General features: G+C 43.2%; 1 protein-coding gene across 4 annotated transcripts; it reads right to left on the bottom strand.

Moving 5' to 3' along the window:
• Nucleotides 1-35,207: 35,207 nt before the first annotated feature.
• Znf169 (zinc finger protein 169) lies at nucleotides 35,208-59,609 on the bottom strand. 4 transcript variants are annotated; one of them, XM_028867666.2, is made up of 5 exons: nucleotides 59,380-59,609; nucleotides 55,759-55,845; nucleotides 47,070-47,196; nucleotides 46,539-46,634; nucleotides 35,208-38,303 (listed from the first exon to the last, which is right to left on the bottom strand). In XM_028867666.2, exons 2-5 carry the CDS (start codon nucleotides 55,789-55,791, stop codon nucleotides 36,343-36,345), a joined length of 2,217 nt encoding a protein of 738 aa, XP_028723499.1. In that variant the 5' UTR covers nucleotides 55,792-55,845; nucleotides 59,380-59,609; the 3' UTR covers nucleotides 35,208-36,342. The 4 variants fall into 4 exon arrangements, with proteins under 4 accessions (XP_028723499.1, XP_028723503.1, XP_028723501.1 ...); XM_028867670.2 differs by having other exon boundaries at nucleotides 35,208-38,300; XM_028867668.2 differs by having other exon boundaries at nucleotides 59,469-59,609.
• Between the last annotated feature and the right edge of the window lie 12,480 nt (nucleotides 59,610-72,089).

Raw genomic sequence — 72,089 nt, 5'->3', positions numbered from 1 at the left:
CAGAACTGAGAGACAGTCGTGGGTGTTTCAGGGGTGTGCCTCCCCGCCCATCCCTTGAGTGATTCTGGGCAGAGCTTCATGGCTTCTCCAGAGTAGGAGTGAATGAAATGGAATTGGGAAGATGAGTCACAAACAAAACACTAGACTATCCTGATTTAAGCCTAAACTCTAACTGGTATTTAGAGGGAAATCATCCTCTTATTGGCCAAAAGCATAATCTAATCAGCATTAGCACAGGGCACTGAAGGAGAAGGGATGTCAAGGGACCATAGGATGCTCACCACCAGCTTGAAGGGGTCCTGTGACAAAAAAGGCAAGAGCCTCAGGAGGACAGCAGTCATTCCTTTCCGCTTCCTGACAACAGGTGGAATACCGCCAGTCACCTCAAGCTTCTGCCAGTGTGAATTCCCTACCATAACGGCTGCACCCTCAAACTGAGGGCCAAAATAAACACTTTTTCCTTCAGGTCACTTTGGGGGGCTATTTTATCACAGGAACAGGAAAGGTAATTAATATAGTCTCGGACAACCCAGCAGGAAAGAATAGCTCGGGTTTACTAGGCACACCGCAGACAAATGACAGAGGAAGATCTCGGGGTACTGCACTGAGACTCTGCCAGGAACTTTGAATCTCCACATACAAGGACCCCACTACTAGTGGTTCTAGAACATTCCATTGGGAATAGATTTCTTTTAAGCTGGTGTTGGGGAGGAAATTTTAGTTACACATGTAAACAGGAATAAAACTCTCTGCATATTCAAGAGCGCCCACTTGATCGTCTAAATGGCAAGGTATCTTAGCCTGGTGCCTCTGTGATTCAACTGATATTAGACTTCAGAAAATATTTATGGGAAGAGGAAGCAACAATTAACAATTTCATTAATTCAATTACAACACACAGTAGCTCCTCCATAAATGTTTGTTGTTGCTGATGATGATAATTAAAATCTCTTTTATAGATGGGCTATGATAGATAACCAGGTCATATAACTAAGTCCTTGTGGCTTGGTGAGAACTCCCATTATGTATAAATATTGACTAAGGCTGAGCCTCACACATACCTATGAAATTCAAGTTTATAATCTCCAACTCATCAACAGTAAATGAGTTAAACTGGGACCTCTGTTTCAACAAACTACTGTATTGAAGGAGGAAGTACAGACGTTATCCAAAATCTATACATACTACCGTCATTTTCCCATGTTTTACAGGCAAATTTTGCATAAAATGTCTGATATTTCTTCATCATTTAGGGACTCTTAGGACTTTTGGTGGTGAAGGTCTTTTTGTGGCTACAGTCCCCCACAGAGTACCAAGAGGAAGTATGAAAGACAAGATCACACGATGAAAAAGAACATAAAGACTCACTCCGTCCCAACCTGTGCATGGTGACAACATCCCAGTACTCCTCAGGCTGAGGGAAACTCGCTTGTCTGAAACCATTCTAGGTTACATATGAAGACCCAGTCTAAAAATAAAGATCAACCTTACTCTTTAGTTATGCCTTGGAGCAATTACCTAGCTACAGCTACGTAATATTTGTCTCAAACTTTTTCTTTTTAATATTTTTATTTTTCATTGATACATAGCAGCTGTTCATGTTTTTTGCATAAGATGTGACGTTCTAACCCATGTCTTCAATGTATGGTGGTCAGATTGGGGTGAGGGGCATGTCTCTCAACTCAGACATTATTTATTTTCAAACTTTGTTTTCAAACTTTTTTGCTAAAACCAGAATATAAGTAATTTAGACAGATATACTGGTCAGAAGTCAGCCACGGATAAAGTAATTGCAATTTTCTTTTTTTAATATTGCATATATATGAATGCTTTACCTACGTGTATGTATGGGCAGCACCTGTGTGCCTGATGCCCACAAAGGTCAGTAGAGGGTGTCGGGCTCCTGGAACTGGAGTTATACACCGTTGTGAGCCACCCTGTAGGTGCTGAGAACTGACCTGAGGCCCTCTACAAGAGCAACAAGTGTTCTTCCCCACTGAGCATCTCTCCAGCCTCATAATAGCTTCTTTAGCTCTTATTCATCAGTGTGTGTGTGTGTGTGTGTGTGTGTGTGTGTGTGTGTGTGTTTGTGTGTGTGTGTATGTGTATGTATATGTGTTTTCAACTACACAGACTAAATGGTGGAAAATGGGATGAAGATAAGGTGGGCCAGAAGTAAACATGCCAACGTTCTGGGCTCCTGGATCTGTCTTCCCCAAACTTACTGCTAAGACACTAGATCACATGTAGGATTCTAAATATTCATAACTGGATCCACCGTTTCATTTTCATTACCTCAGTCCAAACAAGGCTCTTCACTCGCTGGCCCCTTTTTCTGAATCTCCACAGCATGAGCAGATACTAAGAAACAAGAAAGCTGGGGCTGGGGAGATGGTACCGTCAACAAGCACTTGCTGCCCAAGCCTGAGGACCTGAGTTCAGGCCTCTAGCACCTCGGTGAAAAGCCAGCCTGGGAGGGTCTGCAGGCTTGCTGGCCAGCTAGTGTGGCTGAACTGACAAGCTCCAGGTTCAAAGTGAGACTCTGTCTCACAAACTAAGGTGTGGCTGGTTGTAGTGATGTACCCCAGTAAGGGTTTGCTGAAGGAGGCAGGATGATCAGCCTGGACTACACATTTAAGGCCAGTATGGTGGTGCATGCCTTTTATCCCAGCACTTGGGAGGCAGAGGGAGGTGGATCTCTTTGAGGCCAGTCAGAGTGAATTCTAGGACAGCCAGGGCTACATAGAGAAACACTATCTCAACAAATAAACAAATAAGGTGGAAAGTGATGGAATACACCAAATGTCGAACCTCTGGCCTCTACACACACATACACTAGAAAGCATACACAGTGTCTTAGAGCTACTACTTCTGTGATGAAACACCATGACCAAAACAACATGGAGAGGAGACAGATGGCTTTTTTTCACTCACAGGTCCATATCACCAAAAGCAGGAACTCAAGCAGGGCAGGAACCTGGAGGCAGGAGCTGATGGAGAGGCCATGGAGGGTGCTGCTTACTGACTTGCTTCACATAAAAGCCTGCTTCCTTATACAACCCAGGACCACCAGCCCAGGGATGGCACACCCACCATGGGCTGGGTGGTTCCCCCATTGACCAATCATTAAGAAAATGCCTTACAGCTGGATTTTATGGAGGCATTTCCTCAGCTGAGGCTCCTTCCTCTCTGATGACTCCGGCTTATGTCAAGTTGACATAAAACTAGCTAGTGTACACAGCATACCAGCACACAAAAAACCAGCATTCACTAGGTACACACACAAAGGTATGTAGAAACACACACACACACACACACACACACACACACACACACACACACACATACACGAAGCAAGAAAGCCATCAAACACAGAAAAAAGAAGGTCAATCAAAGCATCATTTTAAGGGATTTTCACAAAGTCAAAACATGGTCATGGTTGTGAGTGGGTACCACATTTAACTGCTAAGGATACAACAACTTCACCCAAACCTCTTTCCCTGGGGAGTAGAGTGATTTAGGGATATGGACAGATTAAAATTTTGTCTTTATAATAAATTTGTGCATTTCTTTGTTCACTCTCATTTCAGACTGAAAATCTTCAACAATTTCAATTTTCTCTCATAAGGAAAAAACAGTAATGTGCATTAACTGGTTGAAAACTGAGAGAGAACATGGCTGTGGGGGGCCAAGCTTTCTTGTGCTGAGCCTTTGAAAGAAGAACAAAACACAACAATGTCCACAGATAAATTGTGGTTTTTCTCAAGCAAGGCTTCTCTGGAAAATTCTTAAGGAAATATTGCCACCTCCTGGACAGGAGCACGATGAACAACCACCAGGCTCTTGCTTCACGGTGTCTTTGTAGCCTCCTCGTTTACAAGGGCAATAAAAAGAACGCTGCTTTGGTCTCTTCTCTTTACTATTGCCACGTGATATTGATACACTAAAAATAATAATAGTAATAGTAATAATAATAATAATAATAATAATAAAGAATAATAAATCAAGTCATTATAAAAAAATCACAAAACTTATGCAAATTGAACTGAAAGCCCATTTCAACACTAAATAAATTCTTCAGGGGGGAAATAGGTCACACTTAGCAGGTTTACCCACCTCTTTTAAAATCTCACACACTCTGTAACACTTACAGGACCTGATAAAAAAAATCTTGGCAGAATCCCAACTTGTTTCTGCCCCTTTATAATGTTGTTGCTGGGGCTGTTAATCTCACTTTATAAATAAGTTCAAGTGTGCCTAGACTGTCTTAAATGTCTCAATATATTTTAATATTATAAAAAGTTAGCAGCACTTACAACTTTTCCTTGTAGTGTTTTGAGAGAGTCTTGCTGTGGAGCCCAAGGTGGCCTCAAATTGGTGATTCTTCTGCCTCTGCTTCCTGAGTGTTGACATATCACCCCACCTGGTTTAAAACTTAAGACTTAAAAATGAGACACCTGAAGAGGTTGTGGATATATATAACTAGTGTGTGCAAAGCCCTGAGGGAAAAAAGAGATGTCTGTGTTCTTCCTGATCATTTGTAAAATACCAGTGTCCTGCGACCTTTGCAATGATTTCCTCTTCTGATTAGTCAGTTGTCCTTACCATTTATTTTATTTTATTATTTTTTAGTAAATCAGGTAAGTAAAACAGATATTAATAAAATTATAGCAAAGAGAGAGCCAAATACTCGGTCGGCTCCCACCATCACAACAAATATGTTTGTGAGTCCAGTGTGGAGAAGTCTGCAAGCCTGCAAAGCATATCACACCACTAGGTGAGAACAAGACAGAAAACCTGCATCACTTGCCTTCCTCAACATTGTTTCACTGTGTGAGTTTTTGCATGAAAACCTGGACTCCTCTTCCTGTGGGCTTCACAGGGTTTCGGGTACCATTTCTCCGAGAAACATTTTCACTATAAGGATGTGATTAACTGTGATTGACACACACACACCCCATGTCTACATTCACTCTGGGGAGAAACTTGGCAGAGAAGCCCCATCTTGCAACAAGTCCCCCCAAACTGTTGGCAGATCTATCTTCTGTTCCCCACTACTTGAGATGAGTGGTCCTGTCATCCAGTCAAAACCGGTCAACCACTGATGCCTATGCTAGAACACTGCCTCAGTTTCCTCCACAAGCATCCTCTGCTTAGGTGGCAGCAGGTCCTGATGTCTTCGCAAATGAGGTAAACACAGCGGGAGGAAGGGAGCTCGATTTCTTTAACCAACTGGCACATTCTTACTGTTCTCTCTCAGGCAGTAGCTGAGGTAACGGCAAGTACCTACTTCAAGGCCAGTGTGTCACGATGTGTGTCACCAGTGTCCCCAGAGAAGTGGGAGCATGACGGATGGGATGGAGGCAGATGAGGATGCAGAAGCTGCCTCCCACCCGCAAAGCTCTAAGCTAACTTTCCGGCCAGTTGCTAAAGCTGACATGGTAGCAGTTTCCAGTGGTCTTGGTGTTGTACCAAGGACTAGAGCGGCTTCAGAGAATACCAAGAAAATGAAAGGCGAGAAACAAGGAGACATTTCTTTTTTCTTAGAAATCTTGTTTTGAGCTAGGGAGTCCCTCATGCAAAAACATCTTTGGTGCCAGTGATTATCTGGATCTGCAAATGCTAAACTGATTCACTGTCCTGCAGACACCCAAGGGCTGAATATCAAGGAACAACTGCATTAATCATGGCAGTGCCTGGGTGCCAAGCACATAAAGGCCGCTGCTCCCAGCAGCAGTGATCACAGGAACCTTTCCCAAGACCACAGGCCCCCAAGTAGCTCTCTGAAGTGTCATTACTGACCATGTGTGGTGGGAGGGATGGGGCTAGCATCTGACATTCTCTGAAACATGCTCTGAGAAATAAACATATTTGCATTTAGACCTTGTATAAAAAGGGAAGTAGGGTGGACGGAGACTCTGGGCCAGAGTCATTGCACATGAAACAAACACGTGGACACTGAAACACACGTGTGTGAACGCACACACACACACACACACACACACACAAACATGCACGCACGCACAAAAGCTTTCAGGGAGAACCAGAAAATAATGTTTTGCAATTACAGTCCACAGCTGCTGCGGTTCTAATGTGCGCTTGCTACACAGGTGCGGCCATTATAACAATGAATAGCGCGCATTAAAGGTACCATCCATAGGGGTAATAATACTAGGGTTGAAAAGGTATTTTCATTTGCAGCCTGATGTTAGGCAGAAAATAAAATAAGGCGTTTCACAGCCAGCCTGATGGCTCAGCTGCCACATGGGAGGCCTAAGCCTGGGATGAATATAGGACCCTTCTGTGTGGATCTCTCAGTGGGAACCTGGCCGTGACTCCTGCTGCAGAGACTGTCAAATCTCTTCCTACTCTTTAAAACAGTAAATAAATAAAAAGCCTTCTGATCGTGAATTAGGGGAACTGAGGTTCTTAGTAATTCACAGAGTTAGTAGGATCAGTCAGCCCGGCACCTATGAGAATTATTATTTTTAAAAATGGAGGAGAAATCCAGGAGATGGGGAAATGAGATACAATGACTTCTGTGGGGAAGCAGCCTGGAGGGGGCACATGGCTTTGAAAACACTCCCCGAGGCCTGTCTGGGTCATACCATCACGGCTTTCCATGCCACACGGCCCAAAAATGTTCCTGCCACTGCGAGCTGTGAAACGTGAGGTTCCGGGTTCCACACACCCAGCCCAGCAGGAGGATGAGGACAGCACTTCATCTTACTATCACTCTGGCTGCTTCACTCTCAGTGGAAAAAACTCATCTTCAGGCGAGCAAGGTGTTCATGCTGAGTGAGGGCAGGAAGAGGCTGGGCAGGAGGCCTTGAACCAACTTCACAGAAGGCAAAGGAGCATGGTCGGTCCTGTGAACCTGAAACCCTCCGACACGCCGACCCTCTGCAGAGTGAGGTCTGTAACATTTGCTGCAGCGCTTGGGTGACGTTCAAGAGCACAGCGAACACTAATGCAGTGCTGGCACATGTTACTACAGGAGCATCCTTTTCTCCGTCATCACTTCTCCTGAGTGGGTTCCCGTGTGAAACAGAAATAGGGATCAGGAAAGAAGAACACGAAGTACATTTGGCCTTCTGTATGCATGGGTTCCACATCTGAGGATTCAACCAATCACAATGGAAAATTCCCTCGAAAAGTGTGCATGTGTGATGAACGTGCACAGATGTATTTTCCTGACATTAACGCCTAAACAATCCAGAGAAGCAACTGTTTTTATACAGCATTTGTGGTGTGCTAGATATTAGGAGTAATCTGTAGGTAACTTAAGGTATACAAGAAGATGTGCATGTTACATACAAGTACTGTGTCCTTTTACTTAAGGGACTCAAGCATCCCGTACCTGACCCGTACCAATAGGTCGTGCTATGCATATTTCTCAATGCCATAACCAGCCTTAGCTTAAGCGTCTCAGGAAGACAGTTAAATGTTTAGCGCTCTGCAGAAAAACTGTTTTCATGCTGTCTATCATTAGCAGAGATGCAAGCAAACAATAAAACAGATAATAATGCATGTTGTGGTGTGAATTTGAAAAGAGAGGGGTCCATGGGACACAGGTGGGTGCTGGCACAGTGCAGGTGGCCTGGGCGTGCTTCCCCAGAGCCCAGGTGGACAGCCACCCACAGCTTGGAAGTCTGGAAGCTCACTACCCTGTCAGTGAGATGAGGGCCATGCAGTCCTCGCCAGAATGAGAGCCATTCTAGGGAAGTGGGATATGCCCCCATTTACCAAGAAAGGCAGGAACATGGCCCTTTGTAGAGAGGCCTTAAAAGTGAGGAGAGGATTCAAATTAATTTGAAACTTCACAGGAAGCCTGTATAATGAAAACAAAACTCAATTGCCATGCCTGCTGGCACACTCTGGGTCTGGAAGAGCTCACACAGCAGAGCTCTGGATCGCTGCAGCCCACTGGGAAGACAAGGAAAACAGAGCCACAGAGACAGAGGCTGGGATGATGATGATGATGATGATGACGATGATGATGATGATGATGATGATGATGATGGAGATATGAGAAGGATGGGGAAACTGAGGTGAGAAAGGGTCTTACCTGTCTGTCACTCTCGGGGATCCAAGAGCTCTTAGCTACTTTCATGGTACATTCATTTTATTGAGTCATTCAACAAAAATTGTTGACCAGTATGGTAGTTTGAATGAAAATGGCCCCCCGTAGGTTCATAAGGAATGGTACTTATTAGGAGGTTTAGCCTTGTTGAAGTAGGCATGGCCTTGTTGGAGGAAGTGTGTCACTGGGGGGCTCCAAGGTTTTGGATAGTCAAGCCAGCCCCCCTCTCCCCCTCTGCCTACCGCCTGCTTATCTGGATGTAGAACTCTCAGCTCCCTCTCCAGGACCATGTCTGCATACATACAGCCTTATTGGTGAAACTATTAAGGCAACTCCATGTAGTTAAAAGGGAGGTTAATTTTGTGGAATAACTCACAAGTGAAGGGATAGTTTACAGGGTCTGGGGAAGGTATAGCGCAGTCCAGCAGTGTTCTCTAGAGAACTCTGCTCAGTCTAACTCCAGCGTCCAGGGTCTAGGAACCAAGAGAGCTGGCGCATCCGGATCTCGGATCTTCAGGGTCCTCTCTCAGGCCTGCCTTGTAGGCGTGACTGTTACCAAAGCCTCAATGGGGTTGGAACTTCCAGGTCACAGCTGGAATGGCTACCCACTACACAGCCTTGCTTCCTGCTATGACGATAATGGACTAAACCTCTGAACTGTAAGCCAGCCCCAGTTAAATGTTTTCCTTTATAAGAGTTGCCTTAGTCATGATGTCTCTTCACAGCAATAAAAACCCTAATTAAGACAGAATTTAGTACCAGGGACTGGGGTATTGCTGTAATAGGCCAGACCATGCTTTTGTTTGGAGAAATGTGGACTTTGGGACTCTGGATTAGAAAAGCAGCCGAATGCTTTAAGCGGGGCTTAATAGGCCATCCTAGTAGGAGCATGAAAGACGGTGGTGCTGAGGGTGATTTGAACTGTGGGGGCCTGGTGCAAGAGATTTCAGAGAAGAATATTAATATGTGGCCTAGAGATCATTCTTGGGATGTTTTGGTGAAGAATATGGCTGATTTCTGCCCTTGTTCAAAATATCTGCCTGAGGCTAAATTGAAGAGTTATGGATTAACAGCTTTGGCAGAGATTTCCAGACAGCTTAGTATTAACTGTATTGCTTGGTTATTATTAGTGGCCATACTTATGAGATCTATAATAAAAAGGAGCAAGCTGAGCAAGGAAAAATACAAAATGCACAGTTTGAGAAGAAAAGGGGCACCAGGAAGCATAAACAGATTAAAGGAAAGCCTGATGCTAAGTGGAATAAAGGGAGTGGTGACCTCAGAGCAAGACCCCACCTAGCTAAGCTTCCAATATGAGAAAAGGAACTAAAGAAAAGCTTAGAGCCAGGCATGGTGGTGCACACCTTTAATTCCCAACACTCAGAAGGCAGAAACTGATGAATCTCTGAGTTCAAGGCCAGCATGGTCTAGAAAGTCCCAGGACAGCCAAGCTTAGGCAGTGAAGGAAACTACTGAAAACAGAAAGCTGGTGAAGATGTAATTGAATGGGGGCCATGTTCCAGCCCCAGCAAGCAGCAGAACTTGGCAGCTTTGGCCACATGTCTCTGGCTTTAAAGTCAAGGATAGAAGAAAGGGATTATGAGAGCTCCCTCTATGGTTAAGGAAAGCTACTGAGGCCAGACATTCTGAGATGAAATTATAAGACATTGCCATTTTACTCCTAAGCTACTCAGGGGAGTCAGCTGCTGTGTCTGAAGACATCCATATGCCAACAGCTTGGACTCAAATCCTTCTAGTCTACAGTCAGTTCATTGTAGCCCTGGCTGAGAAACCCTGAACCAGAACCACCAAGCAGAGGTATACTGTTGTGGAATATTTGTTTAACTATGCAAAGATGTGATGCATATAACTATGTAAAGATGTGTTGTTTTTGTTTATGCTGTGGGATATTTGTTTAACTATGTAAAGATGTGTTGCATTTTGTTTGACTATGTAAAGATATGTTGCTGTTTTAACTTGCCTGCCTAAGGCACCTGATTGGTCTAATAGAGAGCTGAATGGCCAATAGCAAGGGAGGAGTTATAGGCAGGACTTCCAGGCAGGGATAGTAAGTAGTAGGAGGAATGTAGGCTTGGGGAAGAAAGAAAAAGAGATGTCAGGAAAATGCCAGGAGCCAGCCAGAGAGACATGGAGGAAGCAGGAAAGGAGGACATACAGAATGAAAGAAGGATAAAAAGCCCCAAGGCAAAACGTAGATGAATAGAAACAGGTTAAATTAAGTTATAAGAGCTAGTGGGACAAGACTAAGCTAAGACCAAGCATTCATAATTAATAAGTCTCTGTGTGTTTATTTGGGAGCTGGTTGGCAGCCCAAAGAAAATGCCAACTACAGTATATTTCTGTTGTTTGTTTTATTTTGTATTTTGAGGCAGAGTCTATTACGTAGCTCTAGCTGTCCTGAAATTCACTATGTAGACCAGGCTGGCCTTGAACTCACAGAGATCTGTCTGCCTCTGCCTCCCAAGTGCTGGGATTAAAGGTGTGCACCACCACCGCCCAGTAGAAGAATGTTTCTGACTGTTGGTAACTGCAGTAGACAAATGTTTGTTGTTTTAAGATGATTAGTACTAATTTATTAAAGATAATTAATATACCTGCTACCATGATAAGCCAAGTAACATAAAGTATGGTCATTCCCCAGCATCTATCTGCAGGACTCCTTAAAAGATCTCAAAGTCCACAGATTCTTCAGTATCCTTATAAAATAAATCCTTGCATATAACCTACCCATAGCCTGACTGCTTTAAATGTCTGCATATGGCTTGAAATAGCTAATACAATGTAAAACTTATGTAAATACATGTTACTTAGAGAATAATGGCAAGGAAAAAACTATGTAGTCATATTCAGATACAACCACTGTGGGTCTAACAGCAGCTTCAGTCTCTGATTGGCTGATGGTGTGGATGTGGAAGGTGAAGACAAGCAGAGCCAATTGAATGGACAATTGCACTTGAGATATGAAGTGCCCCCACAGGCTCCTGTGTTTGAACACTTGCTTGCCAGCTGGTGGTGCTGTCTGGGGAAGTGGTGGACCCTCTGGGAGATATGTCGTTGCTAGAAGCCAAGTCCTGAGCCTTATGACTCCACCCCTCTTCTGGTCCCATCTCTGCTCCCTTACCCTACCAGACATGAGTGAGCTGCCTCACACTGCTGCTGCCACAGCCCAGGGCTGCTTCTCCTGCCATTCCTTCCTCATTGTGACAAACTGTGCCCTCAAACCACAAACCAAAACAAATCTTTCCTTTCTTAAGTTGCTGAAGATCAAATGCGTGGTCCCAGGTATGAGAAAGGAAGCTACTACTTGTACAGACACACATACTACGTGGGAACGGTTATCAAGAAAAACATACTTGGGCCAGCAAGTGCTGAGATTACAGGCGTGCACCATCATGCCCAGATTCACCGGTTATTTTTTAAACAGCAATAATAAGTGTAAAAAAAAAAAAATTTCCTCACAACACAAACCCAGCTGATCTTTCTTAACCACTCCAGCTCATAAACTTACTTGACTCAAAATTAATGACAAATTTTACACCCCTCATCCTTCTTATTACTGTTTATGTTTTTGAGACAATAAATTTACATTGGCTATATTCTTCTGATCCTCCTCCACCTCCTGAGTACTGGGTGCTACCATGACCAGCTCCCTTTTTGTAAAAGTGTGAGTCGATTTCTGAATTTTTTATCATTTACAAATGTCTAAAATTGGTGCATTTTGACATGGGGGAGGGCAATCCTATCAGAGAATTTAAGGAAATATAATTTTGCCTCCTTCCACAAGCTGCCAGAGTGGGAATTGACACCTATCCATTTTCTCTGCAGGGACATTTGAGACATAGCACAGAACTGTGCTGACTCTGTCAACCTGGTGTGGCTGGAACCTGGACCTACTCAGTTCCTTTCAAAACCACCATTAGGGTCTGGGGAGGTAGTGCAACGGTTAAGTGCTTGCCACACAAGTGTGAGGCTAAAGTTCAGATCCTTGGGGCCCACATAAACTCTGGGCAGGTGTGGTGGCCTATGTGCAATTCTAGTTTGATGGAGAGGCCCTGCCTCGGTGAATAAGGTAACAGCAACATCAACCTGAAGCCTCCACATGCTCCTGTACACAGTTAATGAATACCCACATGTGCCCACACATGGAAACATGCATACACCACACTACATGCATACACACACACACACACACACACACACACACACACCATACCCAAATGGAAAAGAAGAAAAACACTATTAGTATGCTTTGAAGATAGTTAACTCAGGTCCCAGTTGGGCACGTCAGAGTCTGAGGGTGTGGTTAGAAGAAACAAATTCTTTGGTTCTTGAAATCTGCCTATTTCCAGGGGAACTCTGCAAAATGGCCTTGGATCTGTTGTTGTAAAAGGAAGAGCCTTGAAGCACGGGTCACTTTCAAATGCTTATTGTAACTTCTTAACTATAACTCATCCTAAGCCAGTGACATCAAACTCAGCTATTGGGCATCTAAGACCATGTTGTCTTCTTGTAATAAGGTCTGAGATAGGTTGTTAAATATATTGTTTTAACAGTTTGTTTTTTAATGATCCCTCCTACAAGGAATATTTAGCAATGAGCAGACCAGTCTCGAACCAGTAACCAGCAATATTAAAATAAAACACCCAAACAGATAAATAATAAACAACAACACTGAACTAGTAGGAAAAAAAATGTCTCCCAACAAAGAAGATCCCAGCACTAATGGATTTGGGGATGAATCTACCAGACCTTTAAAGAAGAATAAACATGAATGCTCTGAAAATATGTCATAAATAAGAAAGGAAAAGAATACATAATTCTACACAGCCAATACTTCCCCACTAGCAAAACCACAAAGGCACAGCAAAGAGGAAAATGGAAGCCAATTTCCTTGCTGAACAGAGATATGAAAATCCTTCACACCAAATTCAGCAACATATGAAAAAGACCTACTATGGGACTGGATTGATGGCTCAGCAGTTAAGAGCACTGGCTGCTCTTGCAGAAGACCTGAGTTCAATTCCCAGCACCTACATGGCAGCTCACAACTGTCTGTAACTCCAGGTCCAGAGGATCCAATGCCCTCTTCTGGCCTCTGTGGACACCAGGAACACATATGGTACATATGTGATATAAATACAGGCAAAACACCCATACACATAAAAAAAATACTACATAGGAAAGATGCGTTTACTCAGTAATACAAGGATGATTCCATATATAAATTGATACTAATATAGCATATAAGCAGAATCCTGGGAAGAGCCCCATACTCAGCCACAAAGAAAAATAAACTGTTGTCTCTTTTTTAAGGAAAATAGGTGGAACTGGAGATGATGTTACATGAAACAGGCCAGTTCCACAAACACAAATATCATGTTTGGTCTCCTAAGTGAATGGCAGTGAAGAGGCTCAATTTCTGTAAAAAGGGGAGTATCCTTCACATGGAAGGGACAGAGGAAGTGAAATTGAGCAGGTGAACACGATTAAAGTGCACTACAGGTGGGTATGGAGAAGTCATAATGAAGTTACTGTTCAGAGTCAATACACACCAACGAAAGCTTTAAAATAAGAGAAACCAAGGCTGAAATTGTAAAGAGCAACAATAATTTAAAAGGGAAATGGGTGTTGAAAATATAGTTACAAACCAAAATCAAACCCAGAACCAATATTATAAATAAAAATAAAAGCCCAACACCAAAACCAACAAACTCTGTCAAGGGCCAGCAGTTTGGAGAAGTCCAAGTCCTGGCTGCCAGGTTCTCCCAGCATCCCTCAGCCCCTACCTGGTACAGGATCCTCCAGCCTTGCATACCCCACCCCCTACCCGAACTCTCCAGCCCAGGGGAACTGGGCTGCTCTTCCCTACACAATCCAACCATTTTGGTTACCCGCCCCTTTCCCCCTTTTGTACCTTTGGGCCTACTGGCTGCTGCACCTGGCTCCCCTCTCTACCCTCTCCTTCCCCTCTGCCTCTCCTCACATGGCTCAGGGTCACGAGCACTCTGAACCCTCCCAGATGTGTCTGCCTCTATCTACAGTAAATATCCCCTTTATCTACGATAAAGCTTCTCCTCCACCACACCTAGGAGCATTCATGTCCTTTTTTCATTTCTTTTTTTTTTCATTCTGTTTTCCTCACGTTCTGTCCCCGAAGGACTGTGTGCTGTGACCCAAGGAGGAACAATTTAAGGGAAGGGTTTCTTTTGGCCCAGGCCTTCAGGAGACACAGAGATATCACAGTGAGAGCGGTTGGTTGCTTGGGCTTCAGGGGAGTTGGGCAGCATTACCAGTCTCTCACGCTTCCATAGACCCAGTATCACCAGCCAGACCTCACCTCCGAGGGTTCATCAACTCCCGAAGACAGCATGCCTGCTGGGATCCGAGCCAGGGCTGGTGATACACAGATGTCTCAAAAAGAAAAGGAAAGGAAGGGAGGGAGGGAGGGAGGGAGGGAGGGAAGTGTTCTGCCCAGTTTAGGACCCCCAAAGAGACCACTAGAGACCGAGGATGTCCAGAATGCAACAGCAAGGTTTACTTTTCAGCGCAGTACAAGCTAGCAGGGAACTCTCATCCGCAGCACCCGGCACAGCAAGGCAGGAAGGAGAATTGCCCTTTCTTGAGGAGGTTAGCTTTTGAAGGCAAAAACCTTTCAGAGTTCCAAGTCAGAGTCTGTTCTTCTGCGACCTCATAGAGTGGGCGAGCAATTTCAGTATATCCTGGGATTCACAGTCTGCAAAACCCCATAGAGCCCAGAAACTCTCTGACTTGCCTTACTGTCCTCGGTATTGGTATTTTTAACACCGTTTCTTTCCTGGCCTCGGACAGCCATCTCTTCCCCTCTTTCAGCACATACCCTAGGTAAGTTACCTGTTTCTTGCAGATCTGGGCCTTTTTAGCTGAGGCCTGATAGTCCAATGTCCGCAGTGTCCTCAGGAGATCTTCGGTTCCACTAAGGCACTCCTCCTCTGACCTGGTGGCTATTAGTATATCATCTACGTATTGTAGAAGAGAGACACGAGGGTGCTGGGAGCGGTACTCACCCAGATCTTCATGGAGAGCCTCATCAAATATGGTGGGCAAATTCTTGAATCCTTGTGGCAGTCTCATCCAAGTCAGTTGCCCACTTATTCCAATGTCTGGGTCATGTCACTCAAAGGCGAAATAACCTTGGCTGCTCAATGCGAATGGGAGACTAAAGAAAGCATCTTTTAAATCTAGGATAGTATACCATTCTTTATCTGGAGGAAGCATGCTTAGCAGAGTATAAGGGTTGGGCACAGTGGGGTGAATGCCCATTACCCTTTTGTTGACTTCTCAAAGGTCTTGGGCAGGGCGGTAGTCATTCGTCTGTGGCTTTTTAACAGGTAGGAGAGGTGTGTTCCATGCAGACTGAATGAACCATAAGACTCCCTCTTGTAGGAGTCATCTCACATGGGGGGTGATTCCCTTTATGGTTTCCAGGGTCATGGGATACTGGTGGACCTTCACTGAGTCCATGTTGGTCTTAAGTTCCACATAAACTAGGGGGCTATGTTTGGCCAACCCCTTCCCCCTGTCTCAGCCCATGTGGTGGGGAATTGTTGAAGCCAGATCTGCGTGTCAGCACATTTGATGGGGGACCACCCTTGTTCAAGGAGGTGGTATTCTTCCTCCAAAGGCATTGTCAAAAACACTCCAAAAGCCTTCCCATCAGGGTGTTTGACTTGAACACCCTTATCAGTGAAGTGGATCTGTGCCTTCATTTTAGCCAGCAGACCGCGCCCCAACAGTGGGTATGGGCACTTGGGAATGACTAGGAATGAGTGGGTTGCCCGTCCCACTCCCAAGTCCACTGTTCTTCGGGTAGTCCATTGGTAAGGTTTAGTACCTGTTGCTCCCTGTACCCAGGTTTGTTTTCTTGACAGGGATCCCCCAGGTGTCAAGAGGACTGAACTTTCTGCTCCAGTATCACCATGAAGTGAACAGGTTTCCCCTCCACTCTTAGAGTTACCCTAGGCTCGGGGAGGGGGGCCGAGCCCCGTCCTCCCTAGTCACTGTCTTCATCCAGGGCGGCAAGGATGGAAGTTGGCTTCCTTCCTAGTCCCACTGACGTTTCTCTCTTGCTCCTATTTTTAGGGCATTCTCTAGCCCAGTGTCCTTCTTCCTTGCAGTATGCACACTAGTTCTTTTCTAGCTTAGGCCAGGACCTTCTTCCCTTCTCATAGCTTCCTGCTTCTGCAGCCAGGAGCACTCTCTCCATCTGTGTCTGTTGCCGTTCCAATATCTTGGTCAGGCTCTTCTCTTGCCTCCCATCTCTCTTGTCCTCTCTCTCTCTCTCTCTCTCTCTCTCTCTCTCTCTCTCTCTCTCTCTCTCTCTCTCTCTCTCTCGATGTTCTCTTTCCCTTCTCTCTTCCTTTTGTTCCTCTGTCTCTCTTTTGTTATAAACCTTTTCCGCCACTGCCACTAAGTCCCTCAGACTCCTCTCCCCTAGTCTTTCTAGCGACTGTAGCTTTTTTCTAATATCTGGTGCTGCCTGATTCACATAAGCTAGAATAACTGCTTGTTGGGCTTCCTCAGACTCTGGGTTGTATGGGGAGTATTGTTTGAAGGCCCCCATCAACCTCTCTAGGTATGCAGCTGGACTTTTTTCACTTCCCTGCCTTACATCGTAAATTTTTGCCATATTAGTAGGCTTGTGCGCAGCAGCCTTGAGACCTGCCAACAGAGCTTGGCGGTATACACAGAGACTCTCCTTACCTTCTGCTGTATTATAGTCCCAGTTAGGGCGAGTGGATGGAAAAGCAGCTGCTGCCAAGGCAGGATCCACTAAGTGGGTGCCTGTGGGTCCTGGAACTAGTTTCCGAACGTTCTCCAGAATCCGGTTTCTCTCCTCCGTGGTGAAGAGGACCCCCAATAGCTGATTTACATCATCTCATGTGGGCTGGTAAGTGAATAAAACTGTCTCCAAAAGGTTAGTTAAGTCTTGGGGGTCCCTAGAGAATGGTGTATTTTGGGCCTTCCAGTTATATAGGTCACTTGGGGTGAAGGGCCAATAGTTAAAGGGCTGGTTCCCTGCCTCGTCCGGGGGCCCAGCAAGCCTAAGGGGAAGGGCTACTGTGGTGTCTGGCTGGGAGGTTCCCCCTCTCCTGCTGCAAGTGGACTGTGCTGGCCCTCCCCCCTCGGCTCCAAATGGTTGAGGCTCCTGAACTTCCTCCATAGGTGTGGTAGGATGGACCTGAGTAGGGGGAGAATAGGGAAGTGGAAAAAGTTCTGCTTCAGGGGTCCCCTCTGGAACACAGCAGTGGGTTTCTTTTCCATTTCTTGGCTTGCTTGGGAGCTCTTGGGCTTGGTGGCCAGGACCTGAGTGCCTGGAACCTGTTGTGGGGGTAAGAATGGCTTAACCCAGGGAAGGGGTCCCGCCTCCCTGTCTATTAGGCCCCTCAAGGTAACAATATAGGGGACTTGGTCAGGGTGGCCAGAGCGAGGACGGAACACAATCTCTTCTACTCAGTGGGTGGTCGCTTCATTGAAGGTTCCACCTGCCAGCCACCCGACGTTAAAAGTGGGCCATTCAGATGAGCAAAAAGTGACCCACTTTCTCTTCTTGACAATCACACTGCTGTTGCTGGGAGTCTCTCGAACATCCTGCCAGTGAGCAAGAGTTAAGTCTAGGGGTGAAGACGGGGTGTTCCCCATAGTAGAGTGAGAAAGTCAGAGATGAAAACCAAAGAAGAGAGAGAACAGAAAATCCACAACCACAATAAGACACAAAAAGACTTTAACAATTTCCTGGGACAAAGTACAAGTTGGCACTTCCTCCTGTGGTGGGGGCAGATATCCAAAAACACTTCTAACGGGTCATTTAATGCTCAGGAGAGGCTCCTGATCACTTCCCAGAGGAGGCTGCTGAAACCAAACAGTCACCTATGATGTGGCCTCAGGACCAGGGGGTTCCTTGCCCGGATCGGGGAAGGAGACATCTCTCTTTCCCTCCAGAGTCACTGTCTGGACACGGCTGTCCCAGTGAGAGCCTGCAAAAGTACAAATCGGTCAACTGTATAAAACAAAAGTAACAAGATGGAGACACAAACAAGACAGAGAGCACTCTTGCCAGTAGAAGTCGAGGAACCTCTGGACTCTCGGGGAGGTCCTGGTGGGGTCTCCTGGGATCCCGGACGAGCCCCCAAGATGTTCTACCAGATTACCCAGGACCACCAAAGAGACCACTAGAGACCGAGGATGTCCAGAATGCAACAGCAAGGTTTACTTTTCGGTGCAGTACAAGCTAGCAGGGAGCTCTCATCTGCAGCACCCGGAGCAGCGAGGCAGGGATGAGAGTTCCTCTTTCTTGGGGAGATTAACTTCTGAAGGCGAAAACCACAAAATTCCTCAGAGAGGAGGGGGTTAGTACGGGTCCATCCTTGATTGGTCCAGTTTTCCTGAGCCTGGACTTTATCTTATTTTAGTTTTCCTGCTTGCTCTATCAGGAGTTTTATAGCCCATCTCTGAAGTCTGGTCATGTTATCTCGGGGGAGGGGGAGTCTCGTGGTTAGTCACCACCAGACATCCTGACTTTGTACTTTTAAAACTTCTGACTTCACCCTGTCTGGGAATGGGGAACTGACTCAGTTCTGGTTATTTTAAGATATCCCTTCCCTCAACTCTCCAGACCTTAGGGGGAACTGGGGTTGGGGGGGTCTCTCAGGAAGGAGAAAATGAATAATGATATGGTAGATGATGGATTTATGAGATGAAGATTTAAATTTAGTTAGGCTAGCGAGATGGCTCAGTGGGTAAAGGTGCTCACTACCAAGGCTGATGATCTGAGTTCAATCCCCAAGACCCACATGGTGGGAGGGAACTGACTCCTGCAAGTTGTCCTCTGACCTATATACACACATAGACACACATGCACACACAAAATAAATAAATGTAGTTTTAAAATAATTGAATGTATGTTAATTTAAATTTGTTGTTAGCAATTTAAGGCCAACAGGAGACAGAGCCATTCATGCTCCTCCCCTCCACACATGGTTTCCCATCACTTAACACTGGCAGTGTGGGCACTTATTGGAACGGAGGAGCCAGTGTTTCCACTTTGCTGTTAACTAAGGTTCACAGTCTACATGAGGGTTTGCTCATTATTTTATACACTTCTTAATGTATAGAGACACATATTGACCGCTAGGCACGGTCTGTCCTTGTCTGGTTCTATACTGACAAAATGCCCTGACTAAAGAGCAATTTAGGGAATATCTTGTTTAGTTAGCTTACTAGGATACAGTCCTTCATTGCAGGGGAGATCAAGGAAGGAATTCAGGCAGCTCATCGTATCACATCTACAATCAAGAACAACTAGAGAATAAAGCGCATGCTTGCTTGCTCTCAACTGACTTTCTCCTCTCTTATATTGCTCAGGACCCCTTGCCTAGGGAATGGTGAGGCCCACAGTGAGCTGCATCTGTGAATGGAAGTTACTCTCCAGCCAGAAACTCCCAAATACCCAGCAGCTGCTTCCCAGATAACTGACTCGGCTTAATATTACTTATAAATGCTCAGCCAGTAGCTCAGGCTTATTACCAACTAGCTCTTACACTTATATTAACCCATAATTCTTACCTGTGTTTAGCCATGTTGGCTTGGTACCTTTTCTCAGTACAGCATTCTTATCTTGTTTCCTCTGTGTCTGGCTGGTGACTCCTGACTCCACCATTCCTCTTCCCAGCATTCTTAGTTTGGTCACCTAGCCTATACTTCCTGCCTAGCTACTGGCCAATTAGCATTTTTTAGACCAATTAGAATGACAAATCTTTACAGTGTGCAAAAGGATTATTCCACAGCATGAGTCTTTCCAAATCAATAAGATAATCCTCCACAGACATGCCCACGGGCCAAACCACTCTAGACAATTCCTCATTAAAACTTTCTTCCCAGGTTAGTCTAGGCTTTATCAAGGTGACAGGTAAAACCAGCACAGAAATTATCCAGGACAGTCTTGCTGCCCCAAACCCTATTCCAGAGTTCTTGGCAACCACCTACCTGCTATGGATGATTTACTGACAAATAAACGCTGATTGGCCAGTAGCCAGGCAGGAAGTATAGGCAGGACAAAGAGAGAGGAGAGGTCTGGGAAGTGAAGGCTAAGGCAGAGAGAAGCTGCCAGCTGTCACCATGAGAAGATGTTAAGATACCAGTAAGCCACGAGCTACGTGGCAACTTTTAGATTAATAGAAATGGGTTAATTTAAGATAGAAGAACTAGATAACAAGAAGCCTGCCACGGCCATACAGTTTGTAAGCAATATAAGTCTCTGTGTGTTTACTTGGTTGGGTCTGAACAGCTGCAGGACTGGCAGGTGAGAGATTTGTCCTGACTGTGAGCCAGGCAGGACTGGAGAAAACTCCAGCTACACCTACCTTTTCTATAATCTTCACAGAGTTGCCTTTTCTATAATTTAATACAGTTGGAAATCATCCAATATGTGGTCTTTTTAGATTTGCTTCTTTTACTTGGTAATATAAATATAGAGTTCCTCTGTCTTTTCCATGTAGATGTCATCATCTACTATCATTTTTCTACTAGAAAACACAATAAACAAGGGTCAAAATTAAGTTCTTTCTTTTCTAACAGATAAATATTTCCTTATTTTTATAAACCTCCTCACAACATAAGATAAATGCTGAAATCAGGGACCAAATATTGAAAAGACAAGCAATGAAAGACAGCAAGAGATTGGATAACAGATACTAAAATACATTTAAGATGGGAAAGAAAAGTTACATTATTCTACAACTGTAGTTCACAACAATTTATTACTTATTGCTTATTTTTGTGTGTGAGGTAAGGGATGTGTTCACCCATGCCTGGGCATGTAGAGGCCAGAGACTGACATCAGTCTTTCCTCCAGGACTTCTCCATCATAGTTTTGACATGGTCCTTTACAGAGCCTGAAGCTTACCATTTCAGCTAGACCAGTCAGCCTGTGAGCTCCTGGGAAATCTGTCTGTCTCTGCTACCACAGTGCTGGATTACAGACACAGATATGTGCTGCTGTATCCAGCTTTTATGTGGGCTCTGGGGAATCCAAACTCAGGTCTTCATACTTGTGGGGCAGGCATTTTACCCACTGAGACATCTTCCCCAGTCTTTTTTGTTTTTTGAAGACAAAGTCTCATGTAGCCCAACCTGGTCTTGAACTCATTTTGTTTTGGTTTTGGGTTTTTGTTTGTTGGTTGGTTCCATTAAACTATCACACTGACAGGCTTATCCAACCTGTGGTCCACAGGCCACACACAGCCCAACACATCTGTACACTATAAACTCATGTCACTGTGTTAAAAGACTGGACAACCCTATGTGTTAAATCATAAGTATGTGTACATTGTTAAGTGTCAGCATTGAGAAGAATGTTAAGGAAAAGAGATGTTATCCTCAAGCTATTGTCCCTCAAATATTTATTAATTATTTTGGGCTTACAGTGAAATCATTATATTAATCAAAATAGTTATGGCACAGAAAAACATTACCACACAATCTCACTCAAATAAAGAATATAAAGGATGGCCCCATACCCACCTGCAGAGGTGGAGAAAAACAGAGTGAGAGCATGAAGTTGAAAGGAAAATATAATGGTAGGAGTGTAGGCAGAGTTTTCCTGTCCCAACTGCCTGTTCCCAAATAACTGACACAGAGGCTTATATTAATTGTAAATGCTCGGCTGATAGCTCAGGCTTGTTACTAGCTAACTCTTACACTTAAATTAACCCATATTTCTAATCTATGCTTTGCCACGTGGTTTGTGGCTTGTTACCTCATTTTCTACACATCCTGCTTCCTCAGTGCCTAGCTGGCATCTCCCGACTCCACCCTTCTTGATCCTAGCATTCTCTCTGTCTCAGGCTGTCTCACCCAATCTCTTCCTGCCCAGCTATCAGCCAATCAGCTTTTTATTAATAATGAGAGCATTGGGAGTAAAATAATGATCATCAGAGGCTAGGGCCTGGTTAATAATTATCAGTAAGTCATGAATAGGTATTTCCTCACTATGCTCACTTTCCTCTATTTTGGAACAGTAATATATATTCTGTGCCATTATAGGTTGGAAGTATGTGATTTGATTTTTCATTTTGATTTTACAGGGGATTACAGTTAAGAGACTGCATGTGTCTCAGAAGAGACTTTGAACTTTGGACTTTTAAACAGTGCTGGTACTGTGATAGACTATGGGGACTTTTGAAGTTAGACTAAATGCATTTTGCATTATGATATGGTGAAAAGCCTTTGGGAACCAGGTAGTGGAATGTGTTGGTTTGAATGAAAATAGTCCCCCTAGGCACTATAGGAAGTGGCACTATTAGGAGGTGTGGCCTCACTGGAGGTTTGGCTTTACTGAAGGAAGTGTGTTGCTGGGGGTGGGCTTTGAGGTCTCAGATGCTCAAGCTAGGCCAGTGTGTCACAATCTCTTCCTGCTGCCTGCAGATCAAGATGCAGAAGTCTCAGCTCCTTCTCCAGCACTGTGTCAGCCTTTGTCCTACCATGCTTCCCACCATGACCATAATAGACTAAACCTCTGAACTGTAAGCCAGCCCCAATTAAATGTTTTCCTTTATAGGAGTTGCTGTGGTCATGGTGTCTCTTCACAGCAATAGAAACCCTAAGACACATACATACAGATATATAAATGTTAACTTATATGCTTATGACAACCATAGATGAACACACGTGTTTATCTAGACCATCCTTATTTACTCCACTTCACATTTGTAGCATTTTCTCTCCAAAGTGAGAGCCCCAACTTCCAACACAGACAGATGGACTTGTTTGCACAGTTCTATGATACATACAAAGCAGTTTTCAAATAGGATTTTTTTGTAACTCCAGTGCATACACACACACACACACACACACACACACACACACACACACACACACACAGCAGGACTGAGGGGATACAGTCACATGTGTTAATTATTTTCCCTTCTTTCTTCCACAAAAGGTAACAAACATGTTTTTTTTACACTTTGTCCTATCCCCCCCTAACATTTCCTAAACAGCTACCATGCCAGTCCATTGGTATCTTATCTTCTCATTCTTTTTCCTAACTGCCTTTTACTTCATTGTGTATGTATAGTTGTTCATTCCATGTCCCACCATTCAGTGTTTAAGCAGCTCATAATATTTGCACAGAAATAATACCATGATAAACCTGTGTGCATATGTGTATCCATGCATCTCAGATGACTCTAGATAAATGCTTGGAACCATGCTTGCTGTACCAACAGGTGTATGCATATGAAACCTTATCAAACAGTCCCACCTTCTCTCTTTTGGCTTATACCATTTTGCATCTCTACCAACAAGGTAGAAAAATGCCTGTTTCCCCATAGTCTACAAACAGAATATTGTGAAGTTTTTTATTTTAAATATTTTATAATGAAGATTAATCATTGATCAGCGAAATATTTTTATTTATATGCTCATATGCTTTTTGTAGTCATTTTTCTTTTAATAACATTGATGGTATTCTTTCATCATAAAAAAAGTTGTTTATATTTATACATAACATTTGTTAATTATTTATTAACTCTGAATTTTAAGTTATAACTAGCCTTTTGAATTACTAAGTTGAAAATTATTTAAAAATGCTTTCTTCCAGCACTTTTTATTTTATGCTTTTATTAATATTCATCAATTGTGCAGTACAATGGACTACAGTTTGACCTGTGTAAATAATCTACTTTGATCATATTCACTCCCTATATCACTTATCAAGCCAGGCTCCTTTTCTCTTTACATATGTCTACTTTTAATTTCCTTCCCCCGCCCCTCACCACCCAGCTTCCATGTATGAGAGAACACATGCAAAACCTTTTAGTGGAACTGGATTATTTCACTTAATATGATGATCCCCAACTCCATCAGTTTTCTTACAAACAACATTATTTTAATCTTCCTTATGACCAAGTAAAACTCCACTGGGTATTTAGTAATATATCACATTTTCTTAATCCATGCATTTGTTGATGAACACTTAGGCTGATTCCATAATTTAGCTATCATATATAGGACCACAATGAATATAACTATGCAGATATCTCCGTGATAGTGACGTTTTATTTTCTAAGGAACTTCCATAGTCCTTGGCACACCAGTCAGGCTAACTCGTATTCCCACCGTCAGTGACTCCAAAACCTTATCCTCCACCCTCACCACGTTTGCTGTTTCCTTGGTGACAGATGTTCTCACTAGGTGAAGTACAATGTGCCTCTAATTTGCATTTCCCTAATGACTAGACATGCTGGACATGTTTTCAGGTATTTAACCCCCCCCAACACAATTCATTCCTTCAAAAGAAAAAAAATGAAATATAAGGCTGTGAGATTTGTTCTTAAACTGTACAGTGTCTTTTTTTTTTTTTAATAGTAAGCACACCTAACCAAATGTTGTCTGTAGATAGGCCTGTCCTGGTGGTATTTTCAATAACCACTAACCTGCCTGAGAGAGTCTGGGGTTGGAAATTGGCATGGAAATTTAAAGCAGGTTCTTGTTGGTACACAGTACAAATAGTATATATGGGGTAGTAGTTGTCTTAGTCAGGGTTTCTATTGCTGTAAAGAGACACCATGACCACAGCAACTCTTTTAAAGGAAAACATTTAATGGGGTGGCTTACATTTTCAGAAGTTTAGTTCATTATCATCCTGGTGAGGCATGGTGGCATGCAGGCAGACATGGTGCTGGAGAAGGAGAAGGAGCTGAGAGTTCTACATCTTGATATGCAGGCAACAGGAAGTGGTCTGTCTCACTGGGTGTGACCTAAGCATATATGAGACCCCAAAGCCCACCCCCACAGTGACAGATGTCCTCCAACAAGACCACATCTACTCCAACAAGTCCACACATCCTAATAGTGCCAATCCCTATGGGGGCCATTTTCTTTTAAACCACCACAGTAGTATTTTTGTTTTTGGTTTTGGTTTTCATCTTGATTATTTTGATGTAGCTTATAGGAAAATAATTATTGTTCTGTTAACTGAATACCACTCTGTAATAATTTGAAAAAATATATATAGCTGTTTTGTTGACATTCTGAATGCTTCTAAGTAAATACATTTTTTTCTATAATGAGTACTGTTGTGCTTTTCACAAGTTTAAATTTTTTTTCTCAAGGGGGAGCTAGTTTTTGGTTTTGCCCATTTTGGGTTATATAAATTATTGCAGTATTTTTCTTTGCATAGTGTTATCTGGGGGAAAAAGCTTTTGTCTACACACCCTGCATATTATGAAGGAGGTAATAAAAATTAAAACATTTTCATCCACAGCTGAAATTCCAAAATCATGATCAATTGAATTAGAGATTTCACATAATCCACTTGCAAAGCTAAGAATAATCAATTGTATCACACCATGGAATTATTGGAATCAAATAACCTGAAAGTTTGTGTTATGGAGTTCACAACCCCCTGGGAAAAGACCATAGACTTAATCCAGATTATAATTAGTTAAATTTATGAGAGTTGCTGGTAGGACAACAATCTCTGAGCCAAATTAAAGATTTCCATGGAAAGTGGGGTGAGGGAAGGTTTTGAAAGGCAAAACCACAAAAAGACCTTGAGTATCAGCACAAGCAAGCCAAAGGTTCTGCTCTGCCAAGGTTAGGTAGTCAAGACAGCCTCAAAATAGTCACTGAATGTCTGCATAAGCTGATTACAGAAACCAAAAAGCAGTCATATCATAACAAGTGGACAGTCAGGGATGTACATTTGGGGGTCACTGAATCAGGATTACTGGGAACTTACCTTCCCGGGACTGGAGTCAGAGACAAACGCCCAGTGATCACCGAGATGGTTGTCTGGCAAAAAATGGAGTTTCTTTAGCCATTACACTGTTCCTAATAGAAAAGTGTGTTCTAATGATGACTCTGTATTCTTTAACTACCATTACTGCATAACAGCAGTTACATTCTACAGTTCCCCTATTAAAGACCTGAGACCGTACCCCCAAAAGCGTGAGCTTAAAGTTCAAGACGGCCATATGAAGCTTTTTGTTGACATTAGTCCCAGGAACAGCTTTAACAGCGCCGGCTATAATGTCTTTGCCCATTTATCCAAATATGGATTGCTCAGGAAACTTGACACTTAAAAGTATTTTTAATTAGTTGAGCCAGCTTTTATTAAATTATGCCACATTTAAAATTAAAATAAGGGTGTATTTTCCTATATTGTGATTTGTCCTTTATAAATCAGATGCAAGGAAAGAAAACCATTGCATCTTAGTACCCTTGTCCAATTCATTTGGGCTTTTCTTTATAAAACCTGAACTCATTCATTAGAGTCATGTTAATTGACTTAGCACCTTAGGAAACAATTTGAAATTTTGTAATTTTTTTGAGATTATCATTCTCTTAAAGTGCCAGTGTATTAAAATAGCACCCTTGCTATTTTACACACTTTTGTGATGGAGTAGTGTTGTTTATTATATAATTGTGACTTCAGTTCTTTCCATTTGTGTTTATGTTTGAGGAGGAATACTGAACATGAGTCTGGGATAATACTAATAAACTAATAGTTATAGATGGTTTTGCTTTTTAAGTGTTTTCTCTAGTAAATTTCCATTTCGAATCTTACATCAAAGTCTTTGATCACTCTGAGTTGACATTTCTACAGGATGAGAAACCTCTAGAGGTCTTCAGTTTTTCCAGCACCGCTTGTTGAAAAAGTTGTCACTGTTTCCCAGTGTATCCTTTTCCCTCTTGTCAATAATCAGTTGAAGATGCTAAAGCTTGTTCTCAATTTCCTAGTCTCCTCCTCTGGTCTTCATGCCTTTGGACCCAGTCTGTGCAATTTTTGTTCAGATGGCTCTGTAGTATAGTTCCAAGTTGGGTGTTATGATACTTATAGCATTCATCTTTGTGCTCAGTAATGCTTTGGATATTTAGTCTCTTGTGTTTCCATATGAATTTTAGGATTTTTCTATTTCTGTGAAGAACGTCATTTCAATTTTGGCAGGGACTGCTTTAAATCTGCTATCATTTTTTGCAATATGACCATTTTAACAATATTTTTCTGCCAAACTAAGACTATGGGAGGGTTTTCTTTTTTTGTTTGTTTGGTTTGGGTTTTGTTTTGTTTGCCATCTTCTAGTTTCTCAGTTTCTTTATTTGGTGGTTTATAGTTTTCATTGTAAAAGTCATTAGCATTTTGTTTTACTCCTTGGCGTTTCCTTTGGTGAAATTGTTGCAAACACAATTATTTTCCTGACTTCTTTTCCAGTGAGTTTGTTGTGTTTAGAGAAGCTACTGATTTCTTAAACATTGACTTTGTATCCTGCTATTTTGTTGAAAGTATGTACCAGATCTCAGACACTTCTGGTAGGATAGAATCGTAGCATCTGCAAACAGGGATAATTTGACTTTTCAGTTGCCTATGTGCGCCCATCATACTTCTCTCTTTTGCTCCAACTATAATTTCACACACTATATTAAACAAGAGTGATGTCAATAGATAAGCTTACCTCATCTCTGGTTTTAGGGGAAACACTTTCAGTCTTTTCTCAGTCAATATTAACATGGCTATTGGTCTACAGTCTCTAGTCCTAATTACCCTGAGGTCTGGTCCTTCTAGTCCCACTTTCTATAGGGCTTTAATTATAAAGGGATGTCAGTTTTTGTCGAGATTTTTCTGCATCAGTTGAATGGCTCTGTAGTTATCCTTGACTCTGTTTATATGCTGTATTATGCTCATCATTTCCTGGAATGAATACGACTTTATCATGATGTAGGATCTTTTCAATATATTGAATTCAGTTTGCAGGTCTCTTACTCTTATTAAAATCTTTCACATGTGTGTTCATCAAAGAAATTGGCCTTAAGCTGTCTCCTCCTCTTTTCTCATCTGGTTTTGGTATCAGGTGATAGTATCTTTATAAAATGAATTTGGAAATGTTTCTTCCCTATTTTTCTTGGAATAACCTCAGAAGTATTGATGTTTGTTTTTTAAAGGTCTGGGAGAATTCATCAGCAGATCTTTCTGGTCATGGCCTTGGGGGCTGTTTTATTAGTTTTCAGTCTTATTGATCATTATTGTTCTGTTCAGGGTTTTTTGCATCTTCCTAAGTCACTTGTTGATAGATCTTATGTGTCTAGAAATACATTGATTTCTCCTAGATTTTCAAATTCATTAGAGTGTGACTTTTGAAAAAATTCCCGTTGATCTGTATTTCAGCGCTACCCTCTGTAATATCACCTTTTCATTGCTGATTTTATTAGTGTCCCTTCTTTCTTTTGGCTAGTCTGCCCATCTTATTTATTCTTTCAGAAAAGAACTCTTTGCTTCATTGACCTGTTACACTGTTCATTTAGTTTCTCTCTCATTCATTTCAGCTTTGATCTTTTTTTCTCTGTTAATTTTGAGATGGGCTTGCTCTTGTCTTTCTAAGGATTTTAGGTGTATTGTCAGGTTTTTTATTTGGGAAATGATTTTTTACACTTACATATTTACTTGTGTAGGAGTGGCACATCTCATGGCATACATGTGGAAGTCAGCAGACAACTTGTAGAAATGACTTCTTTTCTGCCATGCTACAGGTCCTGGGGATCAAACTCGGGTCTTCAGGCTTGCTGGCAGGTACCTTTGCCCGCTGAGCCATCTCATGAGTCCTCTGACTTAGTACTGAAGGTATTCAGTTATAAACTGCCTTCCAAGAAGTACTTTCATTGCATCCCACGGGTTCTGGTGTGTTTGTTTTCACTTTCACTTACATAAATATTTCTAATTTTACAAACTATTTGAGGAGAAACTTTTTCATATTTAGAGCTCTACTCCATTTGAAATTCCCGTACATGAGATAAGGAGTGGAATTTATCACTTTCCAAATGGCTAACCAGGCCCTATTTGGCACTCTTCACCACAGTAAATATGAAACTTCACCTTTCTGAAATACTACACATTTTTTAAATTATTCGAGTCTAGCTTTACTATTATGTTAAATTAGCTATCCATATGCCATATGCTAGATGCTTGCAGGTTATTTCCATATTGAGAAGGAAGAGTCCTCCTGAAGCACTTCTGAGCAGTAATTCTGTAGCAAGCTCTGTTAACTGTTCATCTTTCCATATGAATTATAAAATTAATTTGTAGTCTGCATCAACACAAGAAGCTCACTGGAATTCCTGTCAAATCGAATATTATGAATTACAGTTTGTGAGGTACATTACACTGAGTTGTTCTAACCAAGGAGGGAAAACACCTTTTCATCTGTTGACCTCTATGTTAAAAATATATGTTATGTTTTGTCAGGGTTTTCTTATTGGCAAGGAATATTCTGTATTAATATTATTCCTAAATATTTTGTCTTAATCTAGTGTTCCCCAAATCGGAGTAACCAATCAACCGGGTGACATGACTCTCTGTGAAATTATCACATGACCCAGTTGATAACGGTTATTGGGGTGCTGGGGCTGCAGCTCCACTGTGGAATTGCTGGCCAGCATGCACAAGGTCCTGCCTTCAACCCCTGGCATTGCAAAAACAAAAAAATCATTCTGAGCACTGGAGGTGTTAGGAGTCAGGCCTATTGAATTCTAGTTCAGGCATAGTTGGTGCTACAGAACATATTGTTCTGATGGTTTGTTTTCGCTTTTCCAAAGTTCAGCAGAACCCCTTCACCCTGGTGTTTATTGCATGTGGCTTCACGTTAATCCAACGAAAAGGTTTTTTATGCTTGCATCACCACTCTCGGGAAAAGTAGTTTCAGATTATCTGGTGTAACAAGAAAGAAACACAAGCTCACATTCTGTCTTTTGTGGGGTTTTTTTTTTTTTTCTGTTTTTAATTTATATATCACCATTTTCAGTGAGTGAGAAAAAAACTTGCAATTCTGGAAAGGTTCTGAGGTATTGGAGCAGTTTAAGAGCACACACTGCTCTTCCAGAGCACTCAGTCCAGTTCTCAACACTCACACCAGGCAGCTCACAACTGTTTGTAACTCCACTTTGGGGGATCCAGTGCCCTCTTCTGGCTTCCACAGGCACCTGCACCCATGTACGTGCACACACACATACACACACAAACAATTAAAAATAAATCTTAGAAAACCAGAGCAGTGTGCAGGAGGGAGTGGGGGGGGGATAACTAATACTGTAAAGACTTTTGAAAATATCATATGAAAACTTGCTCCTGGAGTAGCTTCCTAAGACATTTACATACACATACATAAAAGGGTTTAAGTGGCATTACCCTATAGCAGGGTGACAATGCCTCCCAGATACCATTGGCTATCAAATAAAAAGTTCAGTGCCAAGTATGGGTTACCTGGAGTTGTTGGCCAGGGAGGCAGCATAGATACCACCCCCTCAGAATGATTACAGCTACTGCCATTTTTCTTGGCTGTCAGAATTTGAGAGTCTGACCCTGTTGCTGAAGACCATCTACCTGTGTCCTGGGACATGGGGAAATTTAACCACTACTGATATGGAAGTTTCAATCCCTACTGGATAGCTTTCATAGTGCTGTAGAGTTCTATGCACACTATCAGGGGAGAAAATCATCAATAATCTGACCTAGGTATGAATCCTGCCAGCTACATAATGACTGGCCTGGCAAGATACGCCCACTCAGGCAAGTGTGGCATGAAGTATGGAAGCAACCAAATACTTTCTGCCTGGACTTAAAGCCCACTCCACGAAATGGAACCCATGACTGGCACCATTAGCTGAGTCAAAAACATGTCACTGGCTGAATCATTGGCCCTACAGAAGAACCTAATATTACTAAGCTGCTAAATAGACACAGTAATAAACGTTTAGCCCCCCTTATCTTTATACCTGTGTATTAGTTCATTTCTCAACTCTCAGCAGAGAATCTTCTTTTTGCAGTAAATGGAAATTAATATAGAGACCCACATAAAAGGGGGCATAAAGATTAAGAGTCAAGGGAAGATACATCTTGAGCAAAGCACTGTGTGCCTGACATGACGGTACAGCTGCACACATGAACTCACAGCTGTGGATGTATGCACAAGACTTTAACAAGACTAGCCTAAATCCAGCATGGTGGGGAAGGGGCTAAGGAAGCCCCACCCCCATCTGAGAAGTTACTGGCAACTGCTGGCTGAGAAGGGGAGAGTCTTCAGGGGCATGGGTCCTGGGAGGCTGCTCTTGTTCCAATAGATAGTCCCACACCCATGCACATGCCAGCAGCACTCAATGGATTCAATGGGTGTGGTGACTTGAACGAGAAGTGTACCCCACAATCTCGAGCATTTGAACACTTGGTCCCCATTTGGTAGTGCTGTTTGGGAGGTTTGAGAGGTATGCCCTTGCTGGAGGAGGAAGTATGTTACCAGGGGTGAGCTTGGAGAATGAAAAGCCTCTTTACTGAGCTCTCTACTCCATGCTTACAGTAAAGTGTGAGCCCTCAGCATCCTGTTCCAGCCACCATGCCTGCCCCTTCTTCCCATGCCTCCACTCCAGCATCATCAACTCGTAACCCCTATGGAGCAGCACTCAAGTTTCTCTTCCTCAAGTGCCCTTTGGTCATGCTGTTTTAACACAGCAACAGAAAGGAACTACCACAGTGGTTATTAAATCTTCTTTTAAAAAGACAGAAACACATAAAGTTGGGGAAGAAAAGTTTGCTGGATAGGGGAAGGGCGGGAGGGGAGGGAATGGGGTTAGATTTGATCAAAACACATTATACGCATTTATGAGTATTAAATATTTTTAAAGAAAACTACTGAGCTAAACGGTTGATCCATGTGCTAGTGTCCATTTCTCAAATGAAATTCTTGTAACTTTTGATGTGAGTTGACTCCATACCACACACAGATCCATGTACACATGTTGCTTTCAGTTCAGACCATCAGAGAGGCTGAGGCAAAGGGGCTTTGAGGTAAATGTGCTAAGGTGGCCTGGTCCCCAGGTATCCCTGGCCATCCCTGCTCAGGCTGATCAGCACATCACTGGGGTCTGGATATCTCCAGGTGCATAGTGGGCCCAGGAATCCCCATTTACCATTCTTTCATCCATCCTCCTGAGACTCTGACTCCCCCAAACTGAAATCCTTTTTGTTTCATTCTGGTGAACCCTCACCTGAGCCAGTAAAGCATCCAAGGCCTGGGGAGACTTATCCTATGGTAAATGTGTGCTATCAAAGAGACCAGACTGGGACCAATACTAGAGCAAGTGTTTGTCAGAATTGGGGGCATTTGGACTCTGAAGATTAGAAAAAATGGACTAAAGAAGCATTGCCTTGAGCTAGATATGAAGGTGGGTGACCTCAGATCATCCTGGCTGGAGGACTAAATGAAGTTTATGACTGAAGGGTGTGACACCTTGAGCTAAATCAGGGGCGTATGGGCACAGCTAAAAAAGAAGGGCCTTTGAGATGCAGAGACAGAATAAATACAAATGCCCTTCAGTCTGTGCTAGGGAGGCTGAATGTGTGTTGAGAAGCCCTCTCATGACAGACATGGAGAACCTTCTGGACGGTCAGGTTCAAGACAACAATATTACTCACTTTAAACAGACAGAATCCAGAATAAATGTGCAGCGAAATCCTCCATGGCTCCCAAGCAATTTAATACCCCAGAATCCTCTGCAGTAGATCACAACATGGCCCACATCTGGGTGTGCAGCTTTGTAAAGAACCAGTTTATTTAAAAAAAAAAAAAAAAAAAAAAAAAAAGGTTGTAAAGTACAGAGGACTGGGGTGTAACAAGCAGTCAACTGTCTCACGAGTGGTGAGAAAATGCAACTGCCCTCCCTCCTTGTGAGAAGAGCGGAGCATTTACTGGTGCTCTCTGCCCTCTTCACCACTACGGAGAAGGGAGAGGAATGGTCAGGAAGACCCCTTACGGCAGGAGTTGATGGCTGGTCAACTTCTACAGATGTAAAGGGAACAGTGTTGTGTTGAATTGTTTTTGCACTCCAAGCCCAATTTGTGTATTAAAGCTCTGATGATGTGACTGTATTTGGAGACAGAACATTTAAAGAGGCCCAAAAGTTTATAAGGTGTGGTCCTAATCCAATATGAAGTGTCCTTATAAGACTGGAAAGGCTGGACACGGTGGCACATACTTGTAACCCGGCACTGGGGAGTGGAGGTAAAAGAATCAGGTTCAAGGGCAGTTTGGGCTACATAGTGAGTTCGGGGCCTTCCTGGGCTGCATGAGACCCTGTTTCAAAAAAAGAATGAAGGTAGGAAGGTTTGGGGTTTGGGGGAAGAATGGAGAAAAGGAGGAGAAAGAACCAGGGAAGTACTATGAGAACCCTAGCGAATACAGAGTTTTGAACCAAGAGTGGGCTATTGGCATAACCTAAAAATGTCTTAGTAGCTCGGAACTGTATAACATGTGGCAGCTAGACCTGTTTGAGATGCAGGTGTAAGGTGATCCTGATGAGGTCTCAAGAATCAGGCACACCTAATTAAATTAATTAAATTTTGGTATTAAAACTGGTATCCTTGCTATATAGTGACAAGGAACTTGGCTGAACTGAATCCTAGTGTTTTACAGAATGGAGTGTTTATTGTCGTTATGATTGAGGGTGCACACTACCACAGCACATAAGTGGAGGTCAGAGGATAAATGTGTGGAGATGGTTCTCTCCTTCTGTGTGGATTCCAGGAATCAAACTCAGGTCCTCAGGCTTCTGTGGCAAATGCCTGTACCTGCTGAGCAATCTTGTTGGCCCCAAATGGAGGTATTTTAAGCAATGTAAGTACAAAATACTTACATGAGATTTCCACATGGATGACCAAACTATGGCCTTATTTGCCCTTGCTGCATAAGGACAGAGATAAATTGAGGGGATTGTTGAGGGAAAAAAAAAAAGATTAGAACTTTAAAATTTGGAAAATTCTCCCCATATTCATATAGTTTTTTTAAAGCCATGATAGTGTGTTTGGGAGGGAACAGTAGGTGGCTAGAAACCATTTCTAAAGAGATTAGTGTGAGTGTGAGCCACAGAGTCCATCAGCCATCTCACCCAGCACTCTCTGGCCTGGGTGGACAAGGAAAGAGACTGGTGCAAAACCAAGACAGCCTGCAGGGCTTCTAAGAGTCTAAAGAAGGTATTAGTGCGGCGCCAAGCCATTAGCAGGTGTTCATCCTCAAGAAACGGGAAGAGTGTTGGGCGGTGGTGGCGCACGCCTTTAATCCCAGCACTTGGAGGCAGAGGCAGGCGGATCTCTGTGAGTTCAAGGCCAGCCTGGTCTACAGAGTGAGTTCCAGGATAGGCAGGGCTACACAGAGAAACCCTGTCTCAAAAAACCAAAATTTTTTTTAAAAAATTAAAAAATAGAAAAAGAAGAGCTCACACCCTTGGGGGAGGCAAAGGCAGGTGGATCTCTGTGAGTTTAAGGCCAGCCTGGTGAAGAAAGGAAAGGAGAGAGAGAGAGAGAGAGAGAGAGAGAGAGAGAGAGAGAGAGAGAAGGAAAGGAAGAGAGAAAAAAAAGAAGAAAAAGGGGAAAATGTGGTTCCATATAAACTCATAAATCAGGATTACTACTCTGACCAGAGGCCAGAGAGAACAGGTCTGGAGTGAGGACAAATGTGTCTCCTCAGTGTCCACGGCTCACACACCATTACTTGCCATACCTGTGAGCCAGGGGACAAAACATTGTGTCAAATATTATTCTTGAGACTTAAGGTCCCATAGAATTTGCCTTGCTAAATTTTTTTTTTCAGGGGAGGAAAGATTTTATTTGGCATACAGTTCCAGGTCATAGTCCATCATGGAGGAAGTCAGGGCAGGAACTCAAAACAGACCTGAAGCAGAGACAACGGAGGGTTGTGGCCTGTTAGGTTACTCCGAGGATCACGCTTAGCTAGGACTCTTATACAGCCTGCGACGGCCTCCCTGGGGAACTGTGGTGCACCAAGAGCGCTGAGTCCTCCTGTACCAATTAATAATCAAGACACACTCCCCCGCACATACCCACAGCCCAATCTGATCTAAGGAGTTCCTTAATTGAGAGTTTCCTCTCAGAGGACTCTAGGCTGTGCCAAATTGACAGTTCATGCTGACTTTAGACAAACGGGTCACTTCTTTTGAATGGTTACAGGTAGCTGTGTAATCAATGCATAGTGCCTGCTTGGAGAATCTTCATCCTTATTATGCTTTCTGGACAAGCACATATGAATATAATATGGGACTTTTTTTTATATTCCTTTTGCCTTGCTAAATTTTTACCTGACACTGGGACCCATCATTCCTCAGGTCTTTCCAATGTTTCCCTTTTGGAATAAGAATATCTAAACCTGTCTGGCCATTGGAATTTGGAAGCAAATTTCATGTAGGATTTCATAGGATTACAAATAGAAATATGGCTTACAGGTGAACTGGACTTAACGCCCCACCTACACTTGATTTAGAGATTTATATTAGAGATTTTCAGTTTAGAGTTCATGCTGAAATGAGTTAAGGATTTGAGGTCTGGGGATGATGTGAATGTATCTTGTATGTCCAAATAACAACTCTGGTGCTGTGGAGAAAGCCAGCTGTTGACTGAATCATATTCCCCACAATGTAAATACTGATGCCTCACCTCTAATGTGATATGACTTGGAGCAGGACATTTAAAGAAGTTATCAAAGTTGAACAAGGTCCTCTGGTGTGGCCCTCTCTGGGAGGAACAGGCACCATGAAAGCCTGTGCAAAGGAGAGACCGGCCAGTGGAAGCACAGCACAAGAGGAAGCCATCTACCAGCCAAAGAGAGGTGAGGAGGAGCCATACCTCAGCCGGTCTGGGAGAGGACTCCCGGGCTCCACATACCTGGCAAAATAAATTTCTTTTGCCTAAGCCTGGGGTATTTTGTTAGGGAGCCCTAAAAAACCCACACTGCTAACTGAAGAAAGTCAACCATACACCAACGATTTCATCAACAAGTGAGGACTTTCCCCCTATCCCATTTCAGGAAAATGGGACATTCATTCGCTAGTGACCTCTGCCAGCTTCATGCTCCTGGAGAAAGGAAGGAACAGGACAGGCAAACACCTCTCGTGCTAGGAGCTGATGGCCACACTTATTCCTCCTAGGTCTGTGGTGGTGAGACCCCTGCCCCACCCCGACCCCAGCAATCCCTGCACACATTGGATTCTTCCTAGAGCAGGTCTGCTGATGTATGTATAACGAGGGCAGAGTTAAAGCCGAGGCCACGCCCAAACAAACAGCTTCTCTGTGGACTGGACTGAGTCCTCCAGTCAGAGGTGACATCCCATCCAGTCCCTTACACATACGTGCAGTTGGCGGGAAGCTCCTACTTAGAGTGTGTCCTCTGGTGTCGCGTGAGAAGAGACTTGAAGCCAAAGGCGCGCCCGCACTGGGGGCACGGGTAAGGCTTCTCCCCCGTGTGGCTCCTCTGGTGCCCGATGAGGTTGAACTTCTGGCTAAAAGCCTTGCCGCACTGGGGGCACACGTAAGGCTTCTCTCCCGTGTGTGTCTTCTGGTGCCTGGCGAGGAGTGACCTGAACTCAAAGGCTCGTCCACACTCCGGGCACTGGTAAGGCTTCCGCTCCCCATGGGTCCTCTGATGTCTGATGAGAGAGACCTTCTTTCCAAACGCATGCCCACACTCGGCACACAAGAAAGGCTTCTCCCCTGTGTGAATCCTCTGGTGCCTAATGAGGTTGAACTTCTGCCTAAAACTCTGGCCACACTGGGAACACACATAGGGCTTCTCCCCTGTGTGTGTCTTCTGGTGCCCGATGAGGTTGAACTTCTGGCTGAAACCCCTGCCGCACTGAGGACACACATAAGGCTTCTCCCCTGTGTGTATCTTCTGGTGCCTGGTGAGGAGTGACCTGAACTCAAAGGCTCGTCCACACTCGGGACACTGGTAAGGCTTCTCCCACCGTGCGTGGGTCCTCTGGTGTCTGATCAGCGTGGCCTGCTTTACAAATCCACGGCCACACTCCGGGCACAGAAAAGGCAGCTCCCCCGTGTGAATCCTCTGGTGCCCGATGAGGTTGAACTTCTGGCTAAAACCCTTGCCGCACTGGGGGCACACGTAAGGCTTCTCCCCCATGTGCGTCTTCTGGTGCCTGGTGAGGAGTGACTTGAACTCAAAGGCTCGTCCACACTCGGGGCACAGGTAAGGTTTTTCCTCTGTGTGGATCCTCTGGTGCCTAATGAGGTTGACCTTCTGGGTGAAACTCCAGCCACACTGGCGACACACGTGGGGTTTCTCCCCGGTGTGCGTCTTCTGGTGTCGGATGAGCGTGCCCTTCTGGCCGAAGCGTTGCCCGCAGTCCGCACAGACATAGGGCTTCTCCCCGGAGTGTGTGACCTGATGAGTGAGGAGCCTGGAGAGCAGCCTGAAGCCTCGCCCACACACCGAGCACAGGAAGGGGTTGTCGCCCGAGTGGGAGCTCCACCGGTGCTGCAGCAGCGAGGCCTTCCGGCAGAAGCCCCGGCCGCACTCGGGACACACAAAGGGCTTCTTGTCCAGGTGAGTCCTCTGGTGAAGGAGGAGGTCTACCTTCTGGCGGAAGCATCGCCCACACTCCGGACACACCAGGGGTCTCTCTCCCGAGTGGATAATCTTCTTGTGGTTGTTGAGAGAGGATACATACATGAAGCCTCGCCCACACTCCCCACACACATACGGCTTCTCTCCCGAGTGCTTCCTCTGGTGGACAGTGAGAGAAGCCTTCTGAGTGAACTGGTGCCCACACTCGGAACATGAGTAAGGCTTCTCCCCTCCGTGCATCCTCTGGAGCTTCACGAGGTCTGACCTCTGGCAAAAGCCTCTTCCGCAATCGGGATATCCATGATGCTTTTCAGAGCTGAACAGGCTTGCGGCAGCGGCAGCGTTCAGCTCTAATGGAAATGCTCCATCTATGACTGCTCCAGATTCTGACTCGTTGGACCCCATCGACATTGTGCCTGCCTTCTCAGGGGTCCCTCCTGGGGCCAGGTCAAGGTCTGTTTGTTTCCTGTTGTCTTCTACCCAGTACACTGCCTGACCTTGACACGGGCTAAAGAGCGTCGTCAGGATCCTCGACGGACTTGCTCTCTGCAACAGAGCATCACTGCTGTCTCCCTCTTGGTCTTTACCGCTAGAACAGTCTGGAGCTTCTGGCTGGAGGTTGCTGCCTGCTCGTGGGCTTGGGAAAGTCTGAGGGGAGTGTCCACTCAGCACACACACTCTGAGGACTTCTGGACTAGCAAAGGATATCGGGCAGGAGAGACAGGACTCTAATTCTGTCCTGGGTTCTGCTAAAGAGAAAGCAGTGGTTAGATTCAGAGATGCCGATGGACAGCGACATTTCCCCAACAGTCATTGCCGAGGTGTTCACACACCCCCTTTACAGGCCTATCTCCCGTACTCTACTGCAAATAGTCTTCACACAGCTCTGAACGTCAGGAAACCAAAACACTGAAAAGCGTCGTGGGCAATGTCAGCATGTAAACTACTACAATTAGTTACTCATTAGTGGTGGCACGAACATCCACAAATACTTGCTTTTACTCAATGAGTTATTTCATCATTGATTTTCTTTGTTCTATGTGGAAGTGACTCTCCTCATAGAGAAGTCATCTCCCTAAAGGTTTCCCCAAATGGGAGAGGCAGTATAAAAACATCTTAGAGAACCATGTGTGATATTAAACTGAATGCTCCCTCACCCATAAGCAAACGAGGAAAACAAGCTGGGTCTCTCTTAGCAGGGAGCAGAGATTCGGCAGTGAAGTGAGGCGCCATGGCCTAGACCTGCGACCCCTAAAAGGACTCTGACTCCAAGTAACCCAATTAATCCGAGACTTCCTTGGATTTCCAAGTCATAAGAGAGAAATGTTCCCCTCTAATAACAGTACTTGCCTAGGAGATAAGTCAGTATACCTGTCCCACTATAATTGGTTCATGTCTACTTGGAGCTGATGATAAAATCCAATGAGCTCTGACCGAGGACTCAGAATGTCCAGCCTTTCTAGACCTACCTGATTCTTTATGACCAACACAGGTGAGACATATTTCAGGAGTCATCGGCACCAGGTCTGCTAACTGTTTAAGATTGTTGTTGGACCACAGTCAATTACTAATGCGCCACTTACATCTCCTTTCACAGTCCAATATCAAAAAGGAGTCATCACAAGGAACACATCCACAGAGTCTAAAATACATACTGTGGAACCTTATACCAGAGATGTTTCCTGAGCCCTGACCTGCATCAGTGATTCGTTTGACCTGACCTAAAATCAGAGTTTGGCACTCAGAGGGGTCCAGGACATCACGAGAAAACCCACAGAATCAACTAACCTGGGCGCAAAGGAGTTCACAGAGACTGAACCGACAGCCAGGGAGCCTGCATGGGGCTGACCTAGACACTCTGCATATATGTTACGGTTGTGTAGCTTGGTCCTCTTGTGGGATTCCTAACAGTGGAAACAGGGGCTGTCTCTGACTCTTTTACAGGCTTTTGGGACCCTACTCCTCATGCGGGGTCACCTTGTCCAGCCTTAATACATGGGAGGTGCTTAATTTCACCTCAACTTGATATGCCACATTTTGTTGATACTCATGGAGACCTGCCCTTTCCTAAACAGAAATGGAGGAGGAGTGGATTGGGGGTGGGAACTAAGAGGGGGGGAGAGGGGGAAGGGAAAACTGTGGCCAGGATGTAAAATTAATTAATTAATACTTTTATTATAAATAAATAAATAGATGGCCAATAAAGACTTGGGGGAGGGGAATAACTGCCATGAAACCCCTTCTTAGCACCTAAGTCCCACTGTTCTTCCTCCTAAGGAAACTATTCAGTGAGCTAGCTCTCTGGGTGTCCCTGCTGGTTGAACAGGCTCTTCTTTACAATTACTAAAGCTGTTCCTCTGGGCCTTCCAAACTGTAAGAGTTAACTTTCAGCCTGGTCCCTAGATCTGGTCACCAAAGCTCCTACTGTGGTCAGTTTTTTATCAGGAAGTGTGTTCTAATTCAGTCTCATTTATTTTGGTAAGGTAGCTTGCCCATATTAACGTAACTCTTGGCTATTGCTTGCATTTCTAGCTACCAGATATTTATAGCTCAGTGGCAGAGAACTTGTTTGGCATCTACAAGGCCCTGGGTTCAATATTTGGCATCAAATCACACACACACACACACACACACACACACACACATACACACACACTTTCTTTAATTCTTGAGTTTTTAACAGCTGAAATTTGGGTATACACTGCTGACTACTTACCTGTGATTTGAAGGAGGAAAAAGGTACCCCCTGCCCTGTCTTGCCAATACCCCCACTTGGTCATACATACTAGTCATGCTTACTACACGTGCTTTTGTGTCCTCAGCAGCAGGGGCAGGAACTGTTGTGTGCCCTGTGTTAATGTGGTGACTGATCTAAGCACAGCTCCCAGTGAAGCGCAGCGCCTTCCCTCACAGCTCACTTAGCAGTGTAGACCTGTGGCAAATTTCAGCCGAAAGCAACTGGGCTTGCCTTCTTGAACATGAGTGACTCTCATCCCAGCAAGCATAGGCCTGAACACGACTAAAGACTGATCTTCTCCCAATAAGGGAATTCCTCTCCCGAGTGCCTTCCTACTTAGAAATCACTTCTCAACTTCCCAACTTGAGCGAAAGCCTTGGCGCGCATGCCTTTGGCTGGGACTGCATCACTCCTGTGGAAATCCAGCTCGCTGACTAAAATCGTGAGGATTGTCAGCCTCCATAACTGTGTGAGCCGATTCCCTATAGTCAGGAGCACCTCCATCCTGCTGATACCAGTGCTGTCTTTCTGAAGAAAATGAGATTTTTGGTACCAACAAGTACGTGTTTCTGTCACGTGGAAGAACATAGCAGTTGCTTCAGAACTGAGTGAAAGAGGCTAGGGAAGTTGTGATGTACACACTGAAGGGGCCTAGATTGCCACTAAAGGGAGTGATGGTAGGAAATACGGAAAACAAGTTTCTGAACTGTATCCAGTTTCTGTGGAAGAGTAGCATTTACACACAGTGAAATATTTAGCTGAGCAGATTTCTAAGCAAAGTATTAAAGTTGCAGCTTGGATTATCCTTACCACTTAATGGAACATGCAAGAAGAAATTAATTGAATTGTTAAGAAAAAAAAAAAAAAGAAGTTCTCAGCTTATGCATACTTGGAAGATGAGAAAGCTTGTCCTAAAGAGAACACTAAGAATGTCGCTAAACAGCCTTTCATGCACCATATAACCACAGTAATTGCAGAAGCCTGCAACGGACGTGGGATTATAGCACCAGAAACACTGCAGCGGAGGCCAGAAGAGAACAGGAAAACAGGACCCAGTGAAGGAAGGCTGGCATACTCCTTGGATTCCACAGCTCTGGATAGAAGAACTCATGTTTTTAGTATTACGGATTTTTTAGGTGAGGGGTTTTCATCACAGCACCTTCATACAAATATGCCATTACATCCTCTCATTTCCTCCTCCCTATCTTCCCTCTACCCCCTCTATCTAGCTGGTTCTTTCGTCCAACTTCTGCTTTCTTTCTACATGTGTTCCATCACCTTCTCTATTTCCTACTTCTCTTAAGTGTCCTCCCCACCTTTATGATTGATATCCTGTTAAGTTTTGTGACACACACATGCAGAGAGAGAGAGAGAGAGAGAGAGAGAGAGAGAGAGAGAGAGAGAGAGAGAGAGATAGTTTTATATCTGGGTTCCATATACGAGAAGAAGACATACACTATTTGTCTTTTAACTCTGGCTTATTTTGTTGAACATAATGATTCCCAGTTGCACTCATGTGCCTGCAAATCCTTTTGGTATATACAGGAGGGATGGAGCTGAGTCACATAATAGTTCAATTTTTAGTTTCTTGAGGACATGTCATACTGATTTCCATAGATGTTGCTTTTGTTTAGATTCTCACTGGCAGCATGCAGAAGTTCCTCTGCCCCACATCCTCACTTGCATTTGCTGGGTTTTGTTGTTTTTACTGATGATAACCATTTTGACGGGGGTGGGATGGAATCTCAAGCACCTTTAATTCTCAGCTCCCTGATGGCTAAAGATTGAACACTGCTTCACACATGTATTGTCCATCTGTATTTCTTCTTCTGAGAACTGTCTGGTCCGCTCATTTACTAACTGGGCTCTTTAGTATTTAATTTTTCTAGCAGAGCCATTTTGATGTAAACATGCACTGTGCTTCAAAAATGGGAGAATGACCCCCCAGATCAAATCAAAGTCACTTCCACCACAGACGTGAAGTCCACAACTGAGGGGGTCATTGGACCTCCATGCTTGGTTTCAGAGGGTACAACGGTGGTTCTGGGAAGGCATTCCACTCCTGGCTAATGGCATGGGATGCGGCTTGGCAGAATCCTAGGAATGGAAGCCCTCCTCACATTGGTGGGGGACCTGGCCATTGCCCCTGTGAGCCTGGGAGCAGAACAAGTCCAAGGGGATTATTTGTGAGCCTTGGGCATTACTGGTATTTGTCTTCCTAGTTTGCAATTTACTTTGTGTTTATCACCCCAGTTTTCCTTCTGTTAGTAATAGACAGAAATAGCCTAATCCTAACACACAAGGCACAAAGAAAAGCCCATGAGGGGAAGAACCACAGTATACCGGTTGACATTTACCACTTGAAGTATAGAAAACGTTACCCTCACTTAGGTCTCTTTATCTTCCACACTCTTATCATACCTTTTTGTTTTTTAAAGGTAAACTTATGATTTAATCATCAATAGGACCACAAAAATTTTAGAAGTAAATGACACTCTACTGTAGTGCCATTTTTGTTCTCTTTATTGTTTTTTTCTCCTTTCCAATGCTCCTGCTCCAGGACTTCTCTTATTTTTAATGGTCTTTTTGTTTTTATTTGGGGGTTTGCTTTTCGGTCTTGTGGATGAGAGCAAGATTACTTCTTTTACATTTTCTTCTCTTTGAAGAATTTCCTTACCTATAGTTTAACATAATATGTGTCACAAATTCTTTATTTCTATAGTATCAATGTATCATTTTCCTTTCATTCCTCAAGGATAGTTTTACTAGGTATAGAATTTACAATCCTTTCAGCACTTGAAGAAAATTGACCTAATTAGTTCACATGAAAAATCCTCTATAGGGAAGGCATTTTTTTTTTTCTCACTGGCTGCCTTCCAGATTTTTTCCATTTTTAGTTTCCAGAACTGTAATTATTATGTGTCTCAGTATTTATGCATATGTTTATTTAATGTTTCTATGGCTTCTTGTATCTATATGTTTATATCTATTACAAAATTTGATACGTTTTCAACCATCATTTTCTCAAATATTTTTCAGTATCCTTTTTGAATTCTAATGACATAAATGCTGTTTTCTTGGTTTTTAATCCCAGAAGTAACTGAAATCATTCTTTTTTCAGTCTATTTTCTTCCTTTGTTCAGATTTATGATATTTTATTGTTCTGGAACCAAGTCCACCAATTCCACTTGGATGTAATGGTGCACATATTTAACCCCACCACTCAGGAGGCAGAGGCAAGTGGATCCCTATGAGATAAAGGCCAGCCTGGGCTACAGAGTGAGACTCTGTCTTAAGACATAACCAAGTTCACTGATTCTATTCATCATTCCAACACTATAGCTAAGCCCATCCGGTGAGTTCATATTTTCTGTTGTATATTTCAGTAACACAACTGCAAATTTATTTTTTACATAAACTATTTCTTGGCTGGTATTTTTATACTTTTGTTTCAAGTGTACTATAATAGGTTGAAAATCCTTGGCATGCATTTTATTCAGTACTAGTGATTGAACCTAAGACCTTGTGCATGCTAGGTAAGTGCTCTACTCATGAACTATGCCCCCAGCCCTCTTTTTATATCTTACTTTGAAGGTCTCACAGTTGTTCAGGTTGGCCTTGGACTCACTCTACCCAGGCTTCCCTTGATCTTGCCGCTCTCCTACCTCAGCTAAGTGCTAAGCTCACAGTCCTGCATCCACCAGGCCCTGAAGTCTAACCTCTGACCCCCCCATTCATCAGCTGAATGTCACTGTCATCTTCAAGCTCCCCGGCTCTTGGGATGATGAGTGATATTTTTTATTCTATCTTGAATTGGCTTAGATTCTGAGCCCTATTTAGATGTCATTTTAAGAAATACACACCCTATTTATGCTCAACACTAAGATACAAGTCAGCAGTTAAGTAAGTTATGATCAATATAAAGTAACTCTACTCACTAATAAAAAAATGAATTATTGATGTGCACTGCATGGATAAATTTGCAAGTAATAATGCTAAGTGTAGAAAACAGTTATATCTTGTATGAATCAATGAACATAAATTCTGGAAGATTCAAACAAATCTATAATCAGGGAAAACAGATTAGAAAGGAGGAGATATTATTGGCAGCTGATGGCTTCTGAGGAAGGAAGGGAGAGTCAGTTTCCTTTAAGGGTGTGGTCCTGGTAGGTCTGCCACACTCTATGGATGGCCTCATACCCATGACTAGATGGGCAACACAAACAGGACGTGTTGGGTTATATTTAAAAGGGAAGAAAAGGAGCCGGGCGTGGTGGCGCACGCCTTTAATCCCAGCACTCGGGAGGCAGAGGCAGGCGGATCTTTGTGAGTTCGAGGCCAGCCTGGGCTACCAAGTGAGCTCCAGGAAAGGCGCAAAGCTACACAGAGAAACCCTGTCTCGAAAAAACCAAAAAAATAAATAAATAAATAAATAAATAAATAAATAAATAAATAAAAGGGAAGAAAAGGAGGACATGAAGTTGGGAAGTGTGCTGGGGAGGTCTGGAAGGAGTGAGAGGAGAGAAATGGGCCAATATAATCACAATACATTGTCTGTGTGCATGAAATTCTCCCAGAATTAATACAATACTCTGCTTTTTTAAAAGAAAGAAACAGGAGGACAAAGAGGGTTGGAAAGCAAAGTTGTGGTAAGGCACATGGAAAGTTTGGGAATGAGGGACATGCTCACTGTGTCACTTGTAACAAAACGTATTGATTTTCACTTTCAATACAGTTTATTATACCTTTAAAACATGCCTTATTTTTTAATACTCATATCTTAATAACATTTTATTATATGTTAATATACCTCAGATGATAAAATTCTTTTACAAAGTCAAAATTTGATATAAAACATAATATCCATATGGTTTATTTAGAAGGAAAAAATAAAAATAAGAGCATGGTGGTGTACACCTTTAATCTCAGAACTCAGGAGACAGAGGCAGACAGAGCTCTGTGAGTGTAAAGTTAGCCTGGTCTACATAGGGAGTTCTAGGCCAGCCAGGGCTACACAGTGAGAGCCTGTCTCAAAAAAATGTTTAAATGTCAGTAAAGTAAAAATAAATGAATGAAAAAGGATAAGCCAGACAGAAGTTTGCCTATACATTCTAATATTCATATAAAATTATATGAATAATTATATATTTATTCATATAGGCCTAAATGTTTTAGGGAAATTCTACAATTGTAATCAATAACAAAAGAGGAAAAAAAAAAAAAACAACTTTACTGAAAAGTGGGCAAATGTCTAAAGCAGTCAACTCTCTCCCAGAAGGGGGCACAGATCACATGAGAAGATGCTCGTATTAGCCACCTACCCCAGGGGCGTCCAAAAAGATGGGGGAATGAGGTCCGACAATACCAAATGTTGGTAAAGATGTGTTCAGAGAATTCTCACAGTGCCACTGGAGTGCATTCTCTTACCTGTTCAGACACAGTTTGCCATATCTAATCCATTCAAGGCTACAAATGTATATGAACCAGCTACTTCAGTCTGGCTATGATTCCTGCATACTTCCACAGTGTCATGAAAGAGTACAGAGTGACACTGCTTAATTGTCAGGAACTGGGGGGGTACACACAATGAGTGAAGAAATTTACAAACATGCAAACACATGGTATCTGAAGGATAAAGGCAGCCACCGAATGTGAACAGAGGAGGTGGAGAAGCAGGCCAGTCTGAGAAGGCACGAGCCTGCCCCCTGGTGGACAGTGGGCTCCTAGCCCGCAGGGCTGCCAGATTGCTACAGTTCTTCACATTTTGTGTGATCTTGATTAAGCATTCACAAAGAAAACAAAGTTATGGGAATCTACAGGATGGGTGTGGTGTACAGCAGTTGCCGAGTCAAGAACAGAAACTGAAGAGCACTCAGCAGGGGCAGCCTAGTTAGTCTGGAAGGGTGGGTACTGTTTGAAAGATCAAAAGTGAGTCTGGGAAGAAGACAAGAAGAACCTAAAGGTGCTGCTGGCACCAAGCAGAGAAATCAGGTGCCCTGCTGAGGTAGAGCTCCAGAGGAGCCCTTTCCTGGTAAGCATGGGAGGGAGGGAGGGAGGAGGGAGGGAGGGAGGGAGGGAGGGAGGGAGGGAGGGAGGGAGGCAGGGAGGGAGGGAGGGAGGGCATGCTGCACAGCCTTCCCTGGAGCCCGGGGAGGAGAGCTCCCCCCAGCATGCCAGAGTAGCCTTCCCGGCCTGCTGAGCTCCTCAGTGGCCGGCATCATCATCACCTGCACAGTCTTCCACTTACCTAGACAAAGGTCCAGAAGGCATTCACTGCCATCTCTCCAGGGCTCTGCCCCTTGTTCCAGCTGTGTGATGAGTTTGGGTTTGGAAAATGCAATTCCTAGTCGCAAGAAACAAAACCAAAAAGACCTTAGTTAGGCTAGAGGCTTAACTCCAGGGCAATGTAAGAAATGCCACACACCCGGAAGGGAAGTTCAGAGATGGGAAAGAATATCAGAATGCTGAGAAGGAATGAACGAGGGCAGAGGATTCTGGGTCAAAAGCAGGGTGATCATGCCCTGTGCTTGGATAAATAAAGTTCCTCCCATATTTGAAGGGTGCATCCTAGAAAGAGGACTAGAAATACATTGTCAGTCATTGCAAACACACACACACACACACACACACACACACACACACACACACACACGTGCGCGCGCGCACAAAACTTCACTACAAAATACAGACATTCAAAAGAACAGAACACCTTGGCTGCTACAGAGACGTTTAAGATGCCCACAGGTAAACTCTGAGACCTAACACAGGACGGCCTTACCCAGAGAGACCAGGTGGCTGTAGTTCTCCAGCATCACTTCCCTGTACAGGATCCTCTGAGCAGGACTCAACAGTTCCCATTCCACCTGGTTGAAGGCCACAGCCACGTCATGGAAAGCCATTAATGCCTATAACAAAAACATATTCCTGCTCATGAAAGAACCAGCCTTGTTAAAACCAGTTTAAGTCACTACCCAGGACCAAGACGGTAACAATGCGGTGACCTGGTGCAACCACATGAAGTTTACGGGCCCTTCTACCCTGAACCTTGCTTTTGTATGTTGGAGACAACTCCCTCCACGTGGGTGCCAGGCCCGTACATGGAACCCAGAAATGCAGGGTTGCCTATTTTGCCCTGTTGGTCTAGGCATATACAAGACCTTCAGGACACCACCGTTTTCATTACTGCAGCTATCTAGCAGGGCACGGAATCAAGAAGACCGAACCCTTCCACTTTATCTTATCTCACTGTATTCGAAGGGGTTCTTGCTATGCTGTCCACTCTAGCTCAACTTCCAGCTCTCCTACCTCAGTTTCCCCAGTCCTGGGGTTAGATATGCACACACAGTTAATAAACTTCACTTAAAAGGTTACTTTAGCTATTTTTAAACACCCTGTGCCTTCCTACACAAGTTTTACAGTAATCTTGTATATACCTACAAACAACAACAAAAATTGTTGTAATTTTACCAGAAGTTCTGTTTACCATATATCTTAGTTAGGGCTTCTATTGCTACAATGAAACACCATGCCCCAAAATCAAGATGTGTATGTAAGAAAGCGTTTATTGGGCTCACACTTCCCCACTGTAGTCCATCCCTGAAGGAAGCCAGGACAGGAACTCAAACAGGGCAGGAACCTGGATGGATGCAGAGGCCATGGAGGGGTGCTACTTACCGGCTTGTTCCACATTGCCTACCCAGACTATAGAACCCAGGCCCAACAGCTCAGGGGCAGCGCCACCTACAATGGGCTAGGCCCTTGCCATCAATCACCAATCAAGAAAACACTCCACTGGCTCTCCCACAGCCCTCCCATGGAGAAACTTTCTCAATCTAGGGTTCCTCCTCACAGACAACTAGGGCTTGCGTCAAGTTGACACAAACCTAGCCAGCACACTATGTGCATCCACATGGTGAGAACTGACCTCTTTACTGTGTCAAATCTTCCAGCCCGTGTGTGTGTGTGTGTGTGTGTGTGTGTGTGTGTGTGTGTGTGTGTGTGTCTGTGTCTGTGTGTGTGTGTGTGTTATTATTTCTTTCACAAAATGTAATTTCCAGCATTATAATCCTACAAGGTAGCCAGTTGCAGTGGTCCACACCTTTAATCTCAGCACTCAGGAGGCAGAGGCAGGCAGATCTCTGTTAGTTCAAGGCCAACCTGGTCTACAAAGCAAGTTCCAGGACAGCTAGGGCTGTTACACAGAGAAACTCTGTCTCAAGAAACAAAACAAACAAAAGAAAATACTAGAAAGTTTTTTATTACACTTCAGAATTTCAGTATGTGGTGTGTGTGTGTGATCTTGATGACACTGAAGTTTGAAGGTATATTCACTGCTGTGAGATACATGGTATATGATACAGCTGATGGTGTGCAACCTGACCTAACTCACTCACTAGCCCTACGGAGTTTTTCTGCTAAGTTCCCAGAGATCTTCTATAGGGACCACCATGTCCCAAGAGAGTAAGAATAGTTTTAGTTCTTAGTTAATGATCTGTATGTTTTCACCTCTTTTTCCTTCCTTTTTTCTCTATCTAGAACTTGTAGTATTACACTGGGTGAGTGGAGAAAATAAACATTCTATACTTGTCCTCAGTCTTAAGAAAGAATGAATTCAGCTTTTCACCATTAATATGCAGACATTAGGATCGCTATTATCAAAAATCAAGAAAACAGTCATGAAAGTGTATGGAGGAACTGAAACCTTGCACACTGCTGCTGAGGACATAAAACGATGACATTTCTATAGAAAACAGTTTGATAGTACAATTACCACGCTATCCAGCAATTCCATCTGTGTGTCTACAGGCCCCCAAAAATCGACAGCACAAACTGAGAACTCTGCAGAACAATGTTCCTAACAGCATTGTTCACAGAAGCTGAAAGGTAGAAAACCCCAGCTGTCTATCAACTGATGATGAATTGAGACTGAAGTGTGGTACATACAGACATTAAAAAGGAAATTCTGATGTGTGTTTTCTAGAATGAGCCTTGAAAATATTATGCCACGTGAAATATGCCTCGAACTCACAGAGATCCGCCTGCCTCTGCCTCCTGAGTGCTGGGATTAAAGGCGTGTGTCAGGCCCCCCAATAAATCTCTTGAGTGAGGTTTGTGGTAATGACTTTCTTTCCCTGGAGCTGAGCAGAGCAAAGCAGAGATTAACAACTTGTGCCAGAGCAGAGCAGAATTGCTACATTTCTACAGGAAGACTCCCTTAGCAGAAGAGCAGAACTGTGACAACTCTTACCAGAGCAGAGCCGAGCTCTCATTGGAGCAGAGGAGAGTAGAAGTGGAACGCCTTGGCTGGGGAAACTTTCCCTTGCTGGAGCAGAATTGTTACACTCTGGGGAAGCTGAGCAGAGCTGTGACATTTCTCCAGAGCACAGTGGAGCAGAACTGGGACAACCTCACTGAGGAACCCCTCCCCTGTTGGAGCAGTTACTATACTTGTATTAGAGAAACATTTCCTGGAGCAAGGACTGTAATACTTTGCCGGGGAAAGTATTCAAAGATGTAGGTATTCCTTGGCTTCCAACTGCCAGGACACCTTTCCCTTCAGAGCTGTAGGTATTCCTTGGCTTCCGACTGCCAGGACACCTTTCCCCTCAGAGCTGTAGGTATTCCTTGGCTTCCGACTGCCAGGACACCTTTCCCCTCAGAGCTGTAGGTATTCCTTGGTTTCCAACTGCCAGGACACCTTCCCCTCAGAGCTATAACACTTACTCTAACCATCTTTTTTCTGTGGGAATGTTATTCAACTCATGAGACTCTCACAAAATGCCTGAAATTTTTCTTTCTCGTGGTGCTAGAAAGCCACTGGAGTGTGCTGTGGAGGGCTTGGTCTGTTTCTAAGATGGTGTTTTATATCCTCCACAGGGGACAACACTGTCCTCAGAGGAAGACGAGACAAACTAGCAACGAAGGCCCAAATTAGCTCCCTTGAGGCCCATTATAGTCTTACTCCTTTATACCCATGTTCTGCCCATGACTTAATTACCTCCCAAAGACCCTATCTCATTTCAACATGTGGATCTTGAGGCAAATATTTAGATTACTGACGTATTCACTTTTTTAAGGTATGACTTCAGATAAGAAAGCTTAGTCACACTGATCTCTTGTGGGAAATGAATCACTTCTCATTTATTGCTTCCACAGTTCTGTCTTTGGGTTGTAACAGTCTGGATATTAAAATCATGGTGTGGATTTTCTTCTTAATTTTTATCTTGTTTGGAGTTTGTTGACCTTCTTAGATGTACAGATCTTCTTTCACAGACTTTCTAGAAATTGTTTCTTTGCCTCTTCCATGTATCTTTTCTTCAGTTTCCACTGTGGGCATCGGTATACCTGGTGATGCCCCATGACTCTGGTGTTTTTTTGTTTGTTTGTTTGTTTGTTTGTTTGTTTTCTGTCTTGCTTTCTTTGCTCTTTAGAATGGTTACTCAGCTGAACTGTCTCCAGAGTCTTTAGTACATTTACCTAGTAGGCTGCTGAACTCCTCTGATGTAATTTTCACATGAGTTATTATATTTTACTGCTCTAGAAATTCTGTATTCTCTCCTTTTATAATTTTTCTTTACTAGATTCAATATTTGCTAAAACATTGTTGACTTGAATTCTTTTGGCTCTGTGTCTGTGGTTCCCTTAGCTCTGTATGCTAAGTTTTCTCATGGTCACTTAGCAAGCAGACAAATTATGGATAGGTAGGCTTCTGTGGAATAATCCTGTTGTTCACTCTAAATATGTATTACTCTCATTGGTTAATAAAGAGCTGACTGGCCAATGGCCAGGCGGGATTTTCAGGGCAGAGAGAATGCTGGGAAGAAGGATGGAGTTGGAGGAGATGCCATGAGACTCAGAGCATACAGGATGGAAAGTACTCACATGAGGTAAATGAGACTTGGGGTAGCACATAAATTAATAAAAATGGGTTAATTTAAGTTATAAGAGCTAGCTAAAAATGAGCCTAAGCTATCAGCCAAGCATTTATAATTAATAAGACGTCTCTGTGTGGTTATCTAGAGAGCGGCTGGTGCACAGAGAAATTCTGCCAATAGTATGCAGCTGAAAATATCACAGCACTCTCTTGCCACTAAGCATCAGCTTTTCCTTCAACAGTGTCTTCCAGTTTTGACTGGACTATCATTCTACAAAAGTTGGTTCTGACTGCTCATAGTCTGACAGCTCATTGGTTGCTTGGTGGGAAGACCAGAAACCTGATTTCCCTCCCATGACACTTCCATTACACATTCTTTTTAACTGAATTATTTTATGTATATGAAATATCCACAAGTAAATCCATATAACACAAATCACATTAGTAGTTGTCTTAGTCAGTGTTCTATTGCTGTGAAGAGACCTCATGACCATGGCAACTCTTATAAAGGAAAACATTTAATTGGGGCTGGCTTACAGTTTCAGAGGTTAGTCCATTATCATCATGAAGGGAAACATAGTGGCATGCAGGCAGACATGGTGCTGGAGAGGTAGCTGAGAGTTATACATCTGGATCAGCAGGCAGCAGAAAGAGAGAGAGAGACACCAGGCCTGGCTTGAGCACTTGAAACCTCAAAGCCCACCCACAGTGACATACTTCCTCCAACAAGCCACACCTACTCCAAAAAAACAAAACAAAACAACGCCACACACCCTAATGTCTGTCAAGTAGTACTCCCTAATAATCAAACATCCAAATCTATGAGCCTATGGGAGCCACTCCTATACAAACCATGACAGTAGCTAAAGGAGCTGGGAGAAAAGAGTATAGCATAGAATAACTCCTGAGCATAAAGGATTTCTTTTGGAAGTAATGAAAACATTTTAGCAGTGAAGGCTGTACAATCTGATACACATTAGTTGAAAATATACTAAAATCCACTGAATTGCATATTTCTTATGGGTGAATGTCACAGTATATAAATCATATCCAAACACATTTTTAAAGATATACTTATTTTACTTTCATGTGCATGGGTGTCTTACATATGTGTATATCTGTGCACCACATACATGCCTGGTGCAAATTCAGAAGAGGAAGTTACTGATGGTTGCAAATCATCATGCCAGGTCTTCTGCAAGACCAGCACATCTCTTAACCACACAGCCATCTCTCTAGCCCTCATTTTTTAAATTTAAAATTTTAACGATGAGTCTTCTAATCAAATGGGGAACTTTGTAGTAATGGAGCCTGAACTATGGTTATTGCTGTTTATAAAACATATTATAATTTGCAGCAGACTTAAAAAAAAAAAAAAAAAAAAAAAAACTTAAGATTTAATGAAAGGCTATTAATTGACTTCTAATTAACTAGTATCCTGTATCTACCAGCCCTTTAATGTTATAATTCAACTTTCAAGCAAAATTCTTCAAGTATCATGTTATGTATCTACAACTCAGATTTTCCTATGCAATTCAGATCTGATACACAATACAGTAACTGAAAATACAATTGTGGTTTCAAAAACCACTGTTGATCAAGAACACTTCTCTAGGGCCAGGTGTGGTTGCATACACTTTTGGTCCCAGCACTTGGGAGGCTTGGGAGGCAGAGGCAGGTACATCACTGTGAATTTGAAAATAGCCTGGTCTACAAGTGAGTTCCAGGCCAGCAGAGTTGCACAGTGAGAGCCTGTCAAAAAGAAATTTGATAAATGAGGAGGGCACATACCTCTTGGTTTCTTTCTGATAATATCAAAACAAATAATTTCCAACTTATCTAGGAATATGCAAATCAAATATTTGCCATCTGACCCCAGAAAAATGATAAGCTCACCAGGCGGTGGTGGCGCATGCCTTTAATCCCAGCACTTGGGAGGCAGAGCCAGGTGGATCTCTGTGAGTTCAAGGCCAGCCTGGTCTACAGAGCGAGATCCAGGACAGGCACCAAAACTACACAGAGTAACCCTGTCTCAAAAAAAAAACCTCAAAAAATGATAATATCCAGATCTTCTCTCAAAAACATTTAATGCTTGATATATTTATAGCACAAAGCAAAACTCAATTAGCAAAAATGCCAATAAATATCTGTGTAGATAATATATTAAACACAAAAGTGCTCCTTAGCAGCTATTTGTTCATCTGGTTGATAAATATTAACTATCCTGAGTTACATCAAGCAATTAGGTTGTCTAATCAGTACAGAATGATTTGTTGTTAAAGAAGCAGGTGATTCAGACCTTGTGTGTGTGTGTATGTGTGTGTGTGTGTGTGTGTGTGTGTGTGTGTATCTGTGTTCACATACTTCATATGTATGGGGGTGCATGTGCATGCATATGGCAGCCAGAGAAAAACCTCAGCTGACATTTCTCAAGTCCTGTCTACCTTGTTTCTTGAGACAAGGTCTGTCATTGGCCCAAGACTCATTAAATAAGCTAGGCTGCCTGGGCAGTGAGCCCCAGAGATCCGCCCATCTCTGCCTCCTCGGCACTGGAATTACAAGCAATGCACCACCACACTTGATTTTTTTTTTTAACATTTGTTTATTTGTATCTGTGTATGTGTGTGTGTGTGCATGTGTGTGTGTGTGTGTGTGTGTGTGTGTGTGTGTGTGTGTGTATGGGTACATGTACACCACAGCACATGTGGAGAGGTCAGAGGGCAACTTTCAGGACTTGGTTCTCTCCTTCTATCATGTGAATCACAGGGCTCAAACTCAGGGATTGGCAGCAGGTATCTTTACCCACTGAGCCATCTTGCCATCCCCTAACCTTTTGTACGCATGTCTGTCTACTATGTATGTATGTGAGCATGGATGCAGCTGCCCCAGGGAGGCCAGAAGAGTGTGTCCGACTCCCGAGGGCTGGAGTTACAGCTGCCCTGGCACTCAACCTCTGGACCAGGCTGGCCTTGAACTCAGAGACTCACTGGCCTCTGCCTCCTGAGTCCTGGGATTAAAGGCGGACACCACCATACCTAGTTGCAGTGAAGGTTCTCAACTTTCTGAGCCATCTCTCCAGCATTCCCTGACTCTTATTTTGTTGTTGTTGTTGTTGTTTTTTTAAATATGGTTCTGAGGAATCAAACTCAGGTCCTCACACTTATAAGACAATAATTTTATCAGCTGACCCATGACCCCAGCCCACTCCAGACTTTTAAGCATCATCTTCCAATTTTTTTTTTTTCTCTCTCTCTTTTTTTTTTTTTTTTTAGTTTTTCGAGACAGGGTTTCCCTGTAGCTTTAGAGCCTGTCCTGGACTAGCTCTGTAGACCAGGCTGGCCTCGAACTCACAGAGATCCACCTGCCTCTGCCTCCCAAGTGCTGGGATTAAAGGCGTGTGCCACCACTGCCCGGCCCCAATTTTTTAAGTATGAATGGTTCCTCTACTTAAAATGGTCCAACCTATACTCTTAATTTTACAGTAGTATAAAAGTTACATACATTCATTCAGCAGAAACTATTCTCTGAATTTGGATTTCTTCCTGAGCACACAATATATGGCATTACATTTGTACAGTGCTAGTCAGTAGTAATAAAGTACAGCTCCTAGTGAGCCACATGCTCACAAGGGTAAGTAACTGGTACTCTATGGTACCCTGTGAGGCTAAGCTCTTATGCCTGGTAGACCAAGTGAATTAAATCCACTTTCTACTTACAGTATAGTCAAGTTACAATGGGCTTTTCAAGACATCATCCCACCATAAATCAAGGAGCGGGTATATAAAAAAAGCTCAAATACAAAGCATGGTGGCCACACAAGCAAAGTTATCCATGTGCCACACATAGATAGCAGGTATAGACTCTTCACCTCTACACAGAGAAAGCAGTGTATTCAAAGGCTACTGGCTAGTGTAAGCTCCCAGCACAGTAAAGGGTGGCCTGCACTCACTAGGTCTGAGAAGGGCTAGGCTCCCTGAGACATTCCTCTAAGAATGACTTCTCCAACTCTCCAGTTTGCAAAATCCTTTGAAAGCCATCCTGAAGGCTGGGAAGGCAGCTGTTGATAAAGGGCTTGCCTTGCAACCATACGCTCCTGAGCCTGATCTCCAGCACCCAGCTGAAAGCCAGGTACTGAAATCCCAGCGCTGGGAAGTGGAGATGGGATGGATCCCTGGAGCTCACTAGCCAGCTAGCCTCGCCTAATCAGTAAGCCCAGGTTCCAGTGTGAGTCACCGTCCCAAAAGAACAAAATGGATGACTCCTGGGGAGTCATACCCAAGGTTGACTTCTTTCTGGCTTCCATGTCTTACACACACACACACACACACACACACACACACACACACACACACAGCCTTCATATACATCCTTTAGGCCTTGGGAATCATTGGGTTCCTAAGCCTAGACAACCTGTGTTGTTACGTGAGCCATTCGATGATCACTTGGTGAATGCTTTTGACATGAGTGAAGCAAAGGAATTTTATAGAAAGCTCCAGTTAGCATTGGTTAGACCTCCCAGATGGGGGTAGGCACTGCCTAACATCCACAGGAAGACTGCAGACAGGAAAGGGCCATGAGAAATGGCAGGGCTTACCTTGTCTCTGGTTGTCAGGAGCCCTGGGGCCATCTCCCACTCTCCAGAACACTCTCCCTAGAGAAGGGTCTACTTGCAGAATCCAATCTATGGAACAAGAAGAAAAGTGTAAGACACTGAGGAAGAAGGCCCTTCATATCCCAGTCTCCCGATTCAGTAGGAGGTGGGGACAGGGTAGAGGTGAGGTGGGCAGGCTGACAGAGAGCATCTCTGCAGCCCATTCTTAACCAGTAAAGAAAATCCACAGATCTGAGCCAGTCACGAGGTCAAAGCCCATCTCTGCCTGAGTAACAGAAGAAGTAGAGGGCAATCTTCTCCCAATTAAAGATAGGGGAAAATCATTCCTTGCATGAGGTACGTGACCTGGACTGGGTCCTGGCCTCCTCACATGAGTAAGAAAGGAGACAACAAGGGAGTTAAATATAAACAGGGCATGAGATAATGTTAGAAAACTGTAAATATCATTTAGGTGTGATCATGACAGCTGGGGATACAGACGAAAATGACAGAACCAGAAGCTCTCAATGATGAATTGATAGTTATAGTTATTGTTAAATACGATGCCCTCAACAAATAAAAGTATTATAATATTGGGGGGGAGCTCGTGTGGAATTAAAAAAGTACTTAAAAGACGTGTCGACCAAGTGTACCATGTGAACCTTGCAGAGAATTATTCTAAGTGGTCAGTGAGAAAAGAACTCTGACTTGTTCTATGGATGGTATGATTGTTTGTGGGAAAAAAATCCCACAAAATCAACAACAACAAACTCTAAAGCAAGTTATTGTAACCAGTAGACACAAAGTTCGTAACAAAATATCACTTCCCTATACACAAGCACCGAACCACCGGGATTTGCGGTGAAATCAGCACACCGTTAGAATAACATCCAAACAAAGTAATACTAATATAATTTTTAATTATGAGACGGCTATGAGGAAAACTACAAGACTTTGTGGAAAGAAACGAAAGATCAAAGTGAATGAGGACATATTCCATATGATAAGCAGGAAAAGTCAACAAGTTTAGGGTGTCAGCTCTCCTCAACCTTGGCTGTGGATACAACGACATCTCCATCAAAATCCTACAGATATTAAAAGTCTCAAATTCATACGGGAAGACAGGAGAGTTAATGTGACACCGAGGAACACACCAAAGCCCGCCAGAGATCGCAACTCACAAAGCAGTAACCAGGACAGCGTAGTGTTTGAGGGTGGGGGGAAGCCCCATAAACCGAGTCAAACGAGCTCTGTTACAAGCAGTCTGCACTGGTGAGTGTGTGCTCAGGGGAGAGCGTTCTACAACGTCCTTGTTCAAAGTGACTCTGAAGAGACAAACCAGAACCCGGACTTGAATGGGGGATGCGGGAGCAGATGGACTCACAGACAGGCTCTGGCACAGGGCTCCAGAAAAGAGCCAATTCCAAAGAAATCCATACTTTGAGGTGAGGACTGGAAACAACAGTTCACTCATTTACAAGTGATAAACCTAGGTTATGAATCCATGGAACTTTAGAGCTGTTATACTTCTGGGAATGGCTGCAGTGTCTTCATATTGTAAAATTAAAAATAGTAACTCCTGGAAGAGAGGGATAAATAACACTAAAGGCCTTTTGAAAAAAAGCATGTGGAAACCTACTACCATAGATGCCTCAGTATCTCTCTAGATAGATAGGTAGATAGACAGACAGACAGGTGACAAATAGAAATATATAATAGGTGTAAAAAAATGGAGTTTCCTATAACAATATCACTAGATACCACAGATGAATAAATTAAAAGTCCATGACTAGGAACGGGTTACCTCTTTTTGGAGTTGTTAGCCCCAAAGTCACCCCCTAAACATTACAGGTATTGTCACTGCTCTTGGTTACCCTCCAAAACTTGATGAGAAGACCCTAATACTGAAAACACCACATATTTGAGTCATAAAACATGAAGAAATCAAGCTGGTACTGACCTGGAAGCTTCACCTCTCTTCTAGTTTTCAACTGCTAAAAGATGCTATGCATCTACCATAGTGAAAAAGTAATCCTCAATCGAACCTAACTGTGAGCCCTGCAAACTACAATAGTGACTGTCCTGGCAAGATACACAGATACGTCCACTGGTGTGATAGTGGCAAAGCCATCGTGGGAGTAACCAACCACATTCTGCTTGGATTTAAGTGTCACTCCACAAGATGAAACCTATACCGGTTACCAGGACAAAAACCTATCTACACATGCAATAGTTCCTAGAGGATTCCTTACTGCTATTATTTTGCTAAATGAACATATTATTAAGCCAACTCCTGATGACTTTACTGGCTTACCCATAGATTAATGCATCTCTCTCCACCCTCATTTGAGACGCTTCTATTTGCAATAGATGATGACTAACAGAGACCCACAACTGGCCAAGGTGAAGAGAATAAGAAACTTCAGACTGTTCAGCCCTGATGGGAACCACAAACCCTGCAGCCCAGGCTCAGGAATCCTTGAGGAAGAGGGAGCAGAGAGCATGAGAGCCAGAGGTGGTGGGGACCATAAGGAAACAATGTCTTCTGGCCACAATAGGGCAGCTGTTCATATGAACTCACTGCAGTTACAACATGATGCACAGCACCTGTGCAAGCCCAAGCCAGACCAAATCTCAGCATGGAGACGAGAGTTCGGCACCAAATCCCACCCCTAGTATGGAGCAACTGGCACATTATTAGCTGCTGGAAGAGGAAGAGACAGTTTCCTCTAAGAGTATCTATAGCTCCTGGTAAGCCAATCGCATTTCAGTGAAATATACAAGACTATTTGGGTAACACAAATTAGTCTTAATGGATTTTAAAACAAGAAAGAAAAAAAAAAGGATACAAGGATGGATGGGTAGAGAAAGCAAATGGATCTGGGAAGAATTTGGGGTAGTGAATATGACCAAAATGAGTTGTACGGATCACTCAAAGAGCTAAAAAAAAAAAAAAAGCAAAGACCTTGCCACATCTCCAGGATCAAGGAGTCAGCCAACTTTCCCTGGGCCATGGGGGAAAGTCCTCCCCTGGCTGCACTCCAAGTTCTTGGAAGGTCCCAAACTCAAGAGAGCCACACAAGGTCAGAAGCCCACAACATGTACAGAAGCCCCCGCCCCCGACACACACACACACACACACACACACACACACGCGCGCGCGCGCCTTGGCACACACCAGGGCTCCAGGATTCAACACTGGCCCCAGGATCCTGGTCTTTGTTGTTCCCTTCAATCAGGCAATTTTGTATGTTTTCCCCAAAGGCAATCCTCAGGCATGAACCTGGGTCCTAGTGAGCAAGTTGTATTTCCAAATTTATGGTGAGCGCAGCTCCTCAGGACTAATACCCAAGACTCTCGATCTCACCAGTTCAGATGTTTGTTCCTGTAGAAAATGGCTACTGTCCCTCACTTCTCAATCTCAGTAGCGAGTGGGAGTAGAGTAGAGACATCAGGATGCCCCAGATCCAGTCTCCCAGGCAGCGCCCAAAAGCAGGGGACACACCTACAGCCTAGCCTGGGAAGCAGATCTAGGGACAGGCTAACCTGCAGCTTGTCTAGAACAAGGTACTGGACCCCAAATCCCAGCCCCACATGGCCCCCTCCCCACCCGAGGGTCTTCACCGAGACCCTCCTCTGAGATGGGCAGTGCAGCAGATTCCACTCCGGAAGACTCCAAGCATCCAGGACCGAGCAGCCGCTGAAGCCTGAACCTTGTGGGTGGCCCACGCCTGCAATCCGTACTCTTCTGGAAGGATCCGCAGGAGCCGGGGTCGTCCTGCTCGCTGGCCACAACCGCTGGAGGACAGTCCACAGGCACAGGTGACGACTGCAGGATGCGGAAGTACACCGGCCGGGATGACGCGCGCGCGCGCGCACTACACGACCCACGCAGCTCTAGAGATGGGGAAACTACAATACCCAGAATGCTGCGTGCAGCGGGGCTCTTCAAGCTGGCTCCGAGGCTGTACCTGGAGTCAGACTACTGGAGGGGTCGCTACCACCGCAGGACTCTTTCCCTGGCTGCAGGACGACCCGGTAGGATCTTGGAGAAACTGAAAAATCAGAAAAGCCAAACTGAAGTAACCTTCAGGTACTTAAGGAGGCCCATTAATCAATTTTTAAAAAGATGTGTTATCTAGATGCCTTCTTCCTGCCGACTCACCTTTTTTTTCACACGTCCGTTTTAAATGACATCTTGTGTTTTAAACTGCAGCGTGTATGGATTTACTTTTTGAAATGCCAAAAATGCTGAGGAGGTTATTTCTTGAAAATAATTCTATTTTTTTAATGATTACAAGAACAAACTAAGTTTGAAGACATTTAAAGCTGTAATGATTTAAATTATTTTACTAGTACAAAAACCACTTATTGGTTGTAACAGAAATCAATAAAATCTTTGCAAAAAGACTAGGAACTTGAGTTGAACTGAATTTAATTTGAACTTGAATTTCGAATTGTATTTCTAGGAATTTGATATGAAATACAAATTATTTCCTATTTGCTTCTTAAAGTGAAGTAACACATAGCTGAAGTAATAGGGACCAGATTCAGTCTTCCACATAAATCAGCTTTAAAAAGGACAAAATGTGTTCAACAATGGATGTGAAAGCGTCGCACATGAAACAGTGAAGGAAAATCGGCACTGTGATAATAAAGGAAGTGTGCAGTGAACTTCCCTGGTGGAGAATATTTCCTGGTCGGAGAACAGAGAAGGCAGGGCCTGGAGGGCAATTTGAGATGAAGCCAGAATCCTGGGGGAACCAAAGCAGCTTGAGTTGAAACGACAGTACGAAGAAACGGAGAGCCAGAGATGTGCCGAGGCTCCTCTTCCAACTGCATCCACTACACACCAACAGCATGTGACACAAAGTCGCACTGTCCAGGAGAAAAACACCGGAAAATGTTAGAAGGGGTGCGGGGGTGAGGAATAATACCTCTTCCTATAAAGCAATGAAACCTTCATAATTTTACATAATATCTGGAAAGGAGGGCTTCACCTCAATAGTGAGACAAACTGGGCCCCAGAGCCTTTCTTGTTTCAGTTAAGAAAGCTCAAAAGTAGGCCTAGAAAAGATCAAATTGTTTATAAGTAACTTCATTTTATTTTTAAAAGCTCAAGAATGCCCAAAACACATAATTATGCCACACTCAATAAGGTAAAACTTAGAATGTCAAATTTTTAATTAAAAGATGTCACACAAATAAAATAGGAATATATTGCTATGGTAAAAGAAAAAAATCAATAAAAATAATATTAAGAAATAGGGAGGAGCTGGAGAAATAGCATAACAGTTAGGAGCACTTGAGACTCTTGCAGGGGATCCAGGTTCAGTTTTCAGCGTCCACATGGCACCTCATTACTGTCTATTATTTCAATTTCAAGAGACCAGATGCTCTCTTCTGGCCTCTGCAGACACTGCATGCACATGGAACACATAATTCAGGCAAAACACGGATATACATTAAATAAAAATAAATAACATCTTGGGGGGCATGGCTGGGGAGATGGGCTCAGTGGGTAATGTGCATGGCACTCAGTGATGAAGATCTGGATTTGGATGCTCAATGCCTGCTTCAATTTTTGTTGTTGTTTTGTTCTGTATTTTGAGACAGGGTCTGTGTACCTCTGACTGTCGCTGAACTCACAATGTAGACCAGGCTGGCCTTGAACTAACAGAGATCCATCTGCCCCTGCCTCCCAAGTGCTGGGATTAAAGGTGTGTGCCACCATGCAATTTATATGATGGAGAGTGACAGAAGACACCCGATGTCAGTCTCTGACCTCCACATTCATGCACGTGTGCAAACACATATGTACACACACACACACACACACACACACACACACACACACACGTAAAAAGAGGAAGAGAGATGAGGAGAGTAAGCCCAGAATGGCGATCAGCAATTGGGAGCCAGCAGAGCAGCCCAGGTGTCTGCCCACTGATCTAGGACACCTCCAGAAGCTGGTGTCCTAGACAATCTAGTTGTCTTGTCAGTCTCTAAAGACACCTAAGAAGTTTCTGTCCTGAAATTGCTATAATGCCCTTCAGTTCGAATGCTCCCACAGGTGTGTGCATACTGGGACAGAAAAATAGTAAATGTATGATGCTCCAGAGGCAGTGGGACCTGGGAGAATGGAGCCACTAAATGAGGCGGGCTACAGTCTCATGCAAAGTCAACTTTATTCAGAGCATCAGACAGTTTATCACAAGGGTTATGTAGTGGGTAGCCATTCCAGCTTGGATCTGGAAGTTTCAACCCCCATTGAGACTCTGGCAACTGTCACGCCTACGAGGCGGGGCGAGGGGAGGCGCCTGGGGACCCGAGAGCTGGATGGGCCAGCCAGCGCTCGCTCTGTGCGCTCTCTCGGTGCCGGGACGCGGACCGGTGAAAGGTGGATTGTGCAGAGCTCCAGAGAACACCGCTGGATTGCAATACACCTTCCCCAGACCCTGCGACCTACCCATTACTTAATTTGTGAGTTACGCCATTAAATAAATAAATATCCTTTTAACTACGTGGAGTGGCCAAAATAATTTCTCCAATAGGTTAAGAGAGGTCACCTGAGTAAAGTTCTCATGAGTTCTAGCTGTATACAATCACTAGGACAAGTCACATGTGGCAAAACATGTTTTTCCATAGAGGCATAGAAACAGTTAATTGAATAACACCAGCAGGCAAGAATGAGTAATCTGAAGTAATCTCACTCCTGTCTGCTACACCTGGGAAGAACACAAAAGCATGGTCCAGGAACTATTCCATGTTTTGAAGAAACTGAGGTCACAAGATTCTTATTTCTTTCAAGTTTTCTCACAAGCACCAGAATCCTCACATGACTTCATTCTTGCTGATGATGTGACAGCTGGCAGAAAATATATGTTTTACTGATGAAGAAGAAGGTTATTGATAAGCAAGGGAGGAAAGATGCAGTCAGGATGTGTTACTAGAGTATAATGAGACATATCGATATGCATTCCGGTTTATTCTAACAAAGATACAGATGGATATAGACACATAGATATCTGGTACACGTGGGTTAGGGTGCTCAAATGTGTGAGCTTAGATTATCTCATAGTGACAGATAGGAAGTGTTCAAAAACAAACTGATGCAAAAACCAACTGGAAAATTTCACAGCAGTCAAGTCTATAACAATGTTTTTAAGAAAAAAACAGCTGGGCATTGTTGGTGCACACCTTTAATCCCAGTACCTGGGAGCCAGAAGCAGGCAGATCTCTGAGTTCAAGGCCAGCCTGGTCCACAGAGAAAGTTCCAGGACAGCCATGGCTGCACAGAGAAGCCCTGTCTGAAAAACCAACCAACAAACAAAAACAGAGCATTGGGTTAAAACCTGAAGTATAAATAACCAGTGAGTCCACATTAGTGTAAATTAAATAAATAAATGAATGTGAGAAAACATGCAAACTTCCTAAACAAAAGAATGCCAAGTAATTTGTGTAGACATTCCATCCTGAAGAAAGTAAAGCACTAGGGAGTCAGAGGCAGGAGGATCTTCTTAAATTCAAGGCCAATCTGAACCACAGAATAAGACCCCATCTCAAAAAAAATGGTTTTTTTCAAGTATCTTTTTCTGCATTTGTTGAGGTTGTTTTTTTTTGATTTTATGTGTATGTTTTGCCTGCATGTATGTCTATGCACTATGTGTATACAGTGCTCATGGAAGCCAGAAGAGGGTGTTGTATCCCCTTAGAATTGAATTTATAGGAGGTTTAAGCTACTATGTGGGTGCTGAGAATCAAACCCAGGTCCTCTGAAAAGCAGCCAGTGCTCTTAACTGCTGAGTCATCTCTCCAGTCCTCTACATTGGTTTTAAAGTCAGTTTTCAATAGGATGGGGCAGGGGATAGGGCTGGAGAGATGGCTCAGATGCTAAATGCATGTACTACTTACTCCTGCAGGGGACTGGAGTTTGGTTCCAAGCTCCAAAAAAGGCCTTTCACAGCAGTTCCAGGAGATCCAACACCTTCTCACTTCTGCAGGTAGCTGCACTCGCATACATATACATAAAGACATACGCACATACACATAATTTTTAAAAATAAGGATTAAAATGTTTTCCTGTGTGTTTTACATTTTGAAATAATCAAATGCCTGAAGAAAAATGTTATGTGCATGAAAAATAGCCAAGCTGACAATTTATGGCAGAAGTCTCAGCTACTTGGGAGGCCAAGACAAAAGAATCACTGAACCTACAAGTTTGAAACCAGCCTGGGTACCATAGTGTATACTCATCTCAAAAATTAATAAACATTCAGGGGGGATAAAGACCCAGCTTTACAGCACACTGAAATACTTTACCACAACTTTCTATAAGCAAAGGTAACCATTATAGTCATCAAAACCAATAAATTTTAATTACTAGCAAATCTTCACATCCTATTCAAGTTTCACAAAAATGTACCAATAAGATCCTTTATTAAAATTTAATTAAATTTATAATCATGGGCTAAAGGTAGTTTTCATCTTCCTTTAGTCCACCTCAGTACGAGGCAGTTTCCGTCTTTTGCTCTGCTTTTGTTGGTTTGTTTTTGAGACAAAGTCTTGCCCATGATTGTTGCAGAATATTTGTACATACTAAGTAAGATATGTCTTTGCCAAGGTGCCTTCTGATTGGTTTAATAAAGAGCTGAATGGCCAATAATTAGGACAGGATAGGTAGGATTTTTTGGGAGAGAGAGGAAAAAGAGGAAGAGGAGGTGGAGGAGGAATCAAGGCACTTGGATTACTTGGGAGACACCAGGAGACACAGAGAGGAAACAGGAGGTACAAGATGGAAAAGAGGTAACTCCAGGTGATAGAACATAGGTTAATATATGTGGGTTAATTAAGTTATAAGAGCTAGTTAGGAACAAGCCTAAGCTATAGGCCAAGCTTTCACAATTAATAAGAAGTGTAGTGGGTAGCCATTCCAGCTTGGATCTGGAAGTTCCAACCCCCATTGAGACTCTGGCAACTGTCATGCCTATGAGGCGGGGCGAGGGGAGGCGCCTGGAGACCCAAGAGCTGAATGGGTCAGCGCTCTCTCTGTGCCTGGACGCTGAACGGTGAAGGTGGACTGTGCAGAGCTCCGGAGAACACCGCTGGACTGCGATACACCTTCCCCAGACCCTTCAACCTACCTTTCACTTAATTTGTGAGTTACGCCATTAAATAAATATCCTTTTATCTACGTGGAGTGGCCAAAATAATTTCTCCAATAAAGAAGTCTCCGTGTCATTATTTGGGAGCTGGATGGCCGAACAAAGAAAGACTTGTTACACATGATAGCCTTGAACTCACTGTCTTAACCTCCAAGAACTGGACTGTGTCATGATCTCTGGATTCTTTTACATTCATGACCTTATCACTGGTGAGGACAACAAACTGAACATTTTATAGAATTTTTTGTTTTATGTTTGCCTTGTTTCTTTGTTCTGTTTTTTTCCTCTGTGTGTGTGTGTGTGTGTGTGTGTGTGTGTGAGAGAGAGAGAGAGAGAGAGAGAGAGAGAGAGAGAGAGAGAGAGAGAGAGAGAGAGACTGAGGTCATGACCTGAGCCTCATGAATACTAACCATGTACTCAACCATTGAGCTCCACCCTGACCATGCCCCCAGCCCCTCACTGGGGGATTCTAGGCAGGGCTCCACCCTGACCACCATACTCCTGTCTGGTTTCTTCAGGATTATACACAAGTTAGACATTTTTTCCTTTTATTGAAAATAGAAGATTCTTTTCTCGTATATATCCTGATTATAGTTTCCCCTCCCTCCACTCCTCCCAGTTCTTTCCCACCTCCCCTCCCCTCCAGGTCTGCTCCCTTTCTGTCTCTCATTAGAAAAGAATAAACTTCCAAGAGATAAGAACAAAACATGACAAAATATTACATAAGATAAAGCAAAAACAATCATATTGAAGTTGGACACTGCAACCCATCAGGAGGGAAAGAGTCCCAAGAGCAGGCACAAGAGTCAGAGACCCACTTGTTCTCACGTTCAGGAGTCCCATAAAAATACTAAGCTAACAGCTATAATATATAAACAGAGGACTTGGTGCAGACCCATATAGACCCTGTGCTTGCTACTTCTGTCTCTGTGAGCTCATCCTCACCTTGCTTTATTGATTCAGAGAGTCTTGTTCTCCTGGTATCCTCCATCCCCTCTGGCTCTTACAATCTTTCCATCTCCTCTTGGGAATCCCTGTAGCTGGAGAGAGTTTCTCTCCATCTCCTGCCAATCCCCAACAGTCCAACAGCCCACTTATAAAATAAACACACAGGTGCTTATATTATTTAAACTGTTTGGCTATCTAGTTCTTACATCTTAAATTAACCCATTTCTATAAATCTATTCCTTGCCACATGGCTCATGGCTTACCAGTATTTTACATGTTGGTATTTATGGTGGCGGCTGGCAGCGTCTCCTGCCTCAGCCTTCCACTTTCCCAGAAATCTCTCTCACCCACCAGTCCCACCACTGCTCAGACCCAACCAAGTAAGCACACAGAGACTTATATTTCTTATAAACTGTATGGCCATGGCTGTGGCTTCTTGCTAACTGATATCTTAAATCAACCCATTTCTATTAATCTATAAGTTGCCACGTGGCTCATGGCTTACCGGTATCTTAACATCTTCTCATGGCAGTGACTGGCAGCTTCTCTCTCTCTATGCCTTCCTGTTCTCTCAGTTCTCCTCTCTGTTAGTCCTGCCTGGCTGCTGGCCAATCAGTGTTTTATTTATCAATCAGTCATCCACAGCAAATCCCTGAGCTCTGAAGAGAGGGATTTCATGAAGACCTCCCATTTAGACTCTCTCTATGTATTGTCTGGCTGTGGGCCTCTGCATTTGTTCTCATCTGTAGGCCAAAGTTTTTGTACCTGAGTGATGTCCACATTTCTTTTTTGGTAGCCTGCAGAGTACCTTCCTTCATCAAAGAGAACAGAATGTAGGGTGAAGGCTCCATGTAGGCACCAGCTCAACTTCTCCAGGTTCAATGAATTGAATGGGTGTTGTCCTCAGCAAAAGGGCCTCACTGTCAGTTTTCAGAGAGCAAGTATTTGTCTTAGCAACAGCCTAGGTTGTTTGGAGATTTCCATGGGGCCCCCTTAGCCAACAACTCAACTGAATGCAACCCAGTCCCAGTGCTGGAAGGCTTGCCTAGCAAAAGGAGATGGCCTTTTGAGATTCCCTACGTCCCATTACTACAAGCCCTCCTCAGGATCACCTTCATAAATTCCAGGAGGTTTCCACTGCACAAGGTTTCCACACCTCCCCCAAAAAATACCCAATTCCAGTCATCTCTCCCAGACTATCTCTCTCTCTCCCATCACCCCTCACCTGATCCTTCTTCCTATCCCCACCAGACCCCAGTCAACCCATAAAATCTATTCTATTTTCTCCTCTCAGGGAGACCCACATGTTCCCACCTGGACCTCTCCTCTTTACCTAACCTCTCGACAAATTGTATCTTCGTTATGATTTAATTAATGACTAATATCCACTTATAAGTGAATACATACCATATTCATCTTTCTGGATCTGTGTTAGTTCACTCAGGATGGTTTTTTTCTAGTTCCATCCATTTGCCTTCAGATTTCCTGATGTCATTTTTTTTAAAACAGCTGATTAATATTCCATTGTGTAAATTACCACATTTTTTTTTTATCCATTCTTCTGTTGAGGGACATCTAGGTTGTCTCCAATTTCTGGCTATTATGAATAAAAGTGAAATGAATATGACTGAGCAAGTGTCTTTGTGGTAAGATGGAGCATCCTTTGGGATGCCCAAGAATGGTATAAGTGGCTCTTGAGGTAGATCAATTCCCGAGTTTCTGAGGAACCACCGTATTGATTTCCATGGTGTTGTACAAGTTTGTGCTACCACCAGCATTGGAGTCCCCTTGCTCCACATCCCGGCCAGTATGAGCTGGCACTTGTGTTATTGATCTTAGTCATTCTGACTAGTGTAATAGGAAATCTCAAAGTAGTTTTGATTTGCATTTCCCTAACAGCTAAGGATGTTGAACATTTCTATGTTTCTCAGCCATTTGAGTTTCCTCTATTGAAAGTTCTCTGTTTGGATCTGTGCCTTATTTTTCAATTGGATTATTTCTTTTTTTATATCAGTTTCTCAAGTTCTTTATATATTTGGATATTAGCCCTCTAACTGATGTGGAGTTAGTGAAAATATTCCATAAATCCATTCTGTAGGCTGCTGCTTTGTCTAGTTAACATTGTCCTGTGCCTTATAGCTTTTCAGTTTCATGTGGTCCCATTTAGTAATTATTGATCTTAGTGCCTGCACTAAGTGTTCTGTTCAGAAAGTTGTTTCCTGAGCCAATGCATTCAAGGTTATTCCCTACTTTCTCTTCTATCAAGTTCAGTGTATCTGATTATATGTTTAGGTCTTTGATCCACTTGGACTTGAGTTTTGTGCAGGATGATAAATATGGATCTATTTGTATCTATTCTACATGCAGATATCCAGTTTGAGCAGCTCCATATTGTGGTGATATATTGTATACCCTAATAAAATTTGATTGAAGATCAGAAGACAGAACAAGCCACTAGATTAAACATACAGGCCAGGCAGTGGTGGCACACACCTTTAATCTTAGCACTGGGGAGGCAGAGATCTGTCTGAATTTCTGTGGATTCAAAGCCACCATGGACTACATGTGATTGACTCAGTCTATGAAAGAAACAGAACCAGGCAATGGCGACATACACCTTCAATCCCAGTACTTGAGAATCACATGCCTTTAATCCCAGCACTAGGAAGGAAGTGATGCCTAGGCGGAGAAAGGTATATAAGGCGTGAGGAGACAGGAACTATGGCTTTTTGGCTGGAAATGCTTTCAGTTGAGGAATCTCCTTTTGGCTAGAGGTCTTTCAGCTAGAAAGCCTTTTCAGGCTGAGGAGTCCTAGAGGTAAGATGTGGATTATAGTGGATGATCTTTTTGATGTATTCTTGGATTCAGTTTCCAAGTATTTCATTGAGTACTTTTGCATCTATGTTCATAAAGGAAATTGGTCTATATCTTTCTTTGATGAATTTTTATGTGGTTTGGGTATCAGGGTAACTAACGGTTACCTCATAAAATGAATTTGGCAGTGTTCTTTTTGTTTCTATTTTGTGGAATAATTTGAGGAGTATTGGCATTAACTCTTCTTTGAAGTCTGGTAGAATTCTGCACTAAAACCATCTGGTCCTGGGCTTGTTTTGGTTGGGAGACTTTTAATGACAGCTTCTATTTCACTAGAAGTTATAAGTCTATTTAAATTGTTAATCTGATCTTGATTTAACTTTGGTAAGTGGTACCTATAGAGAAAATTGTCCATTTCTTTTAGATTTTCCAATTTGGTGGAGTATAATTTTTTAAAGTATGTTCTTATAATTCTCTGGATTTCCTCTCTGTTGTTATATCCTCCTTTTCATTTCTGATTTTTGTTCATATTCTCTTACCTTTTAGTTAGTTTGGATAAGGGTTTTTCTATCTTATTGGTTTTCTCGAAGGACCAACTCTGTGTTTCATTGATTCTTTATATTGTCCTCTCTCTCTTTTTTTTCTATTTTATTGATTTCAGCCCTGAGTTTGAATATTTCTTGCTGGCTACTCCTCTTGGGTGTGATTACTTCTTTTTGTTTTAGAGCTTTCAGGTATGCTGTTAAATTGCTAGTATGAAGCCAAATGATGATGGTGCACACCTTTAATCTCAACAGGGATCTCTGTGAGTTTCAGGCCAGCCTGGTTTACAGAGCGAGTTCCAGGACAGTCAGAGCTACATAGAGAAACCCTGTCTTGGGGGAAATAAAAGTTGCTAGTATGAGATTTCTCCAAATTTTTTATGTAGGCACTTAGTGCTATGAACTTTGCTCTTAGCACCACTTTCATTGTGTCCCATACATTTGGGTATGTTGTGCATTCATTTCCATTGAATTCTAGAAAGTCTTTAGTTTCTTTCTTTATTTCTGTCTTGACCCATTTTCATTCAGTAAAGGGTTGTTCAGTTTTCATGAGTTTATAAGCTTTCTATTTTTTCTGTTGTTGATGATATCTAGCTTTAATCCATAGTGGTCTTCTAGGATGTAGGGTGTTATTCCAAATTTCTTGTATCTGTTGAGACTTACTTTGTGTCCAAGTATGTGGTCAATTTTGAAGAAAGCTCCATGAGGTGCAGAAAAGAAGGTATATTCTTTTGTTTGGGGGTTAAATGTTCTGTAACTGTCTATTAGGCCCATTGGTTTATAATGTCAGTTAACTACAGTATTTCTCTGTTTAGTTTTCATCTGGATGACCTGTCCATTGGTGAGAGTGGGTTATTGAAGTCCCCCACTATCAGAATGTGAGGGTCTATATGTTATTTAAGATGCAATATTGCTTCTTTTACAAACTTGGGTGCCCTTGTGTTTGGGGCATAGGTGTTAAGAATTGAAATGGCATCTTGGTGGATTTTTCCTTTGAGTATGTAGTATCCTTCCCTGTCTCTTTTGGTTAGTTTGGGTTTGAAGTCTATTTTGTTAGATATGAAAGTAGCTACACCAACTTGCTTCTTAGATCCATTTGCTTGGAATATCTTTTTCCAATGCTTTACCCTTAGATAATGTCTATCCTTGATGTTGAGGTGTATTTCTTGGATGCTGCAGAAGGATGGATCCTGTTTTCATATCCATTCTGTTAGTCTGTGTCTTTTTATTGGAAGATTGGGATCATTGATATTGAGAGATATCAATGACCAATGAGTGTTGATTCCTGTTATTTTGGTGGTAGTGGTGGTGTTGCTGCTGCTACTGGAGTGTGTGTGTGTGTTTCCCTTCTTTTGGTTTTGCTGGTGTGAGATTGTTTATTTTCTGTGTTGTCATGAGTGTAGCTAACCTCCTAAGGTTGGAGTTTTCCTTCTAGCACCTTCTGTAGGGCTGGATTTGTAGAAAGATATTGTTTAAATTTGACGTAATCATGGAATATCTTGTTTTCTCCATCTATGGTGAGTAACTGTTTTGCATGGTATGGTAGTTTGGGCTGGCATCTGTGGTCTCTTAGCGTCTGTAGCACATCTGTCCAGGCCCTTCTGGCTTTTAGAGTCTCCGCTGAAAAGTCAGGTCTGCCTTTATATGTTACTTGGTCTTTTTCCCTTGCAGCTAATATTCTTTCTTTGTTCTGTATGTTTAATGTTTTGATTATTATGTGGCAATGGGACCCTCTTCTCAAGTCTATTTGGTGTTCTGTATGCTTCTTGTACCTTGATAGGCATCTCCTTTTTTTTTTTTTTTTTTTTTTTGGTTTTTCGAGACAGGGTTCCTCTGCTTAGCTTTGTGCCTTTCCTGGAGCTCACTTGGTAGCCCAGGCTGGCCTCGAACTCACAGAGATCCTCCTGGCTCTGCCTCCCGAGTGCTGGGATTAAAGGCGTGTGCCACCACCGCCCGGCTGGCATCTCCTTCTTTAGGTTAGGAAATTTTTCTCCTATGATTTTGTTGAAAATATTTCCTAGGCCTTTGTGCTGAGATTCTTCTCCTTCCGATATTTCTATTATTCTTAGGCTTAGTCTTTTCATAGTGTCCCAGATTTCCTGGATGTTTTGTGTAAGTTTTCTATATTTAATATTTTCTTTGACCAATGTGTCCATTTCTTCTATTGTATCTTCAATGACTGAGATTCTCTCTTCCATCTCTTACATTCTGCTGGTGAAGCTTGCCTCTGTAGTTCCTGTTCAAATTCCCAAATTTTTCATTTCCAGAATTCTCTGTTTGTGTTTTCTTTATTTGATTCTACTTCCATCTTTAGGACTTGAACAGTTTTATTCACTTCCTTTAATTGTTTGTGTTTTCTTGGATTTCTTTAAAGGATTTATTCATTTCCTCCAATTTTTTGTTTAGGGATTTATTCATTTCCTCTTTGAGGACCTCTATCATCTTCACATAGTTGGTTTTAAGGTCTTTTTCTTATGCTTCACCTATGTTTGAACATTCAGGGCCTGTTGTGGTAGGATAGCTGGGCGCTAGTGGAAACATTGCCCTAGATGCTACTGATTTTATGCTGGCATATAGGCATCTGAGTTTGGGATGATTATAAATCTAGGTGCTGATTTCCGGACTTGTCTTTGTTGGATGGGTGTTTTGTTACTTGGTTTCTGCTTCTTTGGATTTTCAGAGAGTGTGGTGGCTGTGTGTTGCGTGTTTTCCTGGCCTGCTCAGATGTGTGTTCACAGGGAATGCCTGCTGATGTTGGAGGCTGAGATACTGAGATGAGTTGAGGGAAGGAAGGTTGGAGGAGAGGGTCATTATGGTCCCTTGGTGATGGGGTCAGGGAGGAAAGAGAGACCACAGCAGGATTCCT

This window comes from Peromyscus leucopus, chromosome 5 (assembly GCF_004664715.2).
Source record: "Peromyscus leucopus breed LL Stock chromosome 5, UCI_PerLeu_2.1, whole genome shotgun sequence".
NCBI classification, from domain to species: Eukaryota; Metazoa; Chordata; class Mammalia; order Rodentia; family Cricetidae; genus Peromyscus; species Peromyscus leucopus.
The sequence above is the reverse complement of the archived record's forward strand: the minus strand, read 5'-3'. Positions and strand labels throughout refer to the sequence as shown.

Excerpts from the sequence above, each read along its gene's own strand:
- Znf169 (XM_028867666.2), bottom strand. The coding sequence starts at position 55,791 with ATGGCCCCAGGGCTCCTGACAACCAGAGACAAG. Across the intron at positions 47,197-55,758 it reads TCCTGACAACCAGAGACAAG|GCATTAATGGCTTTCCATGA; the intron begins GTAAGCCCTGCC and ends TTTTTGTTATAG. Across the intron at positions 46,635-47,069 it reads CAGCCACCTGGTCTCTCTGG|GAATTGCATTTTCCAAACCC; the intron begins GTAAGGCCGTCC and ends TCTTGCGACTAG.